This window comes from Coptis chinensis, chromosome 6, assembly GCF_015680905.1.
Source record: "Coptis chinensis isolate HL-2020 chromosome 6, ASM1568090v1, whole genome shotgun sequence".
NCBI lineage: Eukaryota > Viridiplantae > Streptophyta > Magnoliopsida > Ranunculales > Ranunculaceae > Coptis > Coptis chinensis.
In genome coordinates this window covers 65,553,786-65,625,874 of record NC_141461.1, presented here as the reverse complement: position 1 = coordinate 65,625,874, position 72,089 = coordinate 65,553,786, and the positions used below count along the sequence as shown (strand labels likewise).

General features: G+C 37.3%; 1 protein-coding gene and 2 long non-coding RNA genes across 3 annotated transcripts; all 3 read left to right on the top strand.

Moving 5' to 3' along the window:
- Window positions 1-20,632: 20,632 nt before the first annotated feature.
- On the top strand, window positions 20,633-21,052 carry LOC147493989 (uncharacterized). The gene has a single exon (XM_086568000.1). It carries the CDS (start codon window positions 20,633-20,635, stop codon window positions 21,050-21,052), a length of 420 nt encoding a protein of 139 aa, XP_086424126.1.
- Window positions 21,053-21,984: 932 nt separating this feature from the next.
- Window positions 21,985-23,807, top strand: LOC147493988 (uncharacterized). The gene is made up of 2 exons (XR_015198666.1): window positions 21,985-22,257; window positions 22,855-23,807. It is a non-coding gene; the product is annotated as an uncharacterized LOC147493988 (long non-coding RNA).
- A 17,423-nt stretch (window positions 23,808-41,230) lies between these two features.
- Window positions 41,231-48,574, top strand: LOC147493987 (uncharacterized). The gene is made up of 3 exons (XR_015199305.1): window positions 41,231-41,978; window positions 44,291-44,889; window positions 48,264-48,574. It is a non-coding gene; the product is annotated as an uncharacterized LOC147493987 (long non-coding RNA).
- The last annotated feature ends 23,515 nt before the right edge of the window (window positions 48,575-72,089 follow it).

The following is a 72,089-nucleotide window of genomic DNA, read 5'->3' as shown; positions in this document are numbered from 1 at the left end:
TCCTCCAATTGATTGGATTTGATTACTGAAACAATTGTTTTGGATCTTCTTGCCATATATTCTTACATAACAGATGCAGCAACAGAATTGGGTCCCTCTTCTGCATCGTCAATCACTACGTACAGTTCCCTATCAATATTCTGATCACCTTTGGTAAAATCAATGCTTTCGGTAGGCTGATTCAAAAATCATGTTGTATGAGCAATTAAGAATGAATAAGCAATAGAGACAATTAATGTCTTAGTCCAATTACAGTATTAACATGGTGTCGGTGAGGGGAAGTGTACCTTATGGTAAGGTTGGACTTCCTCATCAGAAATTGATAAAGATTTAACAATACCACTAGCAATCCCACAAGCATCCTGCGTACAAATTTAATAAAACTCAGAAACTAACTATAATGGCTCACAACTTGAACATAATGTCTTATGAAGAGGGAAACCCTAAACCCTAAACATAATGTCAGAAAAGGGTAGTCTTGCTGTGGTTTTTACAGAATAGACTTATTGGACTTCCTCTTCATGTAGTTCTCCGTCAGAAATAGGAAGAAATTCGACTGGACTACTTGTAATCTGACACACATGCTGCATCAAAATTGATTAGAACTAAACACATTTCTATGATGTCTCAGAGTGTGGACACACAATGTCCCCCTCATATCACAAACTTTTAAGCCATATTAAGACCATAACTAAGTGTTTGTCATGTATTCAAATTTACCTCTTCCCCATTGATACTGGGTAACATTTTTTGCAAGCGATGATTCCTGGACAAAAACGTTTCTACCAGTCCAACCCTCTGAGTCTTATTATCAATTTCGGCTACCCTCAGCTTTTCTTTACTTTTGCTTTCTCCACAGGTAAAAACACGTAAAGTGTCGGCCTTGGTGGTTTCTTTTGAAGTTGTCAACCGTAGTGACCTCCTAATGGCAACAGTAGCAGACAGTCTCTATAGTAGTGGGTCCTCGGTTCCACAATTTGTTTGTGAAGGGGGTGATGGGGCTGTTTTGTTTTTAGAAGTTGCTGCTTTTATTTTCGAAGGTAGTTCTTTGTTCTTCAAAGGTGGTGGTTTGATCTTCGATGGTTGGGCTAGTTTGTTCTTCAACTGTGGGGCTGGTATGTTCTCAGATAGTGGGGCTTCATTGTTCTTCAATGGTGGTGGTTTGATCTTTGATGGTTGGGCTAGTTTGTTCTTCAACTGTGGGGCTGGTCTATTCTCAGATAGTGGGGCTTCATTGTTCTTCAATGGTGGTGGTTTGATCTTTGATTGTTGGGCTGGTTTGTTCTTCAACTGTGGGGCTGGTCTGTTCTCGGACAGTGGGGATTCATTGTTCTTCAATGGTGGTGGTTTGATCTTCGATGGTTGGGCTGGTTTGTTCTTCAACTGTGGGGCTGGTCTGTTCTTGGATAGTGGGGCTTCTTTGATCTTCAATAGTGGTGTTCGTTTGCTGCGGACATCCTTACCTATGGGGGACTTAGTTTGCGGCACAGAGGAACGTCGCACCCTTTTCACAGGGGCTTGTTGGGACTCATCTTCACTGCTATGCTCGTGTTCCTCTTTGTTATCTTCTTCTTCACCAATATCTTCTTCCACAGGACTAAGTTTGAGTTTTCTCTTCAAATAGCTTCTTAAATCTATTTTGCCTCCCTTGGGACCATGAAGAAGGAAGTCTTGGGTAGCCTGCATGATCACCTGAAATGACATAACATTTACCAAACAAAAATTAGAACTAACAAACTAAATTGCCCATCTGTTAAAGAGACAACCTTGGCGAGCAAACTCAAAACCATGAAAATTATACTGCAACTGTCTCCCGGGCTATGACATGATTTTCCGTGATGATATTGTATGACTGACTAGGATCATTCCTCTCCCGCTGTCATAATAAGCACATAAAAATATAGGAAAATTGCCAATAATATACTAAAAAATTGTACAAGCAGTAATGACCTCATAAATACGAATCTCCAACGCATCTCTGACCACGAGTTTCTCCCTAACCTCATGGGGAATACGTAAGGGAGTGACAACTTGTAGTTTCTTCAAGTCACTCAACTTTTTCTCCCATGTACTACCCCGACAACTTTTTCTGGGAACTTTCACCCTGTGAACCATGGGAAGTTGTTTGGTTTTAACCTTGTCACTTCTAGAGACGGCACGTGGAGGAAGATCCATAGGGTGAATACTAGGACACAACCATGGAGGGTGCCAGTATACGGGTGGCTAGCCTTAAACTCATTATGTTTGTTGATGGCGTCATATAGCGACTCCAACTTTTGCTTAAGTAGTTCATACGCAAGATATCTGATAAAACATAAAATGAATAGTTTACTTACGAAATGAACGATGAACTCAAAACGTAAGTAAACTAAAACTATCTTACGTGTCTATGTTTATCAAAGATTCTACTCTCAATCCTATGAGATATAGTGGAGTAGAGTGATTCGTTCCACTCCTAGTCCTTCCGCATGTTAATGTTCTCTACGTATAAGTATTTTTAACTCTAAAGTCTAATGAGAGATTTACAAAGTGGCAACTAGACTACGATGCAACTACCCACAAGATGCAACTAGTCGATTATCAGAACAACTATGGGAATGCTACGTTGATTCTATGATAAGGAGTTAGAGGGGGATTGATTCCACCTTAACTCGACTTAATCCTACTAACGACGAATCGTTGTAATCCGAATTGAACTGCTTTGCAAAACAATATGGTTACTCCTAATCCCTAATTACACATGGCATTCCTACCAATTCATAACTAGCGTGTGAATGATTAAACCCATTCTCATGGTGAACTAATCATTTCCAGAGTGGAAGGGAAATTACAACGACTCTACGATAATCGGAATCAAGCTTTCATTAAGGCTTCTCAACCCCCTCTAATGGAGGTTTAGCCGAGAATCATTACGCAATCATTTCTAATTAAATTAAAACTAAACATAATATAAAGAATTGAAATTTACTAATCTAAATTAAACAATAATTAACATCTAATTAATAACTAAGAATTGAATAACAAGTAATAAATGAAATCAAATCTAACACAAATGTAAATGACAAGAATCAAAATTAACAACCTAGCTGTTTTATTAATCAAACTAATTAAGAGTAATGATTCTAAGAGTTTAATCTAAAACAAGAATTGGATTTGAAACTAAACTTAATTAAAAACAATTAAATCTAGATCTAGAAGCTATTCTAATGGCTACTTTCTATTCTAAGCTACCTTTATTTTCTAACCTCACTACCATTAAGAAAGAGCTAAGCTTTTGTTTTTATACTTTTAGATCCAAAAATCATGCATGGGCTTGGAGCCATGTTTTGGGCCAGAGAATCAGGCCCAAAACCCAATTCTTCGATCCAAAAGGCCTCTTCAAATTGAAGTTGTCTTCAATAGACTTTTTGTCCACTTCTGCTCCTCTGATTGGATCAAGGCTTAGACCATTGGAAAGCTCTTTCCGAGCCGGTCGTTTTGACATAAGGTAGGCCCCATTCCGAGGTCTGAGTCCAAAGATATGGCCTTCGGAAGTTCTGCTGACTTGTGTACTGTTTCTGCCCGCGTCGACTTTTCAGCTTTTGACCGAGCTTTAGAAAGGCTTTGTCTTCTTGAATCTTGGCCTTTAATCATGGAACTCCTTAGTGACCGACCTTTGCTCCTTTATCTCGCTAAAGGGGCACATTTCTGCACATAATGGACTTTGAAGCCTGAAATGCATAAAAACACGTAATCAGTGTTAACTCTTAATTATTACTCACATAATTGGCCTAATAGTATGACTACTACAGAGTTAAAACTACAGTTTTGGGCTCTTATCAAACCACCCCCAAACAGCATTTTGCTTGTCCTCAAGCAAAGATGAGAAATTAGAATAAGTGACCAAAAATGGAGTTCTAACTACTCTCGTTTATTTGAGTCGCGATTGCATTTACCATATCGCAACAAGGCCTTAAAACCACTAGGAATTCCCTAGTGGACAAGGTATAACCTCGTGAGAGTTTTCGATGGAGGTACTAACAAACTTCATCTATACTACAAACGACTAAGAAATAAAACTATTGTTTCCTTATCCATGCTCTAAATTAACTATTCCTCTCACTAGCAATGCATATAGAGTAATCAAGTCGAAACCCTAAGCTAATATATGCATAATAATCAATCATCTATAATAAACATATATACAATGAGTAATACTATGAAATGCCTAGCGTGTTAGTTTATGAAACTAGGAATAAGCGTCCTTAAGTAGGTTCTCACAATAATAGTCAAGATCTGACAACTCTCGATTTTTCCACTCAAGTTTTTTACTCCGGTGTGCGATGGGCACACTTTACCTTAATCTCAATGACAACAAGGAAGCTCGAGTCGATCAAACACATCTGCCACTTACTATCACACTAACCTATTCCTAATTGAGCTAGAGGTCTTTATTAGTTGTTCGCGGGGGGATTAGGAGATGGTTTAAGAAGGAAGGAAATGGATATTCAAAAAGGGACAAGTCCGAGATAATAGAGTCTTGATTATGTAACTAGAAAAAACTTGTTATTTACTTTTGCTTCTACACTTTGTTTCCATCCTTAGCCATATTTTTTTTTTTTTTCTTTGGCTTTTGACTCCCTTTTTATTCTATTTTTTGGAGTTTTTATTTTATTTCTATTTTTTTTTTTTTTTTTGGATGGAAACTTCTTTTCTTTATTTTTTCTGCCATTAACTAACTTTGTTTACACAAGTTTTTCTCTTCTTCTTTCTTCCTCATTCTATTTTCAGACTTATCTAAATTAGGTAGGTTGAATTTTTATTTTGTTTTGTTTTGTAACGAGGGTAAAGGATTTGTGGTTTATGGAAGGCTAAAGAAAGGCTCGAGAGGGCGACTAAGCGGAAAAATAATTCATAGGTTTGAATTTCTAGCTATATCGATCCAAAGAGGGCCTAAATTCTCGCTTAGGATATGGCATAGTGATCAAGCAAGTGGGCGTGTGATTTCTCTATCCGATTTTACTTCTTCCTTGTGTCATTTCTCAAATGTTTTTCGCTCATATAACGCTTTAGGCTATATTCTCACAGGATTTGTAGAATAAGTACTCTAGCCTAGATTTCAGAAACTTACTGCTAACAATCATAGATACTCATGTAATATATTTATAGATAGATGCAAAGATTATTACCTACATATTAACCTAAGTTTCTAACAATTATTCTGATGCAAAAGCAACGTGAGACTTCTAGATTGTTAAGAGCATAGAGAAAGAAAACAATACCACTATTCCTAAGTGTATAGCATAACTTATTTATTTATATTTTTGAATTTTTGAAATTTTTACTAGAAAACAAATGCATATTATACATATCTATATCCTAACAGATGCCTTAATTACACGTGTTTTCTATGCCCCCCCAAACAAGAAGCATGCTTTGTCCTCAAAGTATTGTAAATAAAGAGGGTAGGAAAAATACCATTGAAACGTGTGAAATTTAGGAATATCTGCAAAATAAAGTTAGAACGTACTAAAATAGGAAATAAAACCGACGGCCTTGACTATATCTGAGTTCTACCCATTATGGGGTTAACAAGAATGAAATTGCTTGGGACATAAGCGGACACTAACTAGAATGAAAACTTACCTTATCTCCTACATTACTCATCATCTTCCTCATCCTCTTTCTTCCATAAAGAAGTGAGGGTTCCTTTAAGATCTGCCATGCCATGATAATTTGCCGGGCTTCCCGCCATTTATCATCTATTATTGCTAACCTATTAAGTGCTACTTGGTCCGGCCGGGGTGTAGGGTGCAACCTGATGAGGTTGTATCCTCCACCCTTTCCAAGTCATTACACGGAAAGATCGAATAATACTATTGGTGGGTGCGTGCGATTAATGGAAACCATAATCTAATTAGTGAAACGTGTACAAAAAACAGGAAAGAAACATAGCATAATACGAGAAACTAGAACAGGCATAAGAAGGAACTTATGCCTCATGCTATGGGATCGAGCTAAACTAGACATCAAGGTTCGGGGAAGGTCATGACACATATTTCCCGTGGCTAAAGCAAGGAAGACGCTGCAAGTGGCATCATTCACAGAAGAAAAACGCCATTCCCCTAAAATGTTTAGCATGATCCAAAACATAACAGTTCCTATGTTCATGGAAAGGCTACCAAAGGCGATGTTATATTCCCCTTGGTCCTCGATACGGAAAATGCCTGCCCCATAGGACTCATGCAAAAACTCATAAGTGTAGACATACATATTATCTACCTAATAGCACCATGGGTCTTGTATTTCAGCGGGCATAGCAAGTCCAAAAACAAATGCTAGCAAGAACCTAGTAATTTCCATTGGTTCATTATCAATGTTGATGGAGAACATTTGTTTTCCATCTGGTCTTTCAAAGAAAATGCAGTTATCGTAAAAATAAGATGCTAGTGTTGGAGAATAAAGTGCATCAGGTCTTACCATAAGCGGCTCCCAGCCAACGTATGTGATCGCCTCGCAAAACCAAGCACCATAGGTAGTGCTTTGGAACAAATCTTTGAAAGACTGTTCCGGTATCAATGTTAGAGATGTCATCTCAAAATTACGCTCTGGAATAGCTGTGAATGATCCAGAAACTACCCGCAGAAAACTGGAATTTTTCTGGTCCACGAAAGTCGAGGCCGAAAGTCGCTCACGAAGATTTGAAATCCAGTGTTTGAGCCCGGTCGGCTCAGGCTTGAAGCGAAAAGTCGCCTCGACAAAAAATCTGAAAAAAAAAAATGCAGAGTCGCCGAAAGCTCTCTCTAGGCAAGCAAGTCTTTCGAATTGCCGAAACTTCGAATATGAGGCGAAACGTGGGAATCGTGGGAGTGAAAGGTGAGTGATGGAGGTTAGGTGTAGTGTGAGTTGTGAGTGTAGAATGTATGAAGTTTATATAGGTTTTAAGTTGCTAAAACGGATCGGGGAAGTTGCCAAAAGGTTTTTTTCGGCGGGTTTCGAAAATACCAAAATTTCCAAACCCGAAAACGGAAACAACTCATTTTCTTGATTCTAAAACAAACCTAGTATCTTTTAGGTTGAATTTATGATAGAATCTACCTATTTAATCGAGATTTCATCCTACAATGATACTTATTCATAGATATGCCTAAACGGCCATATTTTCACCTTGACTCCGCAATAAATTCTAAGACGAGGGTCATATAAAAATAATGCTTGAATAGATAAAACCACCCCCAAACAATTTGGGAAGGTGGGATCAATAGTAAATAACCACGCATAATTAAAATAATCGCATTATATTAAAATTTTCATTTGAAGTACATTTCACTACAAAATTCAAATTACGAAAATAAAACTTACATTAAAATAAATGGCAATAATGAAACTACAAATAGAAATATCAAACGATACTATCCCTAACCACTCTGTCTTGTAGTAGCGGGCACACACGTCCGGAGATGGCTCTGAGCTCGATGGGCCAGCACCATTAGATCCTTTGGCGGCGGCGCTCGTGCCTCGATGGTGTGTCCTCGGAAGGAGAATCCCCGTGAGGTGGGAATCGTGCAAGGATGTCGGTCCGGCGGGCGGCGAGCTTCTAGCTCGGCCCTCATCTCTGTTCCCACCTCTCATCCTCTCTCTCGGAGTGCGGATCTCGAAGTTATGATGGATAGTTGCTGTCGAGTCGAAGGTCTTCACAGATAGTGTTGGCCGACGCGATGCCACGATGAATTACGGCCATGCGTTCTGCATCGGACCAAACCTTTCCAAGGCATCCGCCATCAAAACAAGTCAAGTCCTCCTCATCCTCCGAGGCATTCTGATTTCCCCCATCCTCCTCGGCATTCTCGTTTCCACCATCCTCCTCGTCCTCTACCCTATCCTCAGGCAACCTCCAAACTCGTTGGATACACTCCTTATAGATGCGAGGATTTCTGTGTAGGGTGATGTAAGACCTATCAGACACCTGAGCTGCTCTCAACTTCAGCATGATTTTGGTTATCAACACAGGGAGAGGTGCAACAGACTTCCCTACTCCCCTTATCATGCTAAGCAAAAACTCCAAGATACAGAACTCGTACTTCTGCTCCTGGAGTATCCATAAAATGTGGAGGCAGTTCAGGCCGATGTCGCTGACCTTCTCCTTCCCCAGGACCATCCGACCAATCCACTGAGCGACAACCAGCTGGTTGGTTCTTAGGGATGCCTGACGAACACAATGCGATCTCGCATTGTAGTTCCCTTCGGTAACTGTCACGTTCATCAATGGCTCTACCCCATTACATTGGGACTCCTGCAACGCGACATCGGATGGATTCTAGGCGGAATGCCTAGAATCTCAGCCAACAACCCAGTAGTCACTTCCTTCCTCCTCTTCGCCACCATAACAAAAATCTTATTCCCCTCCAACTCCTTCGTATTGTAGAACCGTCGGACTAAGTCTTCATGGTAATAGGCTTCAGTCGAGTACCACAAGCTATTCCAGTCTCTACTGATCATTTCATCACCGTAAAACGGCGCGAAGTGGTCGCTAGTAAAAGCTTGTTCTGGTAAAATTCGGCGTTGTTGAGCCATTGGAAGTTTGAATACGGTTTGAGGTTTGTAGAAGGTAGGGGGAAGCAATGAGGGACACCTCACTAAAAAGAACGATGGTGGTGGTGGTGTGGTGGCGCGGCAACACCAAATTTTTTTTTTATTTTGATTTTTCGGTGGTTTTTGTTGATGTAAATTGGTGGAGGTTGTGGGGCGGCGCGGTTGGAGTAGATTTGGGTTGGGTCTTGGATTGTGGGCGTGGGTTAATTAGGTTTTGTTTTTAATTTATTTTTTTTGGTCGGGTTTGAAGCTTTGTTAATGGCGGTTTGTGGAAAAAATGATGAATGGTGAAGGTAAAGGTAAGTAGTCTGGTGCTGTGTCGGTTGAAGCTGGTTGGGCCCAAAGCCAATTCGAAATTTGTGATTTTTTCGATTTTTTTTCGCGAAACTTCAAATCAAAATTGCCGCTTCGTTACCGGTCCGATTTTTGCGAATGAGATATGGAAATGATCAGGAGAGAATTTCCAATCCAATGATCCATAAAACACTCTATTCCGACCGTGGATGACATATAAGATAGTGGAAAACGCCTCAAAGTGCGTGCATGACGTACGTTATGCGAACGACTAATCTCTAAATTCAAGATTATGTCAACCCGGATCGTAATACAATTAAACGGCCTAAGCAACTGTAATGGGACATAAACATTCTAGGACGGAAACACGAACACCCCACCCCCATATAAATTTTTTACAACAAAGCTTAGAAAATTTGTTTTTAGCAGTGGGTCTTTTAAAGTCAGATTCCCGAGACTTCCTAGATTACTATGTTTATTCTTTAATATATATATATATATATTTACTTTTAAAAAGAAAAACAATAAACAAGAAAGACATAATTCACCCCATAGAGAAACGTGACTAAAAAATCCGAGAAAACATGCAAGAGTGAAAAACGTGAATTATGTCAAACGTGGACTTAGGATCCGGTACTTACAGCCACACACCCGTAGTAGGGGGGCCGGTTACCTTAATGGTGCACTCACCAATATATGGAAATGAAAGGAAATGCTCCAAACACAAAAGTTGAGTCGTTTATAGTCAGATACTCGAGACTTTATCTAAACATATGTATGAACATGCAGTTTATCATATATCAACAACCGAAATAGTTGTGGATCATTCCATAAATAAATATCACATAAAATATATCCAAACATAAAATATATCCAAACATATATCGTGCATGGGCTTGGAGCCATGTTTTGGGCCAGAGAATCAGGCCCAAAACCCAATTCTTTCAGTACAAAAAGGCCTCTTCAGCTGCAGTTGGCTTCAACAGACTTTTCGTCCACTTTTGCTCCTCTGATTGGATCAAGTCTTAGACCATTGGAAAGCTCTTTCCGAGACGGTCGTTTTGACATAAGGTAGGCCCCATTCCGAGGTCTGAGTCCAAAGATATGGCCTTCGGAAGTTCTGCTGACTTGTGTGTTGTTTCTGCCCGCGTCAACTTTTAAGCTTTTGACCGAACTTTAGAAAGGCTTTGTCTTCTTGAATCTTGGCGTTTAATCACGGAACTCCTTAGTGACCGACCTTTGCTCCTTTATCTTGCTAAAGAGGCACATTTCTACACATAATGGACTTTGAAGCCTGGAATGCATAAAAACACGTAATCAGTGTTAACTCTTAATTATTACTCACATAATTGGCCTAATAGTATGACTGTTACAAGGTTAAAACTACTGTTTTGGGCTCTTATCAATATCCCCAAGGAAAACTATCAAACTTGTTCAAATTGTCATCAATGTCAACCCATATGACATCGACTCCCTTCAACCCTGTTGGTAAGAGAAAAGCTCCAAGCATGTATAACCTATTGAGGTGATGGATATCATCAGCCATATTTTCATCAAGTAATGCATTTGCCTTCGCCTCCTCCCGAGCTCGCATAATATCTGTTAGTCGAATATCACCACGTACGGAACCATGAGTGCCCGTAAAATATCTCTTTCTGAAATCACTGATGTTCTTGGGCTTCATTCCGTAATACCATTCCGGTGGAGAGTCTATGGAAAGCCCGGTGAGTAGTACCATATCGGACATCTTGAAGCTTAAGAATTTGTCTCCAATTTGGTAAGTGACGGGGGCTATTTGCTTTTTTAGAACCTCTACAACCAGTTGGGGGTGGGTAAAATGGGTGTAGGACGTGCTGTTTGGATCCATAGCGTCCGCATTTCCAACGACACTCCACAGAAACCCAAACGGAGATGACTTAAACCTTTCCTTTTCCTCGGCATCAAACACTGAGAACAGCTTCTTGCGAAGCATTTTTGGACAGCAGCGACAAGTTATCTTTGTGGCTAGCTTAGCAGTAGCTTGGGGCCACTTCTTCTTACCACTAAACATAACAGAACAAGCCAATGGGTAAGCATACTAATACCCTTTAATCGTAACCACAGATAGTCTACATATTTCATAAAAACTAAGACAGTTCTTGCCATTTGAAGTTGCACTTTAATATCACAACAGTGCAATCTGGCAGTGACTAAATAATATCAGACAGAAACAAAGGAAAATATTCTCAACAAATATAACTTACCAAACAATTGGTTATGCAATAAATAAACGGATAAATACATATTAGGGTCATTATTATCAGATTACTTAAATCCAACTCAAGTACTATAATACCCACCTCCAATTTCATATGTATATAAGAAACATACCTTTTAGGTTTTTCATGATATACAGGAATCTGAATAAATATGTGGACGACAAAATTGACGACTAAATTTGGTAACAGTGATATGCAATAACTGAAATGAGGAGGGGGGGGGGGGATATTGTCAGATTATAGATGGGAGAAGAGGAAGTAGAAGTTGAGGTAAAACTGAGAGGGCTCCCATCCCATCCCTGTTCCCAAACTTGTTTCCCCCCAAAACTAAACATAACTAATCTGGTACACCAGGACCTATTATAGAGAAATTGTTGTCATGGCCGACGTTAGCCATGTGTCACAAAAAAAATCGACTGATACACTTAACACATATAAGACATCATATAAGGCCCTAAAGACAAAATATATGGCATGGGATAACGAAATAGAACAACCATTATTATTTTCACTAAACAGATGGGTAACAAAATGATTAACAGAGAAACGCTTGATGTGTTAGATATAAGGTTACACATAACTGTTTTAACATTTTTTTATCGGGTTGTACCTGGAATGTGATTAAACCATTTGGTCAATGAAGAGATGTCAAGTGATTCCCCACGTCGGCCCAGGTAATTGCCCATTTGGTCAATGAAATGCAGTTGATACATATTTATTCATAAAACTAAATGTATTCATACAACTATCAAATGCAGTTGATAGATATTTATTCATAAAACTATATGTATTAATTCTATGACAAGACATTAATTTAGTCAAAATAAATAGTAAACACTCGAATTAGTAGTTAAATTGAGTTGCGGCGAAGTCGAACTTGAATGGCAAACAAAGTGAAGGCCACTTGTTGGGATATGATTTTCTGATAGAACTTTCATGTCTATGAAGTCATACCATATGATCCTGTTGTTCCAAGTGAAAACAATGCCAATGTCTGTTGAGAGTAGATCTACGGATTTTGAGGACGCCGTGACCGACGTGCCATACTATTTGAAATGCATAGTATTGCCTAGAATTGGTGCATTGTTTGCAATGCTGGATGCAACAGTTATCGTGAATTCCCATTCTTTTCCGTATTATAAATGGAACCGAGAAATGAACTCGTTTTCAACCCTTGCTTATTTATGAAGTGGAGTACGTTTGACAATCCCTTCATACATTTCCAGGAGAATGTCATTTCCTTTGTAAGAGGATGCCTCCTTTGTATGCTTCTGGTTTCAGCTGGTATTTAATCAGTTTCCTTTTTTTTTGTCGATTGATAAGTGCTCAAAAAGTGTTATTTAACCCTCGATTATGCCTCTTGTTTAGCCATCTTAGTGGACTAATAGTGTTTGTAAGTTATGTTTTATGATTCTACAGGTCAAAGAGAGAGTTTTGTAGAATATTAGAGAAAAAAGGGTAAAACGGAGCAATTCGGAGCATTAAGGATCACATGGGAAGCCCATGGACAATCATGGAGAAGGCCAAGGAATTAGAGCTATTAAAGATGCGACTTGGACCTATTTTAAAGCCTATTTGGAAGCCCAAGGCCAAAGGATTCGTTGCTTGGACCAAAGCCCGCAAAAGAGGATAAAAAGATAGAGTAGAAGAGACAAAATCGGCTAACGCGTCTAGGACGCATGGATCGAGCGTCCAGACGCATTGCTTGCGTCTGAGATGCATGAATAGTGCGTCCAGATGCATGAATCGACACTGTAGCCAATTCCTTCTCAGTTTTGGAGATGAAGTTGGACTCTGAAAGAAGTCTATTTGTATTAGGAAACAAATGACGGTTTGGAATGCTTCTAGAGCTCATTGTAACCTCTATAAATAGAGGACCTAAGTGCCTCATGTAAATTGCCAATTCACTTGTACTCTTGTCTCCAGATCTTGAGGCAGAGAGAGATTAATAATAAAATATCGGTTTTAACTAGCTGAGTCTTAATAAATTAGTCTTTCTAGTCTTATGTTCTTCAACTCTTCTTCTTCTCGTTCTTCGTGTTCTTCCTTCTTTATGGAAGGCTAATCTTCTCCTTCAAGGGAGAAGATAAAGCCGGTGCTTAAAGTTTAATGATTCTTCTGGTTCATGGTGTTCTTCAATCAAGTTAGTTCTTTATGTTTTTAGTTATTAATTCCATTGCCCAAACCAGGGGATGGAAGTATAGATTAAGGTTTTTATTTATTGCAATCAAATATCATGCTAGTTTAGGGTTTTATTTATTGCAATTGAATATTTGCTAGTGACATGCTTTTATTTATTGCAATTGAATATCATGCTAGAATAGGGTTTTATTTATTGTAATTGAATATTATACTATTATTCTCTACTTTTCTTCTAGTTGTGTAGTGTTTTAGAGTAAGGGAAGTATTCCTTGTGTTTGCCTTAGATGGTGATTCATTGAATAGCTGTACAAGCTCACATAAAAGGAAAGAATATACTAGTAACATGAACATAGGAACAACCTTAAGTAGAGTTATTTGTTAACGATGTTTCGTCCAAGAGGGTATCGACACTCGCTCGATTGCCTAATTGTAGTATACTTGTGAGAACAACCATGAAACAAAAGGTCATTGAATCAAAAGTATTGGTGGATTCTAATATCTTGAATTCCCTTTCTTATAAATTCTCAATAGTTTAGTTTAGTTTAGTTTAGTTTATCATTAGAATCTATAATATATATAATCATAGTTTTTAATCCCTCAAACCCACCCCTTTTCCAATCATGTCCTTCATATAAACATACACTTAAAAGTTGAACGATACCCTACTCATCCTTTACTTATTGAGAAATAATTAGGTTTTGATACGCTTCTATTTTGTTCAACAACCATCATCTATCATCTATCCATATCCCACATACCATCTACATACACAAAAAGAAGTTGGTCATCAATAATGACCGCCCTTCATTTATTCAATAGATATAATAGGATTACAGCTACTGACAAATGATGGGAATATTTAATCAGTTTCCAAGGAAGTTTTCATGACATCCTTTACTATGTTTTAGGTTTTATAACTGTTGAATGGTGTCTCCATGAGAAGGTTTGAACTAACCAAATAAGTTGGATAACTGCATTTGAACTTGAATATACCGGTTTAGCGAAATAAAAAACAATTTGTTATATTTGAAATTTAAAGTCTCTTAAATCTAACCACTTAATGAACACAAAAAAATATTTGCTAATTAAACCTATTAAGGCTAACTATAGTGTCTTATAATATTATTATGTTGTCATAGAACGACCATGTACATTTTGTCCAACTCTGATTTCAAACTAACCGCTTACTTTATTGACCTAAGAGGGGAACTAGTAATGTCATATAGCCTAGTTATATTGTCATATCATACTGTTATTGGTTATTCCTCCAATTGTAATCTGAAACACTCATTTGTGACATGGTGTTTCTGTTTTAGCCAACAACAACAGTGAGGGTAAATGAGTGACTATTAAGGTTCTATTTAGCGGATTTGGAGCAAGATAACACATCAATGGGGACCTTTAGTGGGAGAATGGGTGTAACTTAGCTTAATTAGCTTTTCCTATCCTGTGCTCCCAAAGTTTTCCATTATGAGTAATTTAAAGTAGGTAGATAATTTTATCCATCAATTTTTACCACTTATAGAAACTTTCGGTTCAAGCAACTTGTCGGAGAAAGAGGATTCAGCTAGACTCTCGAGTGAATGGCTGGAAACTCGATCAAAGCTTGGTGCTTGATCACTCAACTCCTCGCAGAGATTGTTTATAGGTGATATCTTCTCCCTTCTTTTAACAAAGTTGAGGATCATAGCAACTATAAGCTGTCCTCGTTAGGTAAGGCATGAGAATCTATAATTGAGTATCGGCATTCTTCTTGTGTCTTCTTCCTTGATGCCGCTATCATCCTGCTCCCTTTTCTTGTTGGGCTTTTCTGGTCAAGCAGTGAAGAGCTAAGAAACACGCTGAACAAGTGAGAAAAGTAAGTCTTTGTTGCTTTATCTTCTCTAATAGCTAACCAGTTTCGGATCTAAACCATCCAGTTTCCACTCTGGGTTTGTTCTGCTCATGGTGAAATGCATTTTCTGGTAAAATCCTCTGCTGCTTACAGTAAGAGTTTAGAAAATCAACTAACAACCATGAATATATATGAATTTGAAAATCCAATCAATGGCCAGAATCTCAACCATGCCCCTCCATCAGCTGTTCCACTAGGGTTTGGAGTGGAGAGCCACCAAGCCAGCTTCTCAAATTAGAATGGGGCGGAGACATCCAGACAAGGTTCGCTCAGAAACAATTCCAACATCTCCTCGGTGACTTATGCAGATATAGCTCAGACTCATTTGAAACAAACAGTGGATGTTTCATCTTTACCCTTGCCAACCATAAGAGGAGACAACCCAGCTGTCACACTCCCTAGGGCTTCGGTTGAGAGAGGGATTGAGGCATGCAAATATGCATTAATTGCTAGAATGGATGTTAGGAACATCAATTTAGAACACATCCGATCGGTGGTGAACACTGGATGGGGACTCTCTACAACAGTTAAGATTTCGCCTCTGGGGAAAGGATACATCCTCTTTAGATTCACTAAAGAGAGGGATTTTAACCAGGTTTTCTTTGGAGGTCCATGGAATATATAAGGACAAATGGTGAGGTTCATTAAATGGACTCCCAATTTCAATATCGAAATGCATAAACAAACGTCGGGGTTTGTCTGGGTGAAATTCCCTGGGCTGCCATTTGAGTACTGGGTAGTTGACATTTTGATGAGTATGGGAAGAGGGCTAGGCTGCCCAATTAGGGTGGATATGAACTCCTTGGAAAGAACAAACGGATACTATGCAAGTGTCCTAGTGGAGATAGATCTGACGAATCTACTTCCCAATAGAATTTCCGTTGAAGTGCCGGAGCTTGGGGTTGAATTTTAGCAAGAGATACAATATGGCTCTCTCCCGAAGTTTTGCAACCATTGTAAGATTGTTGGACATTTAGTTTCTGAGTGTTGACAAGTCAATAAGAATAAAGAGCAAAGTAGCAACAAAGAAATTCCGCAGAATAACAGAGGGAAGGAACCTATGGAACAAGAAGTGCCGACAAATGGTCGGAGACTGTCCAAGAGTCAAAGGAAGAGACTAAAAAGAAGGAATCAAGGAAAGGAATGGAGACCCAGAACTGAGCAAGTGGGCACAACAGCAGCAGTTGTGACACAAGCTCAGGAGAGGGTTCAGATCCCGAATGCGCAACATATGCACTATGAAGCAGAGGGGAATGGGGCTGGGAACAGTGAGACCACGAAGAGCTGGGAACAGGGCCTCTTGAACGACCTGAATCACCTCTTGAAGCAGAGGAAACGCAAGCGATGGTTATTCACTTGAATGACAGTATTGAGCCTTTGGATTTGGGAATGGATGAAGAGGACTACATGAGGTTTAGCATGGAAGCAAGTAGATTCCAGTTACTGGCTGGCATTGAGGAAGTGGGCGACGTAGCTGTCACTGACACTGAGGTTTCTGATATAGAGGCGGACCACTTCCATGACCGATGCAAGGACGCAAAAATTGAGGTAAATGTAGCAATACCGACTGTTATAGAATAGAGGACAATGTTAGGGATTGAAACAAGATCAGAGAAGAAATATGGTGAGAAAAGCAATCCCAACAGCAAAAAGCGTTAGGAGTCTAGCAAAAAAACAGTGGCAAGAAAGGACGGGGCCGACCCAAAGGCTCCAAAAACAAATCTTACAGATGATAACATCCATGTGCTTCTGGAATGTCCGAGGGACAAACGAAGCAGAGAAAGCTAGGGAAATAAACAAGGTGCGAGTGGAAAAAAGAAGTTTTTTTTTGGTCTACTTGAAACCAAAGTTAAAGTGTAATAAATATGACTACATTAGAAATATTTGTTGCCCAACATGGGAACATGTACATAACTATGGCAAGGACCCGGCTGGCAGAATATGGATTTGCTGGGACCCTTACAAGATTGAGTTAAGCAAACTACAAGAATCAGATCAATTTATACATTGTAACATCAGATTCAAGCCTACAAATGAAGAGATCCTCCTCACCGTAGTCTACGCTCGGAATTCTAAATCTCTTAGGCTCAAACTATGGAGAGATATCCAAGACATTCACTGTTCTGTCAATAAGCCTTAGGCATTAGCAGGGGATTTCAATAATATCACTAAATCAGAAGAAAGACTGGGTGGTAGGCCTATGCACCCAAGAGAAGCAGAAGAGTTTGTGGAATGTCTACAAAGGTCGGGGTTATCTGATATAAGTTACAATGGTTTCTTCTACACATGGAACAACAAGGTGGAAGGTAAAGGAAGAATTTTGTCCAAGATTGATCGGTGCATTGTAAACAGTCTTTGGAACAGCGAGCACCCAAATCCTAAGGTAGAATTTCTGCCGCATGGGGTCTCAGACCATTCACCAATTCTCCTCCTCTGGAACCAACTTGCAAGTAAGGCTTGGCCCTTTAGATTCAAGAACTATCGGGTCGAACATAAGGAATTTTAGAGGATTTTACGAGAAGTCTGGCAGGTCAAGATCTATTTAAACCCCATGTACATCCTCATACAGAAATTGAAGATGCTGAAAGAAAGATTAAAACCATGGGCCAGGCACAAATTCTCGAACTTACATGTGAGAGTAGAACATGCTAGAGAATGGTTATACAATGTTTAGAGACAAGTTCAAGCAAATCCTTGGGATCAATTTTTGGGACAAAAGGAGAAAGAAGTGCTACAGAGATACAGTGAACTTGCAAGTATCGAAGCGGTCAAAATCCTTAGTAAACAGGAAGGTGAATGGATGAGAGAAGGTGATAAATGCACGGCTTTTTTCTTCAAATCACTTGAAGAAAAGAAAGCAAGGAGTGGCATTTGGGCGATTCAGAATTCACAAGGGGATAATGTTTCAAGATATGTTGAGGTGACTAAGGCAGTTGTTAATTATTACACTGAAATTCTGGGCACCAATGCAGTCGATATAAGTGGAGATGAGTTCTTCAATAACTTGCAGATCAAAGCCAGAATATCTCCCAATATGAAATATATGCTCGAAGCAGATGTCACATTTGAAGAAGTAAAGCGAGCGCTTTTTGACATGAAGGAGAACTCTGCTCCTGGACCAGATGGGTTCACTCCCATTTTCTTCACGAGTTGTTGGTCCATTGTTGGTTATGACTTCACTGCTGCTATTATAAATGCTTTTAAATTCTGTAAATTCCCTAGAGGTGTAAATTCCACATTCATATGCCTTATTCCTAAAGTCACCAACCCCTCCAAGGTTGAGGATTTTAGATATATTGCATTGTGTAACACCATTTATAAATGTATATCTAAGGTCATCTCTAAAAAAAATAAATTGGTTATCAATGACATAGTGTAGGCAAACCAATCAGCTTTCATTCCCAACAGATCGATTCAGGACAACATTCTCTTATCTCATGAAATTCTTCGAGGGTATGACAGAAAGCATGGAACTCCTAGATGCTCTATCAAGTTGGACATCAGGAAGGCATTTGATATGGTTAGTTGGGAGTTGATCAAAGCTATGCTCAAGCAGTTCAATTTCCCGGCCAACATGTGTAAATGGATCAAATTGTGCATCTCAACACCAAAATACTCGGTTCTAATCAACGGGACTCCAGAAGGATACTTTGAGGGAAGGAGAGGACTAAGACAAGGAGATCCCTTATCTCCTTATCTCTTTGTCTTAGTAATGGAAATTCTAGGTTGTGTACTCACAAGGAGCATTGATAATAGATCCATCTTATATCATTTGAAATGCAGGAAGGTGAAATTATCTCACTTAGCTTTTGCCGATGATGTGCTTATGTTTTGTAAAGGAGAGAGAGACTCGATACAAGCCATCAAGGGGTGTTTAGATGATTTTGGAAGTGCTATTGGGTTATAGATCAACAAGCATAAGACAACCCTTTTAGCTGGAGGCCTAAATGCACAAGATGCTCAAGCGTTAGCTGCTATCTTAGGTGTGGAATTAATCAAACCACCGGTAAGATACCTCGGACTTCCACTAGTATCTGCAAGATTGGGTATAAGAGAATGTCAACCTCTAGTGGAGAAAGTCACAAGCAAGATTACCAACTGGAAATCAAAGCTCCTTTCCCATGCCGGGAGGTTACAACTTATTGTCTCAGTGCTCTTATCTTTTCACACATATTGGGCAAAAACTTTCATTTTGCCCAAGACAGTGTTGGAACATATCGAACAGACATGTGCCCAATTTTTATGGATGGGAACCATCATGAAAAAAGGACATCACCAAGGCAGCTAGAGCACATCGTGTCGACCCAAAGATGAAGGTGGGCTGGGAGTTATGAATCAACAACAATGGAACATTGGAGCTTATTGTGAACTGATTTTCAAACTCATCACGAGAGAAGATACTATATGGGTTGATTGGACATGGAAGCAGCACATCAAAGAAATTTTTTTCTGGTCGATGTCTATTCCACAGGACTGCTCATGGACATGGTGAAGCATTCTGAGCACCAGGAAAGCAAAAAAAAAATTCATTAGATACTCCATTTCTAATGGCGAAGATACTTTGTTATGGCATGATATATGGTGCTCTCAATCTCCATTGATTGAAGATGATGAAGCCAAATCAGAATGGAACTTTCCAATGAATTCAAAAGTAAGTGTCCTCATCTCGCAAGGAATATGGAACACTGCAGTGACCGGACTACATTCACAATCTTTAAAGGAAGAGATCACAGCGGTGGAAATCAACAAGCACCTTACAGAGGACAAGATAATCTGGACCCCACACCAAAGCGGCCACTATACCTCTAACAACGCGTACATTGCACTGTCACAGCCAAGAGTAAAGATAAAATGGCACCGTATGGTCTGGGGAAGATGGGTTCTACCTCGGCATGCTTTCACCACTTGGCAACTTTTTTCGAATAGCATTCCAACTCAAGATAGGCTGGTGCAAAAGAAGATTTTAAATCAATCTGCCTGCAGTTTATGTCAGAACAGAAGAGAATACTCCCTTAATCTATTTCTTGAGTGCAACTACTCAAAAGAGATCTTCTCCAAAGTTAAAACTCTGCTGGGCATCAATATCGACAGCAGTAACGCTAACAGAGAATGGTCAACCATTATTAGATTGTGTAACAAAGATGATATGGGGGAGATTTATAAGGTGTTTGTTTGCGCAGCAGTGGATTACATTTGGAAAGAAAGAAATGCTCGGAAGTTTAAGCAAACTGCAAGACCGGCATTAGTTGTCTTCAACAAGATGCTCAGAGACTTACGAACTTATCTGCAAGTCTTAAAGCCACATGTAAAGGACACGGACTCAGTTAGAAGTTTGTTTAGTAGACTAAACATTGAGGCCTAATACAAGCAACAGACCAATGTAGAGTGCAGTTGGACTCCACCATTAGGTGACCGGATCAAGGTCAATACTAACGGTGTGCTTAGCAGCAATGGCCCAGGTTATGGGGGAGTTATGCGAGATGGAATTGGTCGAGTACTTGCTGGATTCACAGGAAGTGGGGGTCTACACTCGGTGATTTTCCAAGAGCTCAAGGCCATTGAAGTAAGTGTAAGCAGATGCATTGAGGAAGGCTATAAAGAAGTTGAAGTGGAATCGGACTCAATGAGAGCCATCAATGCAATCAATAAACGAGAGAAACCACCTTGGTACTGCCGAGACGTGCTTGCTGCCATCGAGTTAAAAAAGCAAGAATTCAACTACATATCTTTCTCACATGTTTTTAGAGAAGTGAATAGAGCCGTAGACTACCTTGCAGGCTTAGATCAATCTAGTAATTTTCACACTTTACATTTTGTCCCTCCTATAGATCATATTCTACAAACTATTGTAAATGAAGATGTGAGGGGGAAAATCTATGTAAGAAGAGTTTAATACAGATGAGGATATGCCTAACCCTAGTTTAACTTGGAAAAAAAAACAGTGAGGGTAAAAACGTAAAGGCTCCCTCTTCCCTAAACTCTCTCTCTCACTGCGAACTCTCCCCAAAAACCTCTTTCATGTCCGAAACAAAAGAGACAATGCCGAACAAATACATTTTTTTCTCTGACTGCTTTCTTGTTTCAGACTTCTTAGGGACTGCTTGATAACCCATTTTACCGCTGGCAAATCAACATTTTCCCACTTAAAAAGAGTATTTGCCACTGCTTCTTGTTATATTTTGGACCGGCAAAAAAAAAGAGATTTGCCGGCAAAACAGTCACGTGATCGAATTTTCCCACTCAAAGCAGGAAAAATATATCCATGTGGGAGCTGGATAAATTTTGCTAGAAGAAATTCGATCGAAATTTTCTCGCACCATTTGCCTCCTCCTTTGATCAACCTGAGACAAACCCATTTGCTCTCTCCCTCTATCTCGCTCAATGGTAAAGCGCCACAACTCTATATCTCCTAATTTCAATTTCACTTTCAATTTGGTGAACTGTGATTTCAATTTCAATTCCAGTTTGGGGATTTCCTTCCTCTCTTTCTTCGTTTGAATCAAGGTGAGAAATTCTTCAAGCTTTGATTGTTTTTTTTTTATATGATGGTGTCAAGGATCAATTTGGAAATTGCAATATGGAATTTGATATATAAAGTTTATTTATTTGGAATCGAAAGTGATCATCCCAATTAATCTCCTTTGACGATGATTTACCCACAGAGACAACTCTTAGAATTTACGGCTGTGATCTAATCCAAGAAAGCGGCATTTTACTTAAACAAAGATATGTTTTTTTATGTTTTGAAATGGTTATGATTGCCCATTGGATTTTAATGTTTTATTATTACAAAACGGACCTCAAGTTGTAATGGCTCTGAGGCCAAGTTCTTTTCCATTGATTTTCTTGCAAGAAGTCGTTTGCCCTGTTTTGTGTGAAGGCGTGTATTTTGTTTTTGTTTTGCATTGTTGGTAGATAGCTGAGTTTATGAGATGCTTTATGGTTATAAATTTGTAGAGAGTGGCTGCGAGCTTTGTCTGGCTTGCTTCGAAACTGGAGGAAAGTCCTAGAAAAGTTAGGCATATTATCTTGGTTTTTAATAGAGTGGAATGTCGAAGAGAGAATTTACCTATTGAGCATTTTGATAATTCATCAAAGGTTAGTCTGAAGCAGTTTTGCTCTTCAGATGCGAATGTGCAATACTTGCCTGAACTTCTCTGTTTTTGACTACTATGGCCCTATATATAAGTTTCATCAAAATAACTTCTATTTTCCTGTATTTACTCTTTTGTGGAATTACATTTGAATTGCTATCTTGTAAATTGCTATCTGGTAGGTTTCAAATTCATTGACCTTTTATCTTGCATAAATTGATAATTGCGTGATGATCTGCCATTTTTAAGATTGTGGCGGTATATTGTAGCCATACATATGCTTTTTCATACGCACAACCATCTTGCTACTTGTATCACCATTGCGTGTTTGTGACTCGCTAACATCACTATTAATAAAATTCTCATCCGGTTGGTTCCAATGACTTCGCTTTCATTGTGTTTACGTGGTTCATATGATAGTCTTGTTATTTACCGTGCTTACTTATTGCACAGTTCTTTCTCTCTCGAGTGAGCTTGATGGCAGTGTGTTTGTTTCTCTCGACGACCCTACCACACAAAAAAAAAACAAAACCTTTCGTACTCGAGTTACTTACCACTGTAGAGTGAGTTTATTATGTTTACTTCTCCCCCCTCTATGTAGGTTCATTAATAAAGCTCTTGTTTAGGTGTCAAGGATATGATGGTGTGAACGACTTAGATTGATCGAGCAGTTCAAGCTTCCAAAGAAACAGGATAGAAATCCAATCACGGTTTGGTTTTTTTTTTTTATGAATATATATATTGGTTTTGAAAAAACTAGAGTTTTGGAGCTTGTCAGCGTTTGTTTTTGTATTATATGGGTGTATGCTATTTTTTCAAATGTATATTTCCAAAATTTTCATGACCGATTTAGTTAGATGCAAGTCTGCGTGCATTTCTTTCTAATTTTGTTATTGTTATTGTCAAACAAAAACTCAGGTATTCATTGTTTTTTTATCTTGTACTTAGTTTACCTCAAATGGGTATGTTTGAGTCGGGTAACATGGCTGGTAGTGGTTTAGTTGGAACCTTAGCTTGGGTATGTTTGTGTGTTGGAAATGGTGATGTTGAAGGTTTGGAGACTTGTTTGGAAGTGAATAGATTGTTTAGTTCTAGTGTAACTGTGTGAGAGTGCTTTTAGTTGTGTTGTTATGTTCCAAGTTAAATTTTGGAGGTGGAGTGGAGTGTGTGTGTGTTGTGTAGGTGTGTGGGTGCTGCTGCTGCTGACAAGTGATGTTGCTGCTATGCTGCCAGGTGCTGGTGAGTGGTGTTATGGTGTTGTAGGTGTTGGTGGGTGGTGCTAAGGTGTTGCAGGTAGTGAGTGAGTGGTGCTCCTGAGAAATACGTAAAAGTTTCACAAAGCTCCTGAGAAATTGTTCGAGTATAAACTGCAACTAGGCGACTTTGTTTTGTTCATGCTTTCTGATCCATGCTTGTATTTTGTAGTAGCTGCACTCTTGGATACCAACACTGTGAAGTGTTTTTATCTATCTTTTAAATCAACAGAACAAAGATGGGTGCAAAGTAAGAAATGTAATTTTACTTCATGAGATCACAAGTCAATGTAAAAATATTTAGGTGTTCTTACTTGTAGACGCGTTACAATTTAACATACAATGATATATCACTCTTTCTATCCATATGAACATGAATAATTTAAAGACATGCACTAGTTGTTATGTGTTTTATCTTTTTAAAATGTATGAACCATTTTAAATACAAAATAATAAATTTTAAAATTTATTTGTTAGTGGAAAATTTTGTGTTATCAAGCATCGGCAAAACTGTCAAATGTCATTTGCCAGCATTTGCCAGTTGATGCAAATTGTGCAAACAAGCAAGGCCAAAACAAAATTTTCCCACTAGGTATTTGTCTGGCAAATTTTGAAGTGGGAAATTATTTTTCCATTATTTATTTGCCCAACAAGTGGGAAAATTTATCAAGCAGGCCCTTAGTGTATCTCATAGTAGGGTTTATAGATCTGAGAGATGAAGAAGAAGACATGGCTTTCTCTACTATGGGGCTCCCTCTTCCCTAAACTCTCTCTCTCACTGCGAACTCTCCCCAGAAACTCTTTAATGTCCGAAACAAAAGAGATAAGACCGAACAAAAATATTTTTTTTCCTCTGCCTGCTTTCTTGTTTCAGTCTTCTTAGTGTATCTCGTAGTAGGGTTTATATATCTGAGAGAAGAAGAAGAATACATGGCTTTCTCTACTATGAGTAGATCCCCGTAGTAGGGTTTATAGATGTGAGAGAAGAAAAAGAAGTATTGGCTTTCTTTACTATGATTAGATCAACTGTAGCAGCATCACCTCTTTCTCTCATTGAACCTCCCAAGGTGATATATCTATAAATATTAATATTATATCATTTTTCTATATATGTAGTTATGATTACTTGCTTGTTTTGGTATGATGAGCTGAACTGTGGAAATAATTTGTTAATGAATGATTGAATTTTTTGAGAATGGATATGAGGATTGGTTATTATTTGGTTAAAGGTAGTATTTTGCATTATGAATGGAGATATAAATAAAGTTTGGGTGAAGTTTTGATACTATGACCTTTCTTGTTGCTGGTGTTGTTTGTCGTAACTGCTTAAGTTGCAAAGCCAGCTTTTATTGATTCTTAGTGTGATAGTGAATAGTACACCCTCCACTGTCAATCATCCATTACAATGTTTGTGAGTTTTACATCTAGAAGAGGATAGAACAATATCATATGGGCATGTTTGAATTAAATGGTCTCAAATGCTCAGAATAAGTTATATTTATATTTTATTGTTGCTTGTTTGTTTGTCATATTTACAATGCTTTTAGTTACTTTTTGTCTTCCTCAGCAATCATTTAGTGGCAATCACAGTCTGAAGTCAGCTAAGGTCCAGACTAGCATTTTCGGTAACTCAGTTCTAGTTGACTCATGATCCTTACAGTTGAGGAATCAAACAGTGTGGTTTCTATGACATTGTAGTGAGTTTTGCTTTAATTTCACAGTAAATCTCATGATTCTCTGTCTGAACTGTATAGGAAATGTAGTAGGAGAAGTATTCAACTTATCAAAGCCATGGCCACAGAGACACCCCAAACACCTACCTAGTAAGTGTTGTAGTGTGTGGACTTTTAAGGTGATTAGTTTTTAATTCTGCCCCAGTTGTTTTGATTTGGTGTACTTTTTGGTCATGTATAGAGTCACGGAGCGGTGGGAAGACAAAGATTGGGATCAACGGTGACCTAAAATATTTTTCTTGAAATCTTGTTTATTATTAGCTTATTTGCATCTTTTAGATTCCATCTAGACTAGCAATGTCGCAGTAGCGTTTTAGAGCATAGAATGCATCTGGTCCTCCAGTCTATTTGGAGATTACTATCATGCAGGGTTTGTCCGGATTCGAAGGTTGGTCTTACGTATTGCAACAAGCAGAGATGATATCGATGTTGTAGCTGTCAATGATCCATTCATTGATGCCTCATACATGGTATAGGGACACTGTTTGTATCTTCTATAGTTTTTCTTTTCCTATCTTTGTTGCCATTGGAGCTTCCCTATTTTACAAATGTCTTGTTTGTACCGACTATGATTCTACTCTTGGAGTTTTTAAAGGAACCATAAATATAATTGATGCTTCCACCTTCGTAGTAACAATGGAAAGAAGGTTGTAGTCACAAGCAAAAGGTGATGTTCTGGTACCAGCTTTCTTATCTCGGCACTGGATGGAGCCTATGGGATTTGGGTACTGTTAGTGGTGTGTCATTAATCTCAACTCGTTTATATGATGTAATACTCTATGACAATTTTTATCTCTAACTTTTCTATTACTGAACAATTAACCTAAATGTATGAGGGTTTCACTATGCCATTTCTCTATTATTTGAGTTCACTTTCAAAGCACGGGCTAATAGGTATGGAAATATAGGAACTTCATATAAGAAAAGAAGGTTATGATAGAGTTGGCTATCCCGGGCTGTCAAGTTATAATGATCTATCTTCTCAAATTGAAAATTTCAATTTGAGAAGATAGATCATTATAACTTGACAGCCTCCTGGGGTAGCTAACTCTATCATGTCTAGCTTCTCAAATATTTACTTGTATTTTAGATTAAGAATTGTTCCATAGACATGGATAAACAATGTCATAGTACTATATCTCATACACAAAGGTTAAGTGTTCAATAATTAATGTGGGAGAAGGACGAGAAAGCAGGCTTACCCAAAGAGTGAACACTCTGAATGAGAGAGAGATTCACGGAAAGTGGTTACAGTAATCATCATCTACTGGATTGGAGCCTATGACATGGGGGATTTGGGTACTGCTAGTGGTATGTCATTAACCTCAACTCGTTTATGTGATGTAATAATACTCTATGACAATTTTTATTTCTAACTTATCTATTACTGAACAATTAACCTAAATGTATGAGGGTTTCACTATGCTATTTCCCTATTATTTGAATTCACTTTCAAAGTACAGGCTAATAGGTATGGGAATATAGGAACCTCATATAAGAAAAGAAGATTATGATAGAGTTGGCTATCCCGGTGGCTGTCAGGTTATAATGATCTATCTTCCCAAATTGAAAAAAACTTTCAATTTGAGAGGATAGATCATTATAACAACCGACCTCTGGGTAGCTAACTCTATCATGTCCGGCTTCTCAAATATTTCCTTATATTTTAGGTTAAGAGTTGTTCTATAGACATGGATAAACAATGTCATAGTACTACATCACATACACAAAAGTTAAATGTTCCGAAAATAATGTGGGAAAAAGACGAGGAAGTCGGCTTACACAAAAAGTGAACAAGAATAATGAGAGAGAGGGAAAACAGTCTAAGTGGTTATGGTAATATGTGTTGACGACTGTCCGACTACTGCAAAGCTTGGTAAAAAGTTACTTTCAGTAGAATCTTCAGCAACTTTTCAACGTCTTGATTCTCAAAAGCAACTAGTGGTTGGGAGGTTTTTCAAGTCTGCACATGTAAAGTATGTAAAATGTAAGTCACTCTGAAAACCTTTCATGGTGCCTATTATTCAGTTGACTATAAAAAATGCGTAGTCGTATGTATTTGCAATGACAATTAAATTTTCCATCACCGAGATGTATATGTTATTGTATTAACTGCTGTACATAATGTATGTGTTTCATTGCAGCACCGTTGCTTGGGATGGAGACACTATTGACAGTACACAGTTAGAGGTTACTTTCGACATATCAGTTGTAATGTCGCAGGTTGGTTATCGTGTATAAGTTCTTAGATGGAGTATGCTTTTTAGTATTCAGAACTTGTGTGTTATACAAACCAATTAGAGGGTTCTGATTGTAAGTACCATCATAACTCAGAAGGTGCCTAGGTTTTATCTTTGGACCTCTTTTGTTTCTCTTTTATAAAGTTGTATAGTAAGTACCATTTGTTAATGATGTAAACCTTTTGATAGCTATCGGACTCAAAACTATATATTTAATTTGTGTAATCGGTCAAGGCTTTGTACGAGGTGCTTAGATGATCTGTAATTAGTCGAGACATTCAAGTTCTTTGGCATACTAAGTCCTGCTGTTGCAGTGATCTCATTTTTGTCAACCGGTTATTTAACTGCTCTAGCATTCGTCGAGACGGTTAAGTAGCTAGGTTAATGATTGAGAAGTATATTGTTTTACTTTTCAGGTTGTGATAGGTCTTTTTATATTTATGAAATGTTGAATATACAGAGGAGACTCTGCCGAAATTTTTCCAGCAAAGTCTCGTATCTTAGGTATATAATTGTGTAAGATTTGGGGCATGTTTATTGATGGAGCCTTTGTTTTTTATTGTGATTAACTTTATTTTTTTAAAGAAGTTAGATGGCTGCTAAAGTTATAGGGTCCGAAAGTTATATTAGGTACATCATAAGTACTCTACACATGAAAAGAAAATGACAGCATAATCGGACGTTAACTTAATGATTAGGACAGAGTAGCCCGTTGAATATAGCAGACAAGATTTATTCAACTTCTGGACGTGGCCCCCACTTGATGATAGTGTGAATTACCCGTAATACCCTTCCATAACATTTATATATGAAGACATTATATCTCATATGTACGACATTATGTAGTGCTGTAACATTCGTATTTGGATAACCTGAAAATACACGTTTAACTTAACTAAATATGATCATAGTAACATATTGTATCTCACATATACGACATTATGTGGTGCTATTACATGACACGTTTAAGTGAACTAAATATGATCATAGTAAGATATTGTAACTCCCTTGTACAACATTATGTGGTGTTGTTAAATTCGTATTTGGATAACCTAAAAATACACGCTTAATATGGTTTTCATCCCTATTGTCACTACTGTTTCAGGACTCTTTCCAATAATCTAGTACTCATCAAATGTTCCCATATTTACATGACTTTTCCACCAAAAGTTGGCTTTAATTATTGATTGAATAATTTGTATTTGGATAACTTGAAAATACACGTTTAACTGAACTAAACATGATCATAGTAAGACATTGTAGCTCACAAGTACGACATTATGCGGTGTTATTAAGTGACACGTTTAACTGAACTAATATGATCATAGTAAGACATTGTATCTCACTTGTACGATATTATGTGGTGCTGTTAAATTCATCTCATTCTTGCTATTTGAGTGCTCCTTTTGATAAATTTCATGACCTCATCAAAACATCATGTACTCCGCTAAAGCTACTCCTATAAATATTTGCCCATCGAGTATTAGTCTCATCTCTTTGAACAATGAATCAATCAAAAACATACCCGATTATGATCGATAACGTCACCGATAATAACGAGGCGTCCATAATCATTCTCGTAACTCATAAGAGCAACTTTCCTATTCTCAACATATCATTTGAATGACATTAATTTTCGACGATCTGCGTAAGAGAAGCGTTAGAGTGAGAAGATTAAACTAAATTGTTGTTTTTAGTGATTTTTTGTATTCAAAGATTATAGAGGTGGGAGAGAGTACTGGTGAGAGAGAGAGAGAGAGAGAGAGTATTGGCGAGTGAACAGGAGAAAAAAATGAAAGGGTATAAAAGTAACAAACCATTTGCTTTTTGTGAGGCCACGTTTGCAGTTGGAATAAAATTTGTCTACCACATTCAACGGGCTAGTGTGTCCTAATCTTTTATTCAATGTCCAATTCTGGCATTAACCGTAAATAATTTTGTATTGTATAGCTGACCTTCATAATATAAATTTGTAAACTTGTATTGTTTTCTTTTCTTATTGGTAATTAACATACATTTGAACTTCATTTGATGGAGACAGCCATAAAATAAGAGAAAAGAGAATGGACTTTCTACTGAATTGTAATTAGGCTACTACAAGCAATGTCATTTGGTAGTCCTAGTATGTTACTCTAACTACAAATTCATGTGGGTTGACCGTGTTTTTTTTGTGTGTATTCGGGGAGGAGACCCTAATTTCCCCATCTAGGGGCTAATTGGCTCATCTTGTAGGGGGTAATACTAGTTAACCCTACTTTATATTCTGAAACAACGTTTCTTGGTTAAATACGTAACTCGGAGTATAATATTATTGAATATGTGACATAGAACGTAAAATTGCAATACATTGCATTTTGCTAGTCCAAGTTCATGACCACTAATTCCATTTCCAATGTCAAATGAATTTGACATTGGATTTTGACAAAGTCTAATGCATTACTATTCATCATAGAAAGTCCCCTACCTCAAATAATAGCTTATATACTAAGGCTTATTATAGTAGAAAGTAGGACAAGTAAGTATGCAAAGAAATATAAATCCAAATGCAAAAAACTAAATGATTGAAGCCCTCATCTTCTTTCGATCATAATAGCATGTGTCTGTGATACAATAAATAGCATATGAGAATCGTGGTTGACTGGTTGTAACGTAGTTTGGTGTTTCACTCTTGGGTTGCACTTACATGTTTAAGTTTGTGTTTCAATGCCTAAACATTATAGGCTGGTTTTTGAATCACGGCTATGTTTTTAAATGAAATTACGATTATATTTGGTACTTAAGTGTTCACATTCAAATTACAGGTATGTGTGGTACTTGAGTGTTCACATTGAAATAACGGCTACATTTTCGTGTTCACATTATCATTGAAATATTTCATTATGATGTAGGCTTTGTACATCTCTAAAAGACTCTTATTCCAATTTAGCTCTACCACTTTGCCATCGCTCGCACAACTTATGTTGTTCCAATATAGTGATTTAATAGGAGTATTGTACAAATAGTGGTTTAATATGAGTATACTACATCTGGTAGTTTAATAGTAGTATGCTACATCTAGTAGCTTAATTGTGAATGCAATACTTAAGACTGTAAGGGGAGGAGGACTATTAAGGCTACCAAGTATGTTAGAGAAAAGTATTTGAAATGCAAGAGCTGCTAGGGATTTCAATGGCTTCGTGATGCGGTGAAGATGGCATCAAGAAAGTAAGCATTATGGTGTGGTTTTCTTTGGTCAGAGATGCCTAGTTATGTCTTAGGTTATTATTTTTATTTTTAACCCTTATTTATTTATTTTCTGTTGATTTTAAAGTGTATATATTTCACTTGTCACCTAATATTTAACTGCCACCGTTCTATGGAGTTTTAATTCTGATTTTATCATCTGGAATTAATTAGACACGTGTACTCTTTTGTACACATCCCCAACTTCAATGCACCTTTATGGCACTTCTAGAAAACAAATTTCACTCGGACACGTGGTCAACTAGTAACTGCCCACCACTTCTCTTATAGTCTGTCTGGTGTAGCAGAGCACTTAATTATGGGGGGAAAGTTTTGTGAACCGGAATTTGCATTGGAGACATTAAGCTCAAGTTCAACTTCTCACCTTATAAACTCTAACATCTAAGTTCTCAACCCAAATTAATACGAAATACTCAACCTTTTCTTTACTTTCCCTTCCTTAATCTATCCCCCAATTTAAGCGAGGGTTTGAGCAATCTATCTGCTGTCGCCATAACGTTGCTCCATTTTTTTGTCGCACTTTTTTTTTAGGATCCCCACTACTACAATGCGAAACCCTAAAAGGTGTGTTTTTTATATACGGAAATTAATTGGTTCGGTATGATTCACATTATTGAGTTGAACTATTGCATAGTGAGAATTGCACAAATTCTAAGATTAAAATACATTAAAATAAGGATAATATTTGGTTTCCTTTTCCAGGATTTCATACTGTTTCAGTTAGCGATATTGTAATAAGGGATATGTGTTTGATAATGTAACCAGTTGATGAGGAATTCCTTTGTTCTGATGTATGTTTTAGCAGTAACTGTAGAATTAATCGTTTGTGCTCTCTAGGATGTTTCTAAGTTTTTTGTTATCTACTTATTAGTGATGTTGTCTTAATTTGCTAACAAAATGTCATGAAACAAGCAGTAGTTCGAAGAGGAAGGACAAGAAAGTTGAACATCCAGCGGGACCTAAAGTAAGGATTACTTCCCGCTGCTGTCCTAGAAAGCTTCGTTCACAGCTGTTTGATTTATTTGATAATGATGAGAGAGAACATTTTCAGACTTCTCCGTTTGGTTTTCCTCTGATGGTTGATGGGACTGTGGACTCTCGGGATCCTTCAAGAACCACGTACAATCATTTTAGCCACCCCAAATTGGTTTCAAAGTTATTGAAAATGAGAATTGCTCTAGGAACTTTCTGTGTTGGTGGCAAGTACATCTCATTTAAGTCGTCGGATATGGCACTACTAACCGGGCTTTCCACCCAACATCCACCTAGCTGGTATTATGAAATAAACGAGAACGAGCTGAGTGATTTCTGGACGAGGTATTTTCCCTTAACAGAAGCTCGTGCTTCACTACGTGGTCAAATTAAATGTGAAGAGATTCTCAAGGCTAGAGAGACAGCCAAAGATAATTCCCTAGCTGATCCAAACACGACTGATGATATCCACCGCCTTAACAGGCTTTTCTGTCTTGGTGCTTTCCTGATGCCGACTAGGTCGCAAGGGGTCAGAGTCCAGTGGGTTGACATTGTTGCTGATTTAGCTCAATTTGATTCTTTTCCTCTTACCTACGAACTGGTATACAAGGAAGTTGAGTCGCTATATGAGAAGATGAATGCCCACTTCACGGCATTTCCTACCCGCCCCTATACTGGGACCCTCCATGGTTGTGTCCTAGCGTTCAACCTCTGGGTATTCCTCCACATTCCATCGTTGGGGGCAAGATGGTTGGATCATCTCGACTTCCCGTGGTTTAAAGGGTGGGTGAAAATTCCTGGGCAAAGTTCTCGGGCGATTGGATGGGAATCAAAGCTGACTCAGAGGGGAAGAGTGGATGTTGTGGTTCTCGATCGCCTAGATATTCCAGAGGACATTAGGAATAAGGAAGTGGCCAGATATGCTTTGGAGGTTTGTATCTCTTTGCCTAACCATTCACGGTGTTATACTGTGTTATGTTTACTTTTTCAAGAGCAGCTTGTTTTACGATTTTCATGTTTTGTTATGACAGCGAAAGCGGCTCGATATGTCTAGGGATTACAATCTCCTGGTGCAAAGAAGAAATTCGGAGATGGATACGTTATTGGTATAACTATGAGGGGTTATTATATTCTACTCGTTACTTAACAATGATATTAGACATTTTGGTCTACTATTTTGACATCTAAGTTGTTTCATTTTAGGTGATTAAGAAGACTGCGGAGGAGATCCTCACTCTTGCCCACGGCCGAGCGAAAAGGTATGTGAGAAGAGAACGGACTCCGGTGGAAGAGGAACTAGATAGTGACAAGGAAAAAGATGAAGAGGGAGAAGAAGTTGTTAGTAGTGAAGGTGAGTCCAAAAAAGTGCCTACCATGAAACGTACAAGACGTGAGTCTATTCCCCAAAGAAAGGTTGTCAAAGTAGAAGCTGTCAGGAAGAAACAACAAACCCCTATTAAAGAGAAACAAGCTGTCGTTGTTAAAAAAAAAGCACCCCTCCAAGAAATAATCCTACTACCATAACACAAGAAGTACATACTGAGCCTGTTACTGGAGCCGTTAGAAGGGCAACTCGATCGTCAGCCCCCCTTGGAGTAAGTGTTGCGCTCCCCTCAACATATGGGAGGAAGAGAAAAGTTGTGTCTGAACAACTCCGGGATTCATTAAACTATACCGTGTCCGACAGCTTGCCTCTTTCTAAGTACCCCAAACACAAACATAGCACTAAATCCCAGGCTGGAGAAACTAGAGTTATTCCCCAGCGTGTTAGGGGGAATGAAGCGGGGCCTTTATCAGTCACAGAGGAAGATGAATAGTACCCTATTGAATACGCAGAAGGGCCACTTATCCTGGCAAGACTGATCAACAATCAACAATTGGAGGAGGAGGCTGCTGCAAAGAAGAGAATGGCATCGTCAGCACGTGTGGTGAGTCGAGTCCTAGTGCCTGCAATGAAAAAAGGAGATCGTTATTTGGGTTTATTTGCACCGACCTTAGATGCATCAGTGGCTGAATATGAAAAAATAACCTCCTCACTTTGTGGGTTTGATCTAAATTAGGATTTGTATGACTTTTCGATGGAGTCTGAAGCGGGTCATAGCACTGACGACCAAGTACCTACTAAAGTGGTATGTATTTTTTCATTTGTTATGGCAATAGTTATTGCTAAATTGTTAGGATACAAATTCACAACTATATCTCCCTCTCCCTCTCGTGTTGTGTTGTGCAGGTCCTTCAAGAGACTCACCCAAGTGTTATTGATCCCCACCTATTTGTTGTGGAGACTGCGCAATATATTAACCCTATCCCCCCTAAACAAATGGATGGGTTGTTCAACAAGTATCTAAGCGTGCAGTTGTTTGGGAGTCAGCCTGATATTATTGATAGGGGAGGAGAAGACTTGCTGAAAGATGTTTCGACTGAAGAATTTAACAAGTGTTATACTGAGTAGAGTCAACCTGAACCGGATGTTAGGGCTGGTGAACACCTGAGGGGGAGCATGAGTGACATGGAAGTGTACCAATCGTATATGTCAAGGAATCAGCAATTGCAAATAGACACAGTGGGTAATGAGAAGTCGTTTTCTGAGATTGAGACGGTGGGTATCGATGGGGTACAGGCTCATCAAGAGGAATATCCTAGTAATGAAACTGCATCAATTTCGGCTGTGGATGTCGTAAGTGCGTCTGAGGTAAGTGAATTTTAAATGTGTCCCTATGACTTATTTATTTTCTTAGTGGAGATTAAATGCTTTGTATATGAGTGGGACTTTATGTGGCTTCTTTGAGACATCATATCTACTTTCTGAGCTTATATAAAGTTTGTTTATTTAGGTAGTCTGTGTGACTCCACGTGATGGTGAAGTTGAATTAGTTCCAATTTGTGAGGACAACTTAGAAGATGGGGAACTAGAATTTGATCCTAATGACCAATACACTGATGATTGTGTACTTGATATGGTAATACCGATGCTTGTGCTTCACTATTAATTACTTTTTTTTATAAATATTGTCGTGTCTATAGGTTATTATTATGTTTTTTTAGGCTTCTATTTTCAAGGACTTGGGGATGCAAGCCACAAAAATTTTCCCTATGCCTGCTGTGAGTGTTCATGGTGGTGGCGCCGATGCGGTAGAAGGTGCTATTTCAGAACATAAATCTGTTTGTGGGAGCGCTATTGCTGAAATTCATATTGCACCAACTGCTCCTGTAGAAGGGGAAAATGTAGTCAAGGTACATTATTTTTCTTATTTTAATTTAATTACCTCCCATATTACGCTTAAGTTATATTCTATATATGGATTAAAAGGTTGTTATTATAGTGGGACATTAAGTTCCAGATGTGTGACATCATAAATGCCTTCTGACTTCATTCCTTTCTGACACAGGATGCTTGTGAGACATCCATTATGGATGATCATGGTGATGGACTTTCTAAGAATGGGGTGGAAGGTTGCCTCCTGATTGTTGATGGAGGAGAGGAAGAATATTCTGTGCCTACTTCTGTGATGCAAGTAGATATGGCATAGGGATCGCGGCAACAAATATTTACTCAATATATAAGGAGTGAACTCAAGGTGGAATTGGCTAACATTTGCCATGATTTGATTCTTGGTGTTTTCAATAAGGGAGTGGGATTGCTAGATAGAGCTCCTGGTGTTGCTAGTCGGAAAAGTGTTGGAGATGACCTGACTGAATTGCATACCTCGAATGTACAAGTGCCGTATTACTGGAATAAGCACGACAATGATGAAACCAGTCGCTCTAACATTGTTAGACGGTATGGGAGTGAGTTTCAAATTGACATCAGCAGCTTCTATGAACTATCCGGGGCAGGATGGCTTAATGATGTGGTATGTCTCTGTCTATTAAAGTACTTCTTCTACATATACTTGATGTTGATTATTATTATTGTTTTTGGGTTCAAGGTACTGGACTTGTACATGTGCTTACTAGGCCGGTGGTACACTTCCGTAGCATAACCCTGTGGAATGGAGAATTTGTACATCATAGTTGCGGAGTCGTGGTTCTCGGTAATTGTCACACACGTTTCGTGTTTTTTATTCTACATAACTCTATAATGATTTATTATTTCCTTATTTTATTCAATATAATGATTTATTTAATTTTATTTTATTATTGTAATGACAACATTATTTGTGTGATTTGTACAATGGATTGACCACTATTTTAGAAGACCATCAGATGCCCGTAGAAGATAAGGTTTGTGCAACTAGAATACAAATTCTGGGTAATTTAAAGACCTGTATCATCAAACTGGTTCAGCATGACAGTTTGAGGCCAGACTTGAGAAACTGCTGTGGGTTGATGATGACGGTGAATGTTGAAGGAGTGCATTGGATCCTCATCGTCATTAACTTTGCCACGTGGACTGTTCAAATCTACAACTCGTTGGAGAAGCCAAACGATGGTGTCGTGTGGGCTCTGGACCCCGCACCACGTTTGACAAAGTTGTTGACGGTGCTCCCTTACGCACTTCTGAGCTCAGATAGTGAGTGTATAGACATGGCAAAACTAGGTCGCCAGTGGAAATTAGAGTTTGCCGAATGCGCCAAACAGGACGACGACACCAGCTATGGTGCTTACACACTTGCCTTTGCTGACTGCCTACTTAGAAATTTGCCACCCATCTTTCAATCAAAAAGGCGAACGTATATCAGGAAAAGAATAGCAAAGGACTTGTTGGAGTGTGGCATGACCGATGAAGAGTATTGTATGAGGAAAGCTACTTGGTCTTTGGACTTTGATGCGGGAGAAAAAACTCCAACAATCAAGGGTATATCTGAAGATGAAAATGCACCAACTGATGCTGCTGCTGAGGTGGAGATGGTTGTTTAAATATGTTCCAAACACTAATTTATACTCTAATTGTGGATTAAAACTCTGCTATTTCAGTAGGACATTGTGTGACTGTTGTATGATAACATAGTTACCTGCTGAGTTCTGCACAATTTTTACGCAGGATGCTTGTCTGATTATTACTCAATCAGTAATGGTTGTGCCTTATCCTTCCTAGCTTTGGAAGTCCTCCTTTTATCTTTAAAAATAAATTAAAGTGTCTCGTATATCATATACCAATTATTGTGAGTAATTATGTTCCTCTGTCGAGGCAACGTATTTGCTATCTCTTACAATTTGGCCGCCCTGGGCACTTCATAAAAAATACGATAGCCGAAGATCTTCTAGACTGCGGGATGACTTCCATGCCTGGTAACCTGTGAAAAAACAATAAAAGGGCTTAGTGGTTCATTGAAGGAATGGACAAACTAATTACGTGCTCTTGGGTTTTGTTTTTCATTGTTGCTGGACTATATTTAATTACTTTTGCTTTCAGTCCAAACATCCCCTCCACCAAGGCAGTTTATGCCCCCATTGAGACCTTATGCGCATTCTTTAAAATATTGATAGATCTCTGTTGCCCAAGAGACAAAGATATCCATACTATGACAACATAAACTCGCTTTGCGACATCGTAGTTGTTATTAGATAATAGTAGATCTCTGATGACTTTGATTATACGGATTGATTATATTCGCATTGCAAAAATTACATATTTCAGTGACATTTATTGAAGTTGTTCATGTGGTGCGTTGTGGATTTGTTTGTTTATTTTCGTGTACTTTAAATATGGAAAGCGTCGTATTTTGGTCTATTTTGGGTTCTCACTTTAGACAGATTCAAACTATCAACTTCTACCATATAATTTACTAAAACTGATCAATACTAGTATTCACTTTCATCACAACAAAAGGGTCATATATAAAAAAAATTTGAAACTCCAAAACTTTCCTCATACAAATTACTCCAAATCACCATTTTCGTCTTCGTCGTAAAAGTCAATTTCAAGAGATCCACATGGCAGCGTATATGCGATGCATGGGTCCTTTGGCTTTGCAGGCAGATAACACTTACAACCACTTCCACCCATTCCTAGTCGTGGTCGTTTTGAGAGTAGATACGCCTTCCATTCAATGTCCTCAAAATCTGTCATAGCCTCGTCGTATTTTCTTTTCAACTACACAAGATTTGAACTCAGATTTATTGCACATAACATACTACATAAACAGGCAACAATAACTTTTCCTTTCCTTATATATCAAATACTATTATATATTTCAAAACCATATTTATTACCTTTTTTCCTTGGCTATCCACTGATACTTGGCATGGTAGTGGAAATGGTAGTGCTTCCGGGCGTGGTGGTCTTTCAGAAACATCATAGTCTTTTGTACTTTCGAATTCTCCCATGAACTTAAGTGCATAAACCACGCTTGGGTATAGAATAAACCTCATTTCTTTGGCCTTTTTTGCATTGTTGTACAGATACCTAGCCATGAAATTTACATCGAAATGTCAATTCCTAAGCAAGTCTATGTTCGAAACTAACTTGTGAAATTCTCATTTCACCACCGCCTCCATATTGAGCTCAAAGTTGTACAACTTGTTAATTGTCACCACGAAGATCTCCATCAAATGGGCCAGAGTCTCTAGATCCGGACAGTGAAGGGTCTGGGGATGGTAACTACGAAAATGAAGGTATCCATTATTGTTACATATAGCCACAACTACTTCTGGTCTCTTGCCAATAATCCAGTACTCGTCAAATGTGCCCATCTCGACAAGACTTTTCTACCAATAGTGGGCTTTCATTCTACAATACCTCCTCTCTATAGTCTTTTCAGAATCACCAACATGGTATAATTCCACAGGACTTTGATATGCTTTAGTGACCATGGCTGAAACAAAAACACGAAACACTTCTATATTAGTTCACTTTAGAGAGCGTACTACAGTTTAAATGAACTAAACGTGATCATATTAAGACATCTTATCTCTCACCTAAAACACTATATAAGATCACTTTAGACACCGTACTACAGTTTACCTGAACTGAACAAGATCATATTACGACATCTTATCTCCCAGGTATGACACTATATTAGTCCACTTCGGAAAGCGTACTGCTGTTTACCTAAACTGAACTTGATCTTATCAAGACATCTTATCTCCCTAGTGCCACACTATATTTGTCAACTTTAGACAGCATACTAATGTTTACCTAAATTGAACTTGATCTTATCAAGACATCTTATCTCCTTAGTACAATACTATATTAGTCCACATTAGATAGTGTACTACTATTTACCTGAACTGAACTTGATCATATCATGACATCTCACCTCCCAAGTACCACACTATATTAGTCCTCTTTAGATAACATACTACTGTTTACCCGAACTGACTATAATCATATTATGACATCTTATATCCCAAGTACAACACTATATCAGTTCACTTTTGAGAGTTTACTACAGTTTACCTGAACTAAGCATGATCATATTAAGACATCTTATCTCATATGTACTCCACTATATAAGTTCACTTTAGAGAGCATACTACAGTTTAACTGAAATGAATATGATCATAGTAAGACATCTTATCTCAAATGTACAACAATATGTAGTACTATAAAATTCATATTTGGATAACCTGAAAATACACGGTTAATACGGTTTCCATCCCTATTTTGCTTTACTTTTTGAACATGTGGAAAGAATCCAATGATCAAAGTGACTTGGGACATTTAGGATGTTGCTATTAAACTAACATTTAACTCGAATGTAACAGAAACATTTATAAGGGTAATCAACTTAAATGTAGACAATTAATTTTAGCCTATTATCAAGCACACGGTTACTTGCAGTGCTTCTCCAAATGATTTTCTTAGATGAAGAACTCTAGACTGAAGGATAATGTATCTTATCAGAGTATAAATGGAGGGAAAAAAGTGGGGGGGGGGGTGGGAAGAAAATTGGGCGGAAAGAAATGAAGTTTTCATTGAAGATTGTGTACTCAGGAGTGAATATTGTTGAGAGAGAAGAAGAGACGTCCAGTTTGGGTAGGAATAGGAGAAGAAAAAAAACTTCTGATGTAAGAGATGTGACTAGAGGGTGGGAGATGTTCAAGGGTTTATATGTAAATTCCTATTATGTTAATTTTATTTCTTTCTATTAAAAATAACTAATATGGGGAAGGGTATTTTGGGTACTACACACTATCTTTTAATGGGGGCCATGTCCGGCAGTGGAATAAAACTTGTCTGGCAGATTCAACGGGCTGTTCTGTCCTCATTTCTCAATCAACGTCCAATCCAGGCATTTTCCATATTTTTTTTTGGTACCATGATATGGAGATGCCAAGTTTGCATGTTTTGAATTGTTTCTTCTTACTAGCTGGAAAAGAACATGGGCATCACAAAATATAAAGCAATAGATTCTATTATCCCCTAATTTCAGGTTTTAATTGGTTTTATTATACACTTGTCTAGTTGTGTAATAGTTGTGTAATTGTGTTAGGCGTGGCGTTGTTCCTTTGTGGGATTATATATAATTTTATGCACAATTGTTCTTTTGGAGAATAACACTACACTATATATATTTTTGTGTGTGTGGGACAGGAGACTAGGACGTTCAAAAAAGAATTGTGTTCCATGACTCGTCTACTACTATATATATAAAAATAATGCATCAAGTAACACTAATCTATGAAAATTTGTATGAATTCATAACAAACTAAATCTAATTTTGGTGTACACTTTTTTTTTAGGAAATCTGGTAATAAACTGTTGCTACTTTTGCAACGTTAGTTTTTGTTTGCATTCCATCTCTTTTTTCAAATGTGGCACTTGATTTGTCATGTGGTATGCCTACACAAAACACAGACAACCAATTTATTCTTCATTTCTCCAACTCGAAATCTCCAATTTGAGATCAAGCACGAAAAAACCCTAGTTTGAGCGATTTTCCAATTAACATCAAATTGTGCACATTCATTACGTTTGATAAGCACCCAAAATTGTGTTATAAACTTCATAGAGATACTACATATTGGTTGATTATGTAATCAATAAATGTAAATTAATTGTATTTTGGTGTTTTCACAGGTTTCGGCAGTTAACAATAAAATTCTAGCAAAACCTACGTTTTAGCATGAAAACGCAGTACAGATTAGTGTTTGAACTTGAAGTTTTCTCTCTCAACCCATTTAAAGCTCAAAAAAACCAAAATAAAGCTCATGGACTCAACACCGATCATTTCCGGGTAAAACCATGACAACTATGCAGAAAAGTCGTAAAACTTCAAACGCTCGTATCTTGTGATTTTGGACTCCAAATTCGACCAGTAAATTGTCAAAACAATCAGTGCGGTGAGCTTTACGCAAAGACATAAAGTTGTAAAAAAAATCACCTGGGCCCATATAGACCCACCACTGGTCAAAACACGTGGGCCTATCTCTTATGTGGCCTCTCCATTATTATGTCCATAATTGAAGACAAAGTGAAGTGGAGCACAAAATGAGCACGTACTAAATGAACAAGTGGAGCACTAAGAGAATGGGAAGAGCACTCATGTTTCCACTCATTCCATTGATTGTAATCAAAACTTGTTTTGATACGTAGAATTCATGATATGTTTTTTATTTTTGTTTTTAGAGCATAATCTTGTAAACTTTAATGGAGTCTTCTCCTATTTAGTGTAAGAACAAACTCTTATTCTAGTTTGAAGTCAACATCTTCTTCTTCTTTTACTCTCTTCTTTTAGTTCTTGATCTTCCATGATCTTAGGCTAACTCCTCCCTTTGGGGAAGGTTTAATGAAGCTAAAGTCAGTGAGGAAATGACTCCATTAATGGAGTTTTTCATTGTGTAAAGAAATCACAAGTTTGTTCTTTACAATATACTCCAAAATAGTTGTTGTAGAAAATAAACTAAGGAATGAGAGGTTCTTCTATAGATAGGGCTCTCTCTTATTCCTTCATGCTAGTAGAGTTTAATATAGTGATAGAAATTCTCTATTAGGGATCATTAAGTTCACAACTTTTCTCTGGGTTGTCTATGAACCAAAAGAAAATATGATAACTTGCAATTAAAAATTGCTTCATTAATGGAGGATTTGAGTCTTTATGGTGGATTTGAACTCTCCTCAACTTTCTCTCATCTCTTTATTCATTTTTTCATTTGGATTTTAAATTATTAAGTAAAGTTAGTTAGATTTACTTTCGTTAGTACAAGTAGTTTCTAAATCAAAAACCAAAAAAATCCTTATCTCTCCCCTAACCATTTGAGTCTAAATTGATTTAACTTCCGCTTGTTTGAGCGTGTTCGACATCCCTCACCAAAAAACTAAACACCAACATTCAAGTATTATTTCGAAGAAAAAGACACACATTATTCAATTAGAGCAAAATTTGGTTGGAGAATCAAGTAAGTTACTTTTATTGGGTTATATTTTTCATTCTTTGTGCAATTTTCTAGGGTTTCATTAGAATATTACTTTTGGTTTTGTATTTTTATACATAAACCTTCTTGATTTATTTCCACTCTAAAACAATAGAAATTTTACTTCTTTAATATCTTAGTGGTGATTCGAATTAGAATATGGGACTTATTAGAATAGTAGTAACGGTTTTTCAGTGAATTAATAACTGATTCTTGGTTTTTTATTTGTTTATGCTAATTGGATTGTATATTAGAAGGTTTATTTCCATTAGAACGAGATTTTTCCATAGAACTTTACCATGGGGGAAGTTTGTGTTTGAGCAAATACATCATAAGGGTGCAAAAGTTTGGCCAAACTTGAGGGCCGACTACCATATATTTTTGAATATTTATTTAACAAAATAAACATAAAAAATTTTGTTAAAAATGATAAAATTGTACTCACTTCATAATTAAAACTTTAAGCTATTAAAAAACTTGTTATTGTTACATTTGTCAATTAAGATCAATTAAATCATTTCATAAAATGAGATACATTACATACAATAGAAATCAATAAATCTATGTGATAAATGTTGAGAGCTTAATAGGGCCTCCGGGCTTAGGGTTGGGCCTAAGCTTCAAAGTCTTGATCCTTACCCTCCCCTCACATGCTTTAGGGCCGGGTCAACCCAACCCTCTCGAATGTGTGATGGCTTTTTTTACCCATGGGCGGGGTCGGGGTAGGAGGGCCGAGGGCTTGAGGGCTATGGTGCTCATACAACAGTTGAAAACATTGAATGTGTAGATAGTTCTGACTATGACAGCCCTGAGGAAGGTGATGATGGTGAACTTAAGCTTAGACAAAACTCTAAGTCTCTCATATTTAATCCAAACCTTGACTATCAACAATGCTTTTGCAAAAGGTTGTTGTGTGGAACCTTTTTATAAAGGTGTCACTTGGTAGACTTTGGATGCGGGTACATCATCTGTGCATATCCGCACGTCATCTTAACTATGCCTAGTACCTTATCAACATGTGGTTAGGAATCTGGCTAGGTCCATTTACCGTATGGCTTAGGCAATTAAGAAAATTGTGAAGATCATTATGAAAGCACAAATCAAGGGATTAGTTGTAATCATCAACTAATCAATTTGTAAACTCTTTAAATAACCACCTTTACTCTCAAGGAAGGGGGATAAGCAAAAAAATGGATCTCAACTCTTGTAACCAGGAGTTCAAACTTCATTAACAAATATCAATGTGGATGTCAACCATATATTTTTTGGCCAAACCACGATAAAAATCTGTGTCTTGTTCTTTATTTTTTGTGCTATATTACCTATTATTGGTGTTCTTTGTTTGATTAACGGGTAATGATCATCATATCGACACATTGTTTGTTAGGGATGATTAAATCTGCAATTGGTCCTGACATTGGCGTCGTATGTGGAGAACAAACAATAGGTCTTGTTCTCTACCTATAGTTATGTCATTCTAAATTTAATGTCGGCATGACTTAGCTTGTTTACTAGATCATGTCCCGTGATGCATCCTATCCAGAAACTATAGTGGGTGTTCTCTTTGGTTTCTCGTCAAAAGAAACAACTCAAAGATTCTCCTACATTAACAAAAGGAATTAATATATCTAATGCTCAACCTTGATATGAGGAAAGCGTAGTAGATTGATAGTAGCATATTCAACACCGATGCTTACCATCATATTTAATTAAATATATCAAGCGTACAGAAATCAAACTTTGATCGACCAAATAAATTTTATTTTCTTTCCATTTATATTGGTTAACATATGACCGGGATTGAGCATGTTACCATAGCAACAACGACTTAGTAAGAAATACCATTACAATCCTGATTTCACTCCACTTTGATATATCCTAAATCTTAATTGAGGAAAAATATATTCAAGAAAATTAATATGACCACGTCAATTACTGAACTTTGGTGACCTAAGTCGTCTTAGACTCTTAGTCCTTAACATAGCCCACATACTTGTTTGACTGACCATATACAAAACTAATATTGTTCCAACTATTGGACTTACTAGACTCATAATCGAGAATTGGCACGTTACATGGTCATTTGTTAGTGATACATATTGACTATATATATTTTTTTTATTTTTATGAAGAAAGCTTCAACTTGGCAGCTTTTTTTTTTTTTTTTTTGGTAAACTTGGCAGCTAATTCATGATGTTTCAATCACATTGATTTTTTTTTATTTGGTAAACACAATCACATTGATTTTGATCATATTTATTTTATATATTATCTTGGTCTTTTAACAATTTTTGTAGGAGGTCTTAAAAACTTCCTATTCTACTCAAGTCCAAGAAGAGCGACATTTGGTAGATACAAAGAATTTTCTGCTACAAACCAATAGTGGAATAAAAAACAAAGACATACCTCGCTCGATGGGTTTTCTACATTGTGAAAGAGAAACTAGGGACATTTTCTACACCTTAGGCTCACAAGGTGCTCTGGCCATTGTTTAGCCTTTGATATGTGTTAGGATTTCAACACTTATTCAACTCGAAAGGTTGAAATACACAAAAGCAAGTAAATAGTCATAAACTCACGTTATTATAAACATAATTGGCCTAATTGAAATACTATTAAAGGGTTTAAGCTACAGTTTTGGGTGTTTATCAGATGGGAACAACCAAATGTACCCAATAGCTTGGGCTATGGTTGAAGGTGAAAATAAGAAGAGTTAGATGTGGTTCTTGGATCTTTTGATAGAAGATCGACCTTGAGATTATTGATGGGAATGGGCTCACATTGCTTACCGATCAGCAGAAGGGGATTATACCAGCGATACAGGAGCTCCTGCCTAATGTTGAACATAGGATGTGTGCAATACACATCTATGCAAACTTTTGAAAGAGATATGGAGGTACATTTTCATTTGTTCATTTTCATTTTATTTTATTTTTGCATTCATAATTATACATATTTTTTTCTTATTTGTTGTATGTATATGTATAGCTTCACAACTGAAAGGTTTGTTCTGGAATGCTAGCAAAAGTTGTACTCCTGTCACACCCCAAATTTCGACAAAATCGAAAAAACAATATTTGTTCCCGACTCTTCGATTTTCGAGGTGTGATGCACTCTCAACTTCCAAAAACCCAAAATCAGTTTAATTATGCTGATAGTTAAAAACCAATAAAAATTTCAAATAAACAAAAGTCCTCTTCATTACAAAAATTCACAAATATGATTAGGTTACAAATTTCCTTTTAACAACTCTTTAATTATAATTACAACTGAAAATACAAAACAACATTGTCTCAATTGAAAATCTATTGCACCTCAAGAGAAAACAAAACATATTCTGAAATGCGACGCTAACGCAAACCACAAGCAGCAACCAACCCTATTCAACACTAATCTTGTCAAGACTTATCAACTGGGTTCATTTTATGAACACACCCGATAAGCAAACATGAAAATCGGGTCAGCATTATGCTGGTATAAGTAGCCCTAAAATACAACATATATTTATATATATATATATACACAATCCATAAGGCAATTAGCTCCTCCACCGAGGCACCTTAACTTCCAATGACTAACACAACATTCTTAATTATAATAAATTAAAGCAGGTAGTTCCTCCACTGAGGGGCCTTAGCTTCCAATCCATACTAGATCAACTGCATCCAATAATAAAATAATAAAACTAAACTTACTCTATACTTACGATGGTGTAAGCCTAATCACAGAGTGGGTCACACCTGTATAGATAATCAATTCAACCCACCCTTCTGCAAAGTCATTGTGAATGCAACATAAATTACAATAAATAATTTATTATAGATTTAACATACACTTTGATATATCATCACAATTATTGTTTAGAGTTTCTTTAAGTGTTTCTAGAATCACGTCGTCTCTATGTTTTACCTAGTTTCCCTGGCTACCACAATCGCTTCCCAAAGCCGAACATGTACATCCACATGCCTCCCCTCACATAATGCACCACTCCATGCGTAGTTACCCTAAGCGGGATATCGCATACCAGCGAACATCATTATGTGGGTACTGCCACTATTCGGCATAAAATATCGCGTGTCTCGTTCTAATTTTACGAACGAGAATAATCAAGCCACTATTCGGCTATGCCAGAAGGGCCATTCAGATTCACTGAAATGCTAGAAGGGTCAATCAAATCACATACGCCCATCACAAGGGCCAAATCACATGAGTTGTGGTAGCTAAGTTCTAGGATTTTCATTACGTAATTTATTCAGGTATCATACGTATATATATCATAATCATTTCACTGTATCACGTGCATGTCAAATACATTATTGCACTAAGCCACAATATTTAGAAATATCTCAATACATCTCATAACAACATTCATTCTTTCACGTGCCAAATAAATTATTGCACTAAGGCACAATCCCTTGGAAAATATCCACAAATATTATACTACCTCATAATAGCATCTCACAGATATAATGATGGAGTGTTTACATTTATTTCTCCAAAAATATTGCATATATTTAATATATATATATCCCAACATATCATATAATGTCACAATTGCTCCAAACGTACCGCATAACATTTTTATAGCATTTTAGAATATCATGTCTCTTAAAATCTCAAACCCGTCACGTGTCAAAAACTACACTAATATCAACGTCAAATCTTTCTTAGATAATGACAAACCAGTTTATACAGGCTTCCACAACATTCTACCATTTGATTAATCCATAAAATTTAATATATAAAAAGTAAACAAAATCAATGGTCAACAGTCAAAGGGTTGACTGGTCAACAGGTCAAGCCCAACAGTCAACAGTCATAAACCGATAGTCATCCAAACAAGTCCTAACCCGAACCCATGGTTAAAACAGTTCAATCCATTGTCCTAATCAAATTAAACAAGACAAAGCCCCAAAACCAAAGCCCAAAAGTCTAAACAACCAATTTATACAACCTGGCCCTTTTTAACTTATATGGGTCGGCCCAAAAGAAAAATAGAAACTGGCCCAAACAAAAGAAATAGAAACTGGCCCAAAAAGAAAAGAAAAAGGAACTGGGCCAAAGAAACAAAACTGATGTTGGTCCGGCCCAAAAACAAAAGAAAAAGGAACTGGCCCAACAACAAACTAATATTTAGGCCCAAAAACAAAAGAATAGATTTTTGGCCCAAAGCCCAATGATATTACACTTTTACTACGTTTAAAGATTTGACTCTCTAATTTGATGCGAAAGCGAACTCAAAGTTCCTTACTCACGATCTTCATTTCGTAAAGTTGGAATAAGGATTCGAACCAACCTAAAGTCTAGGACAACTACAAATTGGTTGTTACTCTTAGGGAACTAGTGAGTAAGTTTACTACTACTGCTAGGTTTCTTTCCTATACAAACATTAAAGAAAAAACATTAAGATTTGAAATCATGCAATTAATACAAAATTCAATTTACTAAAGAAAAGGTGGAGAGCTAATCCTCCTCATGTGAAAATAACATTTAGTTGTTGATTTGAACATGTTCGTTTGATTCTTCCTAGACTCATAGACAAGCCCTAATGGAAGAAAACTTGATCCCTAACACGTATGGCTCATTAAAGAGTTCATACATGCTAGCAAGTGGAACCAAGCAATGACTTATCTCTAAGCTCATTACTTTGATTCCTAACTAGACACTACACCAACTATCATTTTGGGATAGGATGTAGGTCTAGTTGTTCTTCCTAACAACCTACCAAGCCAACCACAAATATTCTCCCTCACATGAGATGGATTAACTCCCCAAAAGAGAAGTTAGCTCATGATCCTTGGGATGATGAATTACAAGCTAGAAGAACAAAAGAGAGAGAGAAGAAGAAGAAAAAAACTAACTAAACTCACTTGCTTTTTATTTATTTCCTAGAAGAAAACCAAGGTTTCCTCCATTAAAACTATTACAAGCTTTCTTACCAAACAAAAAACTAAATAATATGAATGACTAAGGAACTAAAATAATACTAGGTAAGGAAAAGAAGTTAAGAGAGTAAATAGAGTGTCCCCTTGTTTTGTTTTCTTCTTCATTTGAGAGACATCTCATTTCCTCCCATGTGAAACATCAAACCACATTTACTCCATTTTTATCCACCACATTAAAATAAAGTGACACCTTGCCTTTTTTTCACTATTAACACCTAATCTAATTAATTACATTCAAGGTGTCAACTTTGCACCAATAATTTGTCATTTTTGTCTTGACATGCTCCATGATTGATGACTCATCCAATCTTGCGGGCCCGTATAGTGGGTCCTATGTGCAGTCCAATGGCGGTCCGGTATTTAGGCAATTTTACAACTTCCCGCCTATGCGTAGAGTTCATCGTCCTGATTGTCTGGGCAGCTCACTTGTCGCATTTGGAGTCCTGGTTCAAGAGGTAGGAGCTTTGGAAGTTTGATGCTTCTGTGCGGATTTGGAAGATTTCATATATATGTCGTTCCTCGTGCTTTATCGCGGGTTTAAACCATATTTCCATGTTTACTGCGAATACCTGCAAAAGTATGAAAACATATTTATTTCATGATTATTAAACACATAATTAACCAAATTTATATGTCTCAACAGGGTTTCATAATACACTTTTGGGTGCTTATCACACTACCCCCAAACAGCACTTTGCTTGTCCTCAAGCAAAGAAGAGACATTAAAACAGATAAGTGGACAAAATGTGTAGTCCTAACTAATTCTCGTTTAGAGAGTCGATTTGCATTGACCATATGCAACAAGGCCTTAAACCACTAGGAATTCCCTAGTGGACGAGTTATAGCCTCGTGAGAGTTTTCGAGAAGATACTCACAAACTTCATTTATACTACAACGACTTCGGTGATGAAAACTCGTTTCCTAAATTAATCTCAGATATCCATACATCTCCTTAGCAGGGAACGAGGATTGATTTCTTTGAAACTCAAGTTAATATGTATTCAATAATTAAAACATCTACATATGATCATGCATGCAGTGAACTTTTCATTGAAATGTACTAGCAGGGTTGTTTCTGAATTTTTTGGAGAGTGTACCTAAATGGGTTCTCACAGGTATGTGTCAAAACACAATTTCACTCAAAAAATTTCCACTCAAGTTTTGTTAACTCCAGTGTGCAGTGGGCACACGTTTCCTCACATCTCAATGACAGTCAGAGGAGCCGATGTCGATCAATCACGTCTACTACTTATTATCACACCACCCTACTCCTAATTGAGCTAGATGTCTTTATTAGGTATTGTGGGGCTTAGGTGATAGTGTACAAGAAAATGGAAATGGATAATTAAAATTTACGAGTAGGAGAGAATAGGGTCTTCATATATTTACACTAGAGAAATCTTTGTTTTCTTTCCTTCTTCTAACTGAGTTTTTCCAACCTTGTTCTTAAGCCTCTAATGATTTTTTTTTTTTTTTTTTTTTTTTTTTTTTAACTGGCTTAAGACCATGATTCTATTTTTCTTTCCTGAAGCAAGTAACTGACTTTTATTTGGGACAAGTCTTTCTCTTTATTCTTTCCACATTTCATCCTATTTCTCATACTCATCACTTAGGTAGGTTCTTTTATTTGGTTTAATAGATGGGTAAGGAATTTTTTTATTTTTATTATTTTTTTTTTGTGAAAGTGAAAGGTTTGATGAAAGGTTCAGTGGAGTGACTAGCGGTAAAATTTGTAACAGGTAAGAATTTTTAGCTATGTCGATCCAAAGATAGCCTAAATTCTTGCCTAGGGTTCGGGTGGTGATCAAGTATGTAGATGCGTGATTTTCTCTAATCGGGAAAACTACTCCTCTGTGTCATCACACATAAATCACTCATGTCAAGGTTTTTGGTTAGATTCTCACAGGATTTATAGTTTAAGTAACTAACCGTTGGTTCCAGAAACTTACTGCTATGTATAATCAATGATACTCAGTACATGAATGTTCATTAAAAGATGTATAAACTATTGCATACATATTATCTTAAGTTTCTTAAAAAACAAATCCTAATTCAGATACTAATGTGAGATTTCTAGACAATTTTCATCATTGAAAAGGAAACAAGACTTTGTCACTAAGTACAATTATTAACATGAAATAAAAAATATATATAGGTTACAATTTGCCTAATATTTGCTACAGGGTTAAAACACCCCCAATTGAATGATGCTTAGTCCTCGAAGTATCAATAATTAAAGAGAAAAGTACACGAGAACCGTGAGCAAAATTAGGGGGCTAGATTCTTTGAAAGCGAAAGGTTGGAGAACATAATATATTATTCAGAAAGAACAAGAAAATGTTCAATAGTACAATAAAACTAGCACACGAAATAAAAAACAATAGCATACGAAACATGAAAAACAATAGCACACCAAACATAAGGTTTAGCTAGATATATGTACAATGGCAAACTCAAGTTGACCATCCAGTAGGATGTGAAGTTCTGGCGTCCTCTTGAAGGAAATGCATTTCCTTAGCATCGCGCCAAAAGATAATAGTCTGCCAAATTTCTGCCCATTCTTTATTTCCAGCTTTCCTCAAATGTGTCTTCATAGTTTCATCCTTCGGGTAACAACGAACATGCCTCAGGTACCGAGCGGGACGCTTCCATTGCCTAAACCTCAATAAATGAATGATTCTGTTTGCTGGGCACATAGAATCTACCTTGACCCAGTCATGAAAAGTAGCTACAAACTGTGGGAAATGTGTCTTCATGATTCGACAAGCGGTGACCGGTAAGAGTATATACTGATCCTGAAAAGTGCAAGCTCGTTTTAGGTTGGAGATAACACAACCTATGATGTTAAATAATGTATGACCTTGAGCTAGGGCACCGAATACAACGCAAGCAGCCTCATTGGCAGTAGAAAAATGCCAATCTCCCGTAATGTTCAGGAGTACAAATAACATCGCAGTCCCCATGTTCATGGTCATGCTTGCTAAGGGAATGGTGACGTCACGCCATGCCACATGGCCATTTCCTTCTCGTTTAATCTCAAGACCATCCCCGTAAGTTTCACGAAACGCTTGCCACTGAAAGGCACAGTAGGAATTATGATAGATGTAATGCCATGATGCAACAGGATCGTGATATGGAAGATCCAAAGTTAGTGCAAGTTGTTGTTCAAAAAAGATATGAGGTGTGTCACCAACTTGGATTGTGAACCCGACTAAATAGAAACCATGCGCATGGTTGAATGCTGGTGTGTCTTCCATATTAGCATAAAAGTATGCAGCCAAACTTGGAGAATAAGTTTGGTCAGGTTGAAGAATTAGGGAAGACCATCCGATGTTTGTAATGTAGTCACGGGAGAGATGGCCATAGGTATTGGAATCCATCATAGGCTGAAAAAGGATTGCTTTCGGGAATGAGTTTGGGAGGTACCATGTTTGATGAAGATGTAATTGATGAAGACGCCATAGTGGATGAAGTAAAAAAAAATAGGTAACGACAAAGGCAAACTGATGGATAAGAGAATAGACCCTCCTGTAAGCACATGTTAAATTATATTAGTCACAACGCATGAAAATGATGACAATCCTATTAAGCATTTCATACAAAAAGAAGACACAAAAGTAAGACAAAATTCATAATATGACGAAAAATGTAATAACATATATGAGTATTTATTTATGGACTTAGTAATAGTAGAAAATTATGGATTGTTATGTTGATCTTGGAGACGCATATCGTGCACCAGACTGTTTAGGTCTTCTATTTGTTGGCCGAGTTGCATCTATCCGATCGTCCCCTTGGCTAGCGAGAGTACATGCGGTTTGATTTTCCATTCGGAGAGCGTGATTTTGCAAGGACTGAGAATGATTTTCCAAGATCTCCTCCTGTTCAACATCATGCATTGCTTGACGATCTTGGAAATCCTGAAGAGTTGTGATGATGATATTCTGACGAGCATGTAGTTCCCTCAAACCATGATGAAGAAGTTTAATGCCTTCCATGGGATTAATAATGTTGTTCAAGATGGCATTTTCATCAAATAAATGGTCGAATTTGAGCTTGGGTCGATTCGTTTCCTCTATCGAGTATCGAGTCCAAAACCAACGGAGATAATCTGTTTGGAGTACTTTTATTTGTGCTCTTTGAAGGGGTGTCTCGGAGAAATTACCGATAACGCCAAAACATCATAATCTACGTTACTAAAGTGGGTAGGGTGCTTGACCTTCTTGTTTTCTTGGTGATTACGTTCGAGAGGTGTTGGATTAGACAAAGTCATCTCTCTTTGAGTCTGCAAAATCCAAAGTAGGTGAAGTTGAGGCTTTGTGACTTCGATTGGTGTGATGTACCTACCACATTGTGTCCCAACCAGTGGAGCACAACACATTGATTCTGTTTCAAAGAGCGTTGAAGAATAATGTGATGTGTATTTCCGACTTCGTCATGAGATCACGGTAGCTTCGTAGTAAAGTTTTGGCGGAATCAAATGATGATTCTTGAAAAAGGACCCACAGGTATTCAGGGATTTGAAGTATGTCGGAGATCATTTCCTTAGTCAATTCCGAACGTTGTCCATAGGCATTGAAGTAGAATTTTCCATTTTCAGATCCGCTAAATTGGTAGATCATTAAAACCAATTCTCGGGAATAACCAGCTGCTGAATGATATAGAAAAGGCGTCCATCCGCGACGTATGATTTCGGTGTCAAAATAAGGAGAAAACCGGCCATCTTCGAAAGTTTTCAGGTAGTCTTTCTCTGACGTTATTTTTCTTGGTTGATCCATTGGTAGTATTACTGAGGGAAGGATAGGGAAAATTGTTTGAATAAGAATGGCTGAAAAAGAAGAGATTTATAGCCAATCTATGAGGCCGTACCAATCTGGAGTCCAAGTGTAGTTAATGACCCATGTGATTATGAAAAAGCATCATAGGGGATCCACAAGAAGTCTTTGTCATGTCGGATATCCAAATACAATTAATGAGATGGTTTAATGTTAGAAAATCTGGAGGAAAGTTTCCGCGGGGTTAGTTAGACTTACACGTAATTTCAGAAATGATGATCATAACTTCGGTAATAGAATATGGATAGAATAATCGAGCTGCATGTGTGACAAGTGTTATCGCACCTTGTTGTAGCGTCTTGCGATTTTCTATGAACACCATGTGTATCCATTAATTATTTTGGTGAGTTTTGGATGGCCTTTCTTTGTTATGGTTTGTTTATTTATTTACTTATTATTTTTTTTTTTTTTTTTTTTTTTGAGAGGAAAAGACAACTAATATACACAAATATTTAATACGGAACTTCTTCATTTAATACGTAACCCGTACAAATGTGTGAGAATTATTTAACACACCATACTAATATACAAAATGGAAATCAGAAAAAGAGACGGTTACATAGATCTAGATGTTCTGGATCATGTTATGCATGAGTGACAAGAGAATAATGATAAACACTGTTATCACGAATACTGTGATAGCCCATTCGCGTTGCTCCTTTTCCCATTGCTCTATTTGATTCATTATGTTCAAAAAACTGAGAATTTGTGAAGAGGGAGAGAAGGGAATGAGTGAAAGTGGAAAAGGAGAGTTGTATTTATAACTTGATTTATGACCGTTGGGCATCTGACCGTTGGAATCAGTCCGTTTGGTTCTAACCGTTGGGCTTTGAGAGTAGGCCTAATGCATCAAGGGACAACTAATATAGTAGGAATTCATTATTTTGGGTTAGGTCCAATATTTTTGCCCAAGCCCAAATGATTTCAAGAAATTCCCCTTATGTCCCGAATTGTTCCAAAATTTCAAACTTGGAATTTCGATTCGTTTTAACTCCAAACTGAACCAATGAGATATCAAAACGATCGGCATTAAAAATTCCATCCACTGGAATATGACATAATCACATTCAAACTTAATTTTATTTATTTATTTATTTATTTGTTTACACTTTTATATACAAATGTACAAGACAAAAGGAACGTGTCAACAACACCGGAAATGCAAATAAAACAACACATCACAACAGCTTAACTTAGGCAACTTTCATGTCGGCTCTGGGGCGAACCCAATCCTGCCAGACTGTGGCTTAACCTTTATGTTATAGGGGCCTAGGGTTCAAGACGGTACCATCCCTGACCAATGTCCAATGGTCTAGTAATAATATTACCCTTAGTACATATGGTATAGCCTCAAACCGCCCCTTGATACAGTCACATAGAAAACTGATCGGGGTTGGCCTGGTGGAATCCATTGCCCGCACGAACTAGGAAATGTCCGATGTTGCATATCACGACTTTCTTTGGGCACCATGCTTGGTGCTAAGGGAAAAACGAGTATATACATGTTGAGTCTTTTAACGTCATCCTCAAGATCCTCTTTTAACGTTAGATCCTCAACGAATCTGTAATCCCAACAACGGGGAACAACGGACGACGAAGTTTATCCCGCCGAGCTGGTGTCGACAATAATATACCTTATACCGGCTCATCTCGGATAGAAGATCAAGACCTGGACAGAAAGGAGTTTGAAAATTCATACACCACCCCATCCTTTTCGCCCGTCGCTTTCAAGCAAAAGTACTACGACCATTACCTATTTGAGATGGGTGAGATTTGGACCAAATGATGAGTTGGAGTTCGCGAGGAAGAGAATAGAAAAGGGAGGAGAAAGAAGGAGTTGAAATTTTTGGTACCCATTGTTTTCCAGGAGGCACGTTTGCTCGATTATCAGAAGACATTTATACTCAGTTCTGAAGTAGAGTTTTTGTGGACTATGGTTCCGGCGCTTGCAACCACACATTCTAGGGATTTAAAGAAAAGAAAATAGAAGAGGGCCCGGCTACCCAAATGGCGTACTTTCTCTGTTTAAACACATGGAAAGAAGTACACCATCGAATCTATTAGTCTATGTAGACTGGGTCATTGAGAAGAGTCTCTTTGACATTTGGAGAGCGCAACTCATGATAATGTTTAAGGCGTTGGCCATTTACTTGAAATTCGCTATCATCATTTACGTTTTTCAAAGAAATAGCCCCATAAGGGGTGACAGCAGAGACTGTGAAAGGATTAGACCATCGAGTCTTTAATTTTCCTGGAAAAATGTGTAATCTTGATTTGTACAACAAAACTTTTTGACCCACTTCGAATTTTTTTCTCAATATGTGCTTATCATGCACTCTTTTCATGTTGGCTTTATAGGATTTCAAGAGATCATAGGCATCACTCCGAATTTCCTCAAGCTCATTTAACTGCAATTTTCTCTTCGCACCTGCCGCGTTAGTATTATAATTGAGGCTTTTGATGGCCCATCGAGCACGGTGCTCAAGTTCAATCGGCAGATGACAAGGTTTTCCAAAAATGAGGCGATAAGGAGACATCCCTATAGGTGTCTTAAAAGCTGTTTTGTATGCCCACAAGGCATCAGATAATCGTAGAGACCAGTCTTTTCTAGATGGATTGACAGTTTTTTCCAAAATGGATTTGATCTCTCTATTAGAGACTTCTACTTGACCACTGGTTTGAGGATGATATGGAGTTGCCACTTTGTGCGTGACTCCATATTTCTTTACTAATGATTCAAAAAATTTATTGCAGAAATGTTTTCCCCCATCACTAATTATAGCTTTTGGAACACCAAATCGAGAGAAAATATTTTCTTTTACTTAACAAAAAGCGACCGTTTTATGATCGTTAACCGCGACATGCCAATGCCTCAATCCATTTTGACCGTAGTCAACTGCTACTAGTATGTATAGGAAGCCATGTGAATTTGGAAATGGACCCATGAAGTCGATGCCCCATACATCAAAGATTTCCACAATTAAAATGGGATTTAAGGGCATCATATTGCGTTGAGTAATGCGTCCTAGCTGCTGGCAGCGATTGCATGCTTTGCAATGTTCATGTGCATCTTTAAACAGTGTTGGCCAATAGAATCCACATTGTAGGACCTTGGCCGCAGTTTTCTTACCACTAAATGACCACCACAAGATTGTTCATGACAGAAGGATAACACATCATTGTGTTCCCAATCGAGGATGCAACGGCGGATTAGTTAGTCGGAACAATACTTGAAGAGGTAGGGATCATCCCAGAAATAAAATTTCACAGTGGATAAGAACTTTTTCCGGTCATTATGAGACCAAGATGAAGGGACTTCTTCGGTAACTAAGTAATTTACTATGTCAGCGTACCAAGGAGATGAAAAAATAGAGTACAAGTGTTCATCTGGAAAAGAATCACAGATAGGTTCTGTATCAGTATCAACATCACTAACAAGTCGTGATAAATGGTCTGCAACCACATTTTCGCAACCTTTTTTATCTCTAATTTCTAGAGTAAACTCTTGCAAAAGGAGAATCCATCGGATCAACCTTTGTTTTGCATCTTTTTTCGCTAATAAATAATGAAGTGCCGCATGGTCAGTGTAGACAATAGTTGGAGAACCCACTAGGTAAGGACGAAACTTATCCAAAGCATATACAACGGCGAGAAACTCTTTCTCAGTGGTGGTATAGTTACGTTGAGCTTCATTAAGGGTTTTACTTTCGCGATAGTAAATGACAACCGGGTTTATCTTCTCGGCGTTGCCCTAATAGTATAGCAATAGCATAGTCACTCGCGTCACACATTAATTCAAAAGGTTTAGACCAATCAGGTGGTTGAATTATGGGAGCGGTAGTTAATGCGTTTTTTAAAATTTCAAAGGCTTGTTTGCAATTGAAACTGAAATAAAAAAACGGCATCTTTAAGCGGAGATTGGTTAAAGGTCGAGCAACCTTTGAGAAATCTTGAATAAATCTCCTATAGAAACCTCGTGTCCTAAAATCGCCAATGTCTCGAACTGATTTTGGTATAGGAAGTGAAGCAATTTTTTCTATCTTAGCTTTGTCAACTTCGATTCCGTCCTTTGAAACGATATGTCTTAAAACTATTCCTTTTGTCACCATGAAATGACATTTTTCCCAATTAAGAACAAGGTTTTTCTCTTCACAACGTGTAAAGACTTTTTCAAGATTTGATAGACAACTATCGAAAGAATCTCCATATATGGAAAAGTCGTCCATGAACACTTCCATAAAACGTTCAACCATATCACTGAAAATGTGAAGCATGCAGCGTTGGAAAGTACCAGGTGCATTACAAAGGCCGAAAGGCATTCGTTTATATGCAAATGTACCAAATGGACAGGTGAACGTGGTCTTGTCTTGATCAGCAGGGTCTATGACTATCTGAAAATAACCTGAATAACCATCAAGAAAACAGTAATATGCATGACTAGCTAAACGTTCGAGCAGCTGATCGATGAATGGGAGTGGAAAGTGATCCTTACGAGTGACGACATTAAGTTTGCGATAATTAATGCATATTCGCCATTTTACTGGGATACGAGCGGAAATGCATTCATCTTTATCATTTCTCACAACTGTAATGCCAGATTTCTTGGGAACAACATGTATTGGACTTAGCCAAACACTATCAGAGATAGGGTAAAATAATACCATAACGAAAGTAATTTTAAAACTTCCTCTCGCACCACATCTTTCATGGTAGGGTTTAGTCGACGCCGCGGTTCACGCGACGCCTTAGCATTTTCTTCAAGGTGTATCGCGATGGGTGCAACAGTAGGTGCAATGCCTTTAATGTCATCGGAGGGACCATCCAATAGCGAACAATGTTGTTGAATGACATTAATTAAACGAGCTTCCTGATCGTCAGTTAATTGTGAAGAAATGATAACTGGGTGACGACCATTTGGATCAAGCTGTACGTATTTTAATTCTGAAGGAAGAGGTTTTAAATCAGGGGTGGGCGGAGTGGGGATTAAAGATTCTTGAGGAAAGTCATCATCCATGCGATAAACAGTTGATGTTCATCCAAGTTCTTGGACATTCTGACGTCGTAGGTCAAATAATGGTATTGACTCTAATAACTCATTTACTTCTTTGTGTATAATCATCGTCCCTCAAACTTCGGATTCACTAAAGGAAAAGAAATTGGTACACTTCATCTTCCGGAAACGAGTTTGTTAAATACTCTTCTAGCATGAATCTTTGTCAACCCTATTCACCTCACCATCAATGTCAGGCTCTGGAATTTGTTTCATCAATTTGAACACATTTACCTCTACCGATAGATTTCCGTAGGACATGGTCATTGAACCATCCCTACAGTTAATAAGAGCATTAGCAGTTGCTAGGAACAGACGTCCTAAGATGATAGGAATTGAATCACATGCAACTTCTGTATCCAAAATAACAAAGTCTACAGGATAGAAGAAGTCTTGGACTTTTACGAGGACGTTTTCCACAATTCCTTTTGGATACTTTATGGAGCGATCGGCTAACAGTAGAGTCATAGTGGTAGGTTTGAGCTCATGAAGACCTAGTTGTTTAAATAAGTAATATGGAAGTAAGTTCACACTAGCTCCTAGGTCTAGTAGCGCAGTAGCCGTATATTTGTCACCTAAGGTGCATGGAACCGTTGGTATACCAGGGTCTTTGTATTTGACTATACCATTGTGTTCTGTGATGGATGGAAACTGTTCAGTGAGGAACGCTTGTTGAGGAACATTAGTTCTCCTTTTTGTGGTGCACATATCTTTCAGAAATTTTGCATGTTTTGGTAATAGTTTTAAGGCATCGAGAAAAGGCAAGTTGATCGTCAAATTTTTAAAAGTCTCTCGAATTTCACAAAATTCTCATCGGGTTTATTCTTTGCCAAAGCGTCGCGAGGAAATGGTGCCTTAGGACGGAATTTGGAAAAGGGGTTTTCTTGCTTATTTCCTAAATTCGAGATGTTGACTTTGTTTGATCCGGTGAATCGTTAAGTAGGTTCATTAATATAAATAGGTTCATTGGAACCTTCTCGTTCCTTTGGTTGATCATCCGCATACGTGATTTGATTGTCTACCGTTTTCCGATCGTAGAGTAGTGATTGCATGCACCTCACCTTGATTGGAGGTGCTTGTACCAGGTGCATTAGTAAGTTCAAAGGCTGTGTTTGCTAGTTTAGGGTTTGGAACTGCTTGTCCAGGAAACACGCCTTTCTGACTCTTTTCTTGCGCCAATTGTTGAAGTGATTGTTGGATAGATGTTAAAATTTGAGACTGTTGGTTCATGTAGGCTAAGAAAGTCTCGTTTGACCTATCCGAAATGGGTTGCGCAGATTGTGCAACAGGTAGTAGTTCACGATTATTGCTGAGAAGTTGTTGATTATAGTTGGGATCTGGATTAGCTGGAACAAGGCTGCGATTGGTTTGATAGTTAGCATTGGAATTATTTTGAAATTGACCTTGTTGGTATTGTTGATTATTTCCTTGGCTGTATGGAATAAAATTGTTGGTTGGTCGAACAGGTGGAATAGCGAAACCTGGAGGAGCCCCCATTTGTTGGTTATTTTGGCGCCAAGCGAAATTCGGATGTTGTCTCCACGGTGCATTGGGAATGTTGAATGCACATGCCTCCTCCGATTGTTGAGTAGGGGAAACATATAACAAGGGACAATATGCATCAGGATGGTCAGGACTAAAACAAAGGACACATGGGGCGGTGTCAACGTTCATGACTGGTTTTGGTAGTTGATCGTTTACTTGAACTGCAAGGGCATCTACTTTTTTAGTTAGGGATTCTATCAAATTTTTTATTTCGGGATCGGGTTTTACCTCAAAAATAGATGTGGCCTTTGTAATATTGTCCTTTGATGACCTAGACGACTCAGTGTTACCCCAATGTGTACCTTTTTTCGCTTGTTTTTCAAGAAAAGTATAAGCTTTAGTAGCTCCTTTGTCCATGAAGCAAGCAACCCGTTCATTATATCAAGAGTTTCTTTTTGATGATCGAAAAGACCATTAAAGAATGAACGAACAAGGACGACTTTGTCCAAATTGGTGATGAGGACATTCTAATAAAGATCAATAAAAGCGACTCCATGCTTCCGAAGGATTCATGAGGATTTTGACGAAAAGAATTGAATTTTCTCAAGCATTTCGGTTGTTTTTTCGAGTGTAAAACTGAAACATGAAAGCTTGAACTAATTTATTCCATGTGTTTATGGATTGTGGCTGTTGTCCCCGCTAGCCAAATTGACGCTTTTTCCGCTAAAGTGAATGGAAACAAATCGAAGCAAGAGTTGTTCCTTAGAGATCACTGGATGGTGAAATGTTGTTGCCACTTGTTGAAGCCTCACGAAGATGATTATAAGGTTTTTCGTGCTCCAAACCATGATATATAGGTAACAAACTGAAAAACGTTTGGTGGGATACGAAAATCACCGACAATGTCCTCAAGTTTGATCAGGGGGAAGAAGGTCCTTCCCCAGTAATGCGATTATAGAAGTCCGGAGGGGCTTCTCTGGCAGGTGGAGGATCGTCGGCCATAATGACAGAAGTTGATGGCGATGAAGGATCGTGATGAAGGTAATTAGCGAAAGAAGAACAATTTTTAGGTGAGAACTTACGCAATTGCTTATCGTTATTTTTTTTTAGACGATAGGTATGTTCAATTTCTTTAGTGGAACCGGACCTTAATCTCATGCAAGCATAAAATTAGATCTAACTTACGTAAGAATTTAGTAGGACTCAAATTTTATTATTATCTTAAGCATTAGAGTTGAACAACATATGCCTAAGCTGCTGCTAACGTAGCAGTGAAGCTAGGAATACGTGTGCATAAACCAACAGCCAGGTCACAAGAGAGATATGAGGGAGGCTTTCAGTGCAAACACGGTTCTAATTAAGTAACCTCAATCTTTCAAGTTTCCTAGACACCATTGGAATATGATTAAGATTTATGGAATTAAAATTTATGCAAAGGCGGTATTAATTTTAATTTAATTTGTTTTTAATTTTTGTTTTTAATTTTTGTTTTAATTTTGTTTTTAATTTTTAATTTTTTAATTTTTTTAAGATTTATGCAAGAGTTAAAATACAAACATGCAAATACGATCTACTCATACAATACTAGGTGCAATAGCATGTGAAGATACTCTACTCATACGTATAGCTATACGAATAGGCAGGCTTGTGTTATCGATAAATACTTCCATACGTACAGGCAAATATACATCAGTAATACATATATGTACGCTAATTTGTAAATCGATATTACGTAAACGTATATCAACAAATGAATGTGCAAATTTGAATCACTCATACGTATCTAAATACATTAGCATGCGAACATAGTATACATTCGCAGAATAATACGACAAAACTAAACATGCAAAGGATTATACATAAACTAAAATACGACTCTTGTATTGCATAATAATTCGATTTCGACAATACTCATTGAGATTGCGAGTGTCATATAGAGAGCAGCTTTACCCCGTAGGGTTTAGAAACAACTTACCCAACTCAGATTTTAACCCTCGTTGGAATGTTCTCCTCTTTCTTGACAAAATCGATTTATTAAACAACACCATTTTCTAAAATGATGATTTTGGAGGGGAAAACAGTTGATTTTGACCTCGAAAATGACTTCCACCGAGCTTTCCGAATTGAGCTCACACACGTGATTCAGATAACCGTAGCCAAAGTTATGGCCAAAATACCAAAACACATCCTAATTACTATGTATAACTCCTAAGTTATAGATGCTAACATGCAAATAATCACTCACTCGGTAATATATATGCTAAACATGTGACTTAGATATATATATATATATATATAGATAACCATGCAAAACAGTTCCATTTGTATGTATATATACATTAATATGTAATTCATGACCAGTTAACCGCATATATATATTCACAAGCATATTCACATGATTCATGCATATTACTAACCTAATACGCAAAATATAGTCCATTAACTACAACATAATAACTACATACATGTGAAGCATGCAAAAATATTTAAAATTTAGAACCTGCAAGCTTCCCCAAGTCCCACCAAATAAAAGAAACGAAACGTGCACAAACGGACCAAATGTTTCACAAGAAGCTTAGTGATTGTTGTAGCCTAGTTTCTAGGTCCTAGCATTTGGAACCTGTCAGTTCAACCAAAATCGGAATGTTTATCAGTAGCAAAAATGCGGGAAATTTAAAAAAAAAACGGAGAAAACATAAGAAAAAGAAATATATGAAAGGATGAGCGTGGGGGGTTTCCCCTTGGAGCAATTCCAGTTTGCAAGCACAGGTTCTTGGGTCTTTAGAATGGCAGCGGCGCCATTTTGATATTACACTTTTACTACATTTAAAGATTTGACTCTCTAATTTGATGCGAAAGCGAACTCAAAGTTCCTTACTCACGATCTTCGTTTCGTAAAGTTGGAATAAGGATTCGAACCAACCTAAAGTCTAGGACAACTACAAATTGGTTGTTACTTTTAGGGAACTAGTGAGTAAGTTTACTACTACTGCTAGGTTTCTTTCCTATACAAACATTAAAGAAAAAACATTAAGATTTGAAATCATGCAATTAATACAAAATTCAATTTACTAAAGAAAAGGTGGACAGCTAATCCTCCTAATGTGAAAATAACATTTAGTTGTTGATTTGAACAGGTTCATTTGATTCTTCCTAGACTCATAGACAAGCCCTAATGGAAGAAAACTTGATCCCTAACATGTATGGCTCATTAAAGAGTTCATACATGCTAGCAAAATGGAACCAAGCAATGACTTATCTCTAAGCTCATTACTTTGATTCCTAACTAGACACTACACCAACTATCATTTTGGGATAGGATGTAGGTCTAGTTGTTCTTCCTAACAACCTACCAAGCCAACCACAAATATTCTCCCTCACATGAGATGGATTAACTCCCCAAAAGAGAAGTTAACTCATGATCCTTGGGATGATGAATTACAAGCTAGAAGAACAAAAAGAGAGAAAAGAAGAAGAAGAAAAACTAACTAAACTCACTTGCTTTTTATTTATTTCCTAGAAGTAAACCAATGTTTCCTCCATTAAAACTATTACAAGCTTTCTTACCAAACAAAAAACTAAATAATATGAATGACTAAGGAACTAAAATAATACAAGGTAAGGAAAAGAAGTCAAGGGAGTAAATGGAGTGTCCCCCCCCCCCTTGTTTTGTTTTCTTCTTCATTTGAGAGACATCTCATTTCCTCCCATGTGAAACATCAAACCACATTTACTCCATTTTTATCCACCACATTAAAACAAAGTGACACCTTGCCTTTTTTTCACTATTAACACCTAATCTAATTAATTACATGCAAGGTGTCAACTTTGCACCAATAATTTGTTATTTTTGTCTTGACATGCTCCATGATTGATGACTCATCTAATCTTGTAGGCCCGTATAGTGGGTCTTATGTGCAGTCCAGTGGCGGTCCGATATTTGGGCAATTTTACAGCTTCCCGCCTATGCGTAGAGTTCATCGCCCTGATTGTCTGAGTAGCTCACTTGTCGTATTTGGAGTCCTGGTTCAAGAGGTAGGAGCTTCGGAAGTTTGATGCTTCTATACGGATTTGGAAGATTTCATATATATGTCGTTCCCCGTGCTTTATCGCGGGTTTAAACCATATTTCCATGTTTACTGCGAATACCTGCAAAAGTATGAAAACATATTTATTTCATGATTATTAAACACATAATTAACCAAATTTATATGTCTCAACGGGGTTTCATAATACACTTTTGGGTGCTTATCACCCAACTAAGGGAACAAAGTCGCTGTCTTTCTCACCAGCGCTCTCCTCCTCCACCAGCTCGAGTTCCGGCCACCAACTCTCCTCTTCTTCTCCTCTCCTCTCCTCCAAGCGGTTTTGACCCTCACAAAAAACCCCATCTTTCAATACCATCAAAACCTGATTCCCCCACTCCTCACAATTCGCGGTCGGCGCCATTAACAAAGCTTGAAAGCTTCAACAACACCATACAACCCACCAAAACAGTTGGGTTTTGATCCCCAACAAAACCCAACCCTATGCTATACTAAAAACTCGATTCCTTACATCATTCATCAATTATAGAAAAAAATCTCGACCTCCATTAACACATTAACAGAGCTTCAACAGCCCCACTCCTCTCTAACACTCAATCACCCAAACCAATATACCATAACAACTAACATTCATCCTTAACTCCCCTGACATCAACCAACCACGTATTAAACATTTTAAAGGTTTAGAAAAAAGGATAATATACCGGACGATTTTCTTTCTTTTGGCTTGACGATGCCATTAACACAATTAACAAAGTTTCAGCAGTAGTCCAGCAAAACAATAAACCAACAGTGAACCATTTTTAACAATTCGACGAGACCGCAGCATACTATAGAATAACTACATAATAAATAAACAAAAAAAACATACTACGCGTAAAACCTTTTAGACAGTGAAGCTATCTCTATATAGCCCTGAAATAGAAAAAACTAAGCTACTCACCTGTATTGCGAAGAAGTATCTAGAAAATATCATGCAAGAAAACCAATCCCAAGCTAGCTAGAAGACGCAAGAATCCGCCATGAAAATCCATATCACCAAGCAATAAAAATACTTCATGTATTCATTTTCTCTTCTTCTTTTTTTCTAAAACAAACACAAAACATTTCCATATTTTCTCCCATAATTTCGGAATTATTCTCTCCCTGTTTCCTTATTAATAAAATCTCTACACATTATTTTAAAACTTAAAAACTTTCCTATTAAATCGTTTTCAAACCAAACAAACTATTTTCCTTTTTTTTTTCAAAAAGTCAAGCCCACATTTAATAGCCCGTTGACCAAGAAATAAATATCAAATGCCGAAATACTAAATATTGTTATGAAATAATGTAAAAATAATTTGGGGTCTTACAACTCCTCATGAATTTCACCTTGTGATGAAAGAGATTGAAGACATTCTTTCTGGGGCAACTGATTATCTATGAACTAATCAAAACCATATATGGTGGTCTAGGGCATATATTCTTTGGGTTTTGGGCTTGTTGTGAAGTTGTAGAGAACAATATGGGTAAGTGCTTCAATGGAACTGTTGAGAATGTTAAGTGTTAGGTGTTTTTTATTGTGTCTAAGTGTTAGTTTACTGAGTATTTTGTAGTGGGTATTTAGTCCCACATTGAACAGCTAAGAGTCTTGCTTGTGTCATGTTCTCTCCTTATTTAGGTGTCTGAGCTAGGCAATTGTTCACCTTGCTTAAATAAATATTTCTTTATAGTTTCTACATTGTATTAGAGTTTTAGGGTTTAGACCTAGGGCTTCACGTTTTCTTGTCACCGGTCGCCGAAGACCAGCTGTTGAGCGAATTCTGGTGATTTTTTTTTGTTTGTTTGTTTATTTGTTTATTTGTTTTTTTTTCCAAGACAGTTTGTTAGATTCTTTTATTCTTTTTGGTGCTATTATTTATGCGAGTTGGAGATTTTTTCCGACAAGCAAATCTGGTGATGTTCTCGTTGATACTATTCTATTTATGCTATTGGTTTTACTGTTAACGTACTATTCATAGTATTGTTCACGATACTGTTCCCGACACTGTTCACCAAAATTAGTGTTCACGATATTGTTCACCGAGTTACTATTCAATGTGATCTAGTGGTATTATCATTTGTTTTACTCCTTTGGTTTTGTTGGTGACCTCTCAATCTCTTACCTGACTTGATCTGTTTTGGTTGAGAGATATGGGACAAAGTTTCTCCTCCTCTCAACTTGTATGATTTGGTAGGACTCCCTGAGACTCCCTGATGATGATTGGTTGGTTGATAAGCACTTTTGCTTGTAGGGTTTGACTCCGTTTTATGGTTCAGCTTGCAAGGGTTTGACTCCCTTTTATGGTGCCGAGTCCTATGGTGTTTCACCGGTTTTTTTCGTTTTAGCCCTCTTATTAAGGAGCTTATTGTATGTTAATGTCTTGGATGGTTCAACTTTTCAAGGTTTGATTCCCTTTTATGATGCAGTGGTGTTGTGTACTTAGGTGTTTCATTGACTTTTACTACCTCTTGTTGAGGTAATTCGTTATTTTTTTTTATGCTTCCATTTTTTGTTGTAACAGATGCTTATAAAGCGTTACTTGTGTTATATGTCTTTGGATTTGAGGGGGAGTATTGGAAGTATTTGCTTTTGCATTATCTATCAAGTGATGTTGGAGGTTTGGTATAAGGTACTAATAGATGAGACTTGTTATGTACTCAAAGTTAGTTTTTGGATGAAGTTCTCTCTAGTTGGTTTGGTTGTATCTCCTCAAGTTGTTCATGATTTACATACTTAGATACATCACCATTGATCCTATGATTGATGTTTATTTGTTTAGTAATGATTCTTGGATCCAACTCAACCTTTGTTCTTGGTGGTCAAACACGTATTCCATTGTTCGTTGTACCCAGTTCTTGAGTTACCTCTACATGAGGAGCAGTTGTTATTAAAGCTTCCATGACATGTGCCTAGCGCCTTTTGAAGCTACCAAGAGCTACGAGTCTGGAGCTTTTGTTTTTGTTTGTTGATGTTGTTGCAGGTGCTTATTCGAGGATGATGCTTATAGCTGGAGCTTGGAGGTTTATATTTTTGTATTTGTGATAAAAGCCCAAAACTGTAGTTTTAACCCCTTAATAATATTATATTTAGACTAATTATGTTTATAATAAATAAGAGTTAGTACTATTTACGTACTTTTGTGTATTTAAGGTCTTGGAGTTAAATATATGAAAAAATATGTCACTTTTGCAAGAGAAAGGAGCAAAGGTTGGTTGCTAAGAAGTTCTATGTTTAAAGCCCAAGTTTCAAGGAGAAAAAACTTTTTTAAAGCCCAGTCAAAGTTGAAAAGTCAAAGTCAACACTGGTAGAAAAAGAGTAGAAAAGTTAACAGAACTTCTGCAGGCCGTATCTTTGGACTCAGACCTCAGAATTGGGCCTATTATATGTCAAAACGACCGGATCAGAAAGCTCTTTCTAATGGTTTAAAACTTAACCCAATCAGAGTAGTAAAAGTAGACGAAAATGGTGTTTTAGGAAATTCACATAGAGAAACCATTTTTGGACTTAAGTAATTAGGTTTTGGGCTTAATTTAGTGGCCCAAAACATAGCTCCAATGCCCATGCATGAAATTGTAAACCTAATTCTCTCCTATATAAAGAAGGTTAAGGCTAAACAAAACTTGGCTACTCCCCTCTTTAATTTAGTTGTAAATTAGGTCTCTCTCTCTCTCTCTCTCTCTCTCTCTCTCTCTCTCTCTCTCTCTCTCTCTCTCTCTCTCTCTCTCTCTCTCTCTCTCTCTCTCTCTCTCTCTCTCTCTCTCTCTCTCTCTCTCTCTCTCTCCCCCTTAGTTAATTAAGTTTTTCTATCATTAGTTTCTTTAGTTAAACTCTAGTTATTGTTTTTCTAGCCTAGACACCATTAATAAAGCCAAATTATTTCTATTATTTTAATTATGTCTTATTCTCATTCTTATTCTTTTAATTATGATAGTCTCATGATTCATAGCTAAACCTCCATTATAGGAGTTTGATTGAAACTTGATGAAGACTTGATGTGTTAGTTAGAATTATTGCTTATTCAAGAGTTTCAATCTAGATGTTAGTTTATTCACTATGAGAATGGGTTAAACTTCCTCTCATGCTAATTATTATTTGGTTAGAGATGTCATGAATACTTAGGGATCAAATACTTAATCTTTATTGGTTTGAGTTGCAATAATCTACACTAGCATATTAAGAATTTATCTAGGTGGAATCAAATCCCCCTAATTCCTTCTCCATATTTTATTCAAGTTATATTCAATTGCCTTTAATTAAATTAGTATAAGTTAAATTCATATATTTAGTTTCATAGTATAAATTCACATCCATAAATATTGCTCTCACCACTGTTTCCTTGTGTTTGATTAGTTGAATTCGTTTAAGTCTAGAGAGTTAAGAGTGGAACGATTCCGTACTCTATATATTGCATGAATATACATGTGAGAGTAGGAAATAAATAATTGAAGAGTTTTTTATCTGTTATGACCACCTAATTAGTGGATTGTTTCCAGTGTGTTTATGCAGTTTTGCAACACTTAATTTCTGGAACAACGGCCAATAAGGAGGGTTTGTAGAACTCCAATTGCTCTAAAATATTTACAGGAGCACGCATGATCTGTCAGGAGTCTCTAGTAAAAGTTTGGTGATTTTTGGCTCTGTTTTGATTGATTAACCATTCGGTTGTTTGTAGTGTGTCCAAAAACTATTTCACAAACTTTGTAGGGCAGTAGAAGGACTTTCATAACTCTTATTGTTCTGAAATTTTACAGGCTACTTACTGGACATCTTAGTAAACTACTGTAAAATTTTCAAATTTTTTGGAGCGAGCACGTACCCTAATATACCTATATTTGAGCGCGCCCACGCCCTAACCTCCAGTTTGCATTTTTCTTCAGTTTCTTTTACAGCGCGCACGTGCCCTAGTTACCTTATATTTGAGCACGTCTGCACCCCTTCTGAAGAAAGCCGGATTCACAGGTTAGTTACTGGCTCTCTTTTTGTTCAAGTTATTTTTTATTCAGTGTTCCGAACTTCTTTAATACACTGAGATTACGTATTAAAGACGATATTCATATGCATAGCAAGGAGGCATTCAGGTACTCCTTCTTCCACTCCTTGCCTATTCTGTCAGAGGAGTTTCAATTCTAGTATATCAGGGTTATTTAACTGTTGTTCATATTTCTTTCATATTGGACTTAGCCTTGCATGAGATTAAGGTCTGATAAGAAAAAACCATCTAGCATTATATATCGTAAACGTCAATGCACATGCCTATCTAGAAATTTATAGTTAGAGTTTCGTTTGCATATTAATTGTCCTAAAATATATTTTTAAAACCAATATAGCATATCAGTATGTAGACCAACAATCATGTAGTTATTATGCAAACCCTTCACCATGTTCATGTTGTGGTAGTCCTTACCATTGGGCTTCTCATTGCCCATCATATGAAGAGTTTAAGCCTACTATAGGATATAATAATAATTATGAGCCTCAATTTTCAAATTTTTATAGTAACCCATAAAATCAAGAGTTTTCTAGTCATCCAAACAATACATGGAGTCAACCAGTGTCGTCTACTTCTAGTTCCGTGATGAGTGTGTACAACGAACCAAACACTTTTTCGTGCACAATTTGTTCAAATCCAGACCACACCGCCCATTCATGTCCCATATTTATTCAGCCTCAACCTAACCTATCACAGTACGAAATCAACCAGAGTCACTCAAACGCCAATAAATATGACTATCAAACACCATACCAACCAGAACCACACCACCAAGCTTCCCCTCCGCAAACGACATTTGACAAAATAATGGCCCAAAACAAAATAATACTTTAGGACCTAGAACGGACAAGATTGATGCTAACCTCACCTACGCCAGACCCTTCCACCATGCCGAAAATCACCCACCCATCTAGTTCGCCACCCTTCCCAGACCAAATTTCCCAACAAATGACTGGCTCACAACAAACATTTAGGGAACAAATACCCAATAATGAAAAAATGTTTAGAGAACAAAATGTCAAAACCCAAACTATGCTTCATAATCTAGCCCAAATGATTTCCATGATCCCCTCACCTAACACAGAACTTTCAACCCTGCCAGAGATCGACACACAAGTAGAACAACCTATTCCCATAACCACACCATTTGACCTAGTTAAGACCTACCCTAAATTTCATGAATCATTACCTTCCCATGACCCTCCCATCAACCATTATGTTGACTCCATACCCACCTGGATGAGGAAATTCTTGAAGACAACTCTTTAGGACTTATTTTGGATGACCACTCAAATTTGAGAGATGCCTCCGAGGAACCTCCCACTGATCCATCTGAAGATGAATATAATGATGACACATTAGAAGATATTTATAAAGATGTGACAGAGGAAGAATTTGATAATTATTGGCATTCTCTTAATATGGACCCTCTTGTTGCCCATGTCCAGGCCTTTGTGTTTGCTAACCACACTTGGCTGGACAATTCCTCGACACATTCGAATGATGCCATTGAGGATACTTATAGTGTTTTAGAGGAAGAGGGTGAGGAAATAGAGATTAACAATTCTAATCTAAGGCATGAACAAGGTAATGTGTATGAATTAAACGAAGTAACTTCTTTAGCGCATTATGAATCTCAATTTAGTTTGGCAGCTGAGGAAATAACAATGGAAGAAATAGATGAATTTCTTAAAGATAAAGCCACGAACCACAACCTTGTGGATTCAGCCAAGCTAGATGTAGAGTTCTTAAAGAGCGTGTGAGGATCCACCAACTGATGAACCACTAACCAACCACCATCCACCTAAGTTACAACCTCCTAAAATCCAACCATCTACTACAACTAAGCCATCCATTCACCCACTATTTCAGAGAAACCTCGAATTTGCACTTGAGCCAATTGCCTCAGAGACCCTCTATAATTTTTTCAACCCTCACGGTGAAGAGTGTTTGCCTAGCACACAATCCCATGAGTACACCATTCCTGTAGTTGAGAGCCAAGCTTTGACCGAGTGTAGTGAGAAACCTAATTTGTCTTATTTTTCCTCATCTGAGCCTCATGAAAGACATCAGGATCCATACTTCATTCCTCTCACACCTAAAGTCTCACTAATTCATCTTTTGGGTTATTCTAACTCTTTAAAACAGCTACAACATGATGGTTTGCATATGTTCTTTAATGGGTTGCATAAATTTTCATTCATTCTTCTACATGATTGCTTCCAATTATACAACTTCATTCTGTTTGGGGGTGCATTTAGTATCATGTTTTTATGGCTAGACCCCCAACTCTTTCGACTATTAGTTTATTGTTGACCATGCATCATCCATTTTGTGCTACCCCAGTTTCTTGCTTGTTTGAGGGTGTGCACAGTCTAGGGGAATCTGACTTAAAACGACCCCACATTAAGTCTAGGGAAATCTGACTTTAAAATACCCATATATTTTTTTGTAAAATACCACCTTAATGGAGTATAGGCCACAAAAATTTTCAAACTTATAAAGAGTTTTCAAATTTTGTTTGGGGGTGGTGTATTTTGGTATTTCATTTTAAATCTTTTTGCCACTCTTTGCCTATCATGTTTACTCCAGTAGAGTTTGTGTTAGTTAATACATAACAGTTTAATTGTGCTTCATGTTATCATATCATCTTTACAATATTTCTGTTACAGGTACTGCCTATTTTTGCCACATTTTTATGGTAAATTCTTTCATTATCTCTTTACACTTTGAGAACAAAGCGTTCGATTGTTTGGTGGTGGGATAGAAATATTTGCAAAAATTAGGCACCGAGTAAGATATATATGTATAATATGCACTTGCTTTCTAGTAATATATATATATATATATATATATATATATATATATATATAATAAGTATTTATACTATGCACTTAGTGATAATAGTATTGTTCCCTTCTCCATGATGATATTAGTCTAGAAATCTCACGTAGTACTTGAATTAGAATAGTTTTTAGAAACTTAGGTTAATATGTAGGTAATAGTCATTGCATCTTTCCATAAATATATTGCATGAGCATCTATGTTTGTATTGGCAGTAAGTTTCTGAAATCTAGGCTAAAGTACTTAATCTACAAATCCTATGAGAATATAGCCTATAAGCCTTATGAGTGAAATATCTGAGTAATGACACAAGGGAAAAGTAAATTCCGAATAGAGAAATCACACATCCACTTGCTTGATCACTATACCATATCCTAAACGAGAATTTAAGCCCTTTTTGGATCGATATAGCTAGAAATTCAAACCTATATGAAATTATTTTCTGCTTGTCGCCCCTCTAAGCCTTTATTTAACATTTTCATAAACCACAAATCCTTTACTCTTTTATAAAAACAAAATAAAAATAAAATCAGGCTACCCATTTTTGAATGAGTCTGAGAATAGAGATGAAATGAAGAAAAGATAAGAGAAATACATGTGGAAAACCAATAATTTGTTAGTTGCTTCAAATAAAAAAAAAAAGAAAGTTTACATCCAAAGAAAAATATAATAATAATAAATAAATAAAATAAAAAGTTAGATTTCCAAAAACAGAATCAAAGGAGTCAAAAGCCAAAAAAGAAATGGCTAAGGATGGAAACAAAGAGTAGAAGCAAAGTAAAACAAGGTTTTCTTTAGTTACATATTTTGAAGACTCTACTATTTATGGTGGAACTCCATTAATTGTCGACATGATTAGAAAACTCTTGAGTGTAT

Coding starts and splice junctions, on each gene's coding strand:
- LOC147493989 (XM_086568000.1), top strand. CDS start 20,633: ATGCGAGATGGAATTGGTCGAGTACTTGCTGGATTCACAGGAAGTGGG.